At 37.6% G+C, this 72,089-nt stretch overlaps 2 protein-coding genes and 1 non-coding gene across 4 annotated transcripts; 2 read left to right on the top strand and 1 right to left on the bottom strand.

The window, feature by feature from the left end:
• Nucleotides 1-4,763: 4,763 nt before the first annotated feature.
• LOC134745314 (uncharacterized) lies at nucleotides 4,764-9,714 on the bottom strand. The gene is made up of 2 exons (XM_063679309.1): nucleotides 9,250-9,714; nucleotides 4,764-8,515 (listed from the first exon to the last, which is right to left on the bottom strand). The coding sequence occupies exon 2, from the start codon at nucleotides 8,252-8,254 to the stop codon at nucleotides 4,922-4,924; it is 3,333 nt and encodes a 1,110-aa protein (XP_063535379.1). The 5' UTR covers nucleotides 8,255-8,515; nucleotides 9,250-9,714; the 3' UTR covers nucleotides 4,764-4,921.
• Nucleotides 9,715-25,229: 15,515 nt separating this feature from the next.
• On the top strand, nucleotides 25,230-47,418 carry LOC134745379 (prolactin-releasing peptide receptor-like). Of its 2 annotated transcripts, XM_063679416.1 has the most exons (3): nucleotides 25,230-25,269; nucleotides 44,895-46,294; nucleotides 47,229-47,418. In XM_063679416.1, exon 2 carries the CDS (start codon nucleotides 44,987-44,989, stop codon nucleotides 46,277-46,279), a length of 1,293 nt encoding a protein of 430 aa, XP_063535486.1. In that variant the 5' UTR covers nucleotides 25,230-25,269; nucleotides 44,895-44,986; the 3' UTR covers nucleotides 46,280-46,294; nucleotides 47,229-47,418. The 2 variants fall into 2 exon arrangements, with proteins under 2 accessions (XP_063535486.1, XP_063535487.1); XM_063679417.1 differs by lacking the exon at nucleotides 25,230-25,269 and having other exon boundaries at nucleotides 44,775-46,294.
• Nucleotides 47,419-50,479: 3,061 nt separating this feature from the next.
• Trnaa-ggc (transfer RNA alanine (anticodon GGC)) lies at nucleotides 50,480-50,551 on the top strand. Its single transcript has one exon. It is a non-coding gene; the product is annotated as a tRNA-Ala (tRNA).
• Nucleotides 50,552-72,089: the final 21,538 nt, after the last annotated feature.

The following is a 72,089-nucleotide window of genomic DNA, read 5'->3' on the forward strand; positions in this document are numbered from 1 at the left end:
TGTTTGTTACCTCTTCACGCTTAAACTCGTAATATGAGACCCGGGGTACGTAGGGTAGTTTTTAACATCGTGTAACTGTTTGTTACCCTTAAACCGCTGAACCGATTTAGATGAAATTTGGTATGGAGATAGGTTGGGGCCTGGGGGACATATGGTAGTTTTATATCAATCATCATTATCATCATTCCACGCAGACAAAGCCACAGGCAGAAGCTAGTCTAGTTTGAATTCGTAACTTTGGTCATAAGTAGGTATATATTATGGACTTTAGGATTGTTTCATTTTTTAGAATTCCGTACCCAAAGGGTAAAAACAGGACCCTCTATTACTAAGACTCCTCTGTCCGTCTCTGTCTGTCCGTCTGGGTACGGAACCCTAAAAATGAAAGCGGACGGCCAAATAAATCCTACTAAGTATTTTATATAATACCACCAACGCAATCATTCAACTTGCAATTACAAAACACAGGTACGCTTCTAATCCACAAAAGCTACCTTACCCCATACACAATAAGGTTGCAATTGCATCGATGCATTGTTTTGCAATCACGCCGTAATCAGGACCATTTGCAATGTTCACTCGCAATTTGCGGCTATGCACGGGCTATTGCCGAAATGCTCTTTAAAGGTACCGTTCCGATTTAGACTGCACCAACCAGCCATATTGTAGACGACTGCATTACTGCCGCAAATGTCAAATTTAATGTAACATTTCTCCATAAAATTACATTTTTGAGTATTGATGTGCGACATTAATGCCGACGGCATTGCTGCCGCAAATGTTAAAACCGGCCAAGTGCGAGTCGGACTCGCGCACGAAGGGTTCCGTACCATTACGCAAAAAACGCAAAAAATTACGTTTATTGTATGGGAGCCCCACTTAAATATTTATTTTATTCTGTTTTTAGGGTTCCGTACCTTTGGGTACAAAGGGTAGAAACGGGACCCTATTGCTAAGACTCCGCTGTCCGTCTGTCGGTCTGTCGGTCTGTCCGTCTGTCCGTCTGTCCGTCTGTCCGTCTGTCCGTCTGTCCGTCTGTCCGTCTGTCCGTCTGTCCGTCTGTCCGTCTGTCCGTCTGTCTGTCTGTCACCAGGCTGTATCTCATGAACCGTGATAGCTAGACAGTTGAAATTTTCACAGTATTTCTGTTGCCGCTATAACAACAAATACTAAAAACAGAATAAAATAAATATTTACGTGGGGCTCTCATACAACAATCGTGATTTTTTGCCGTTTTTTGCGTATCGGTGCGGAACCTTTCGTGCGCGAGACCGACTCGCACTTGGCCGGTTTTTTTCGTATAAGTTTGAATAGGCGTCCATGTGAGATTCAGTGAGTTCGGGCCTAATTCCAAAAATGCTTTACGTATATAATGAACGTACCAAAACCTGCTCAAAATTGGTAATTATAGGCGCAAATAATTCAGTTTATCAGCACATTTACCAGCTATTTCACCCGTGCTAAACATTTGATTAGACTACTAAGCTGAATTTGAACGAGCGGGAGTAATTATCCACGTTTGTACTCGTTAACATGCCACTGGACTGTGAACTGATTGCCACTAATACCTTGTATGCAATGATGGAATTTACGGACAACGACGCAATATTACGAGTATGTAGATGTGGGTTCAAATCCTGACTTGGATAGACTTTTTTAAAGACCGGCCTCACGAGCACTACGAATGAGCCAATGGGGCCGATACATTGGAGTCAAAATCGCATTTAGTTACACCAGCGCGCTCAGTCGTATGGCAAAAAAAAGTGTAGAGTACAAAATAGTTATGTATTTAAAATTGTAATATGTCAACAAGGCCCATATTTTACAAATACCTTAATACAGACTTAATGCAGATATGCATTTTATAAACTTAAAACTAAACACTATTTAGGCGTCAAAACGGCGTGGCTCCGTTGAATCGCCTGGTCTTGTGTCGGATTCGGTAGTTTACCCCGGAACCTCAGAAACATGACAGCCTTCGGATACCAAGTTTCAAACAGTTTAAAAAAAGTTCAAAATATACCTAATATGTCATGTCGTTTAAAATTCGTTTACAGTCTATGACAGATTGTAAAGTTATCAAATCGTAACTTCACCCAAAACATTCTGTAAGGAAAATTTCCGGATTATGACGCTTAACTAAATTGCAATGAAGTTAATACTAATTTCAGTGCCAATCTGGAGAGGCATTCGAAGTTAAAAATCTGCTATTGAATAGAATAGAATAGTTTTTATTCGTAAACACACAGACAATATACATACATTATAAGAATATAGTGAAAATAAAGTGTCACGAAATGGCCCCATCTCAGCATGCTGCTGGCGACTTCCAGCGCTGATTTGTAACCTATTGATTTATTGTTGTGCTATTGATTTGTAATTGATATAATTTTTTTGGGTACTGTAAAACCACCCAACTATACCTTAGTTCAAAAGTTTCATACTATTTATGGTCCAAAATTAGTTTGAGTATTTTTATAACTTCGTTTTTTACCCAAAGGGTAAAAACGGGACCCTATTACTAACACTCCTCTGTCCGTCCATCTGGCGTCTGTCCGTCTGTCACCAGGCTGTATCTCTGCAGGAACCGTTGTTAGCTAGACAGTTCAAATTTTCACAGATGATGTATTTATTAAATACTAAAAAGTACGGAACCCTCGGTGGGCGAGTCCGACTCGTACTTGTCCGGTTCACATTCAAGTAAGTCAAGTCCACGGGTTAAATTGACATCAATTTGTTAGGGCGAATCGAATCAGCCTTCGGTGTAGTATCCATGGCCTGCAGGGAATTGCCAAATTGCCCAGCGCCATTAAGCTGTAATAACCACTAAATCCCACTTTACTACTGTTCTTCCAAATCAATTCACTAATTTTACTGCTGGAATTTGCTTGTTTCCTGCGTAAAGTTGTTGGTTATGTGGTGGTTAATGCTGATAAGGTAATTCGGTTTTTAAATTAGCTGTTAGGCATTATGGGCCATTTTTTTTATATTGTTGTCGTATTTTTTTTCGTTAGGTTTGAATAAAATTTGGCTTAATTACGAGTATAAATCTTTTCATGTTTGAGGATAGACTGCTTAAGAATAAAAAAAAAAACTTCAAGGTCCTATCAAAATAAGATCAAAACCGTAACAAGCTGTTAAATCTGAATTGGGCTTGATACATAAAATAAACAGAGTATTTATTATTTATTTATTCAGGTAAATACACATAATATACAACTTAATTACAAAAGTACCGACAGTGACCGTATAAGAACAGTGTGGTTACCATGAGTCACTATCAGACACAATTACTTACACGATACATCGCTAAATATTACAGTCTGTAAAATTATTGATTGAAAGTTTTGAAAAGCACAATTTTTACCTCTCTTGAGCATCGAGCAAACCTGCGGGCGAGCATGTTAGACCTTGAATGCCCTGCGCTCCCGCTCTAAGACTACATCCAGGTCATCATTATTTGTATTTTGTATGTTTTTGAACAATGGTGTTCCGTACCTTTGGGAGGCGTGCGCGGAGCCGAAGCTAACACGTAGAGACCCTTTGACACTTTAATATAAGGGGTACACCGAGCGGATGCTGCCCTTGCCCGTGTCATGGGACGCACGCAAAGGCAGCACCCACCAGGGTGTAAGGACTTTTGAGAGTTGATGGAATCTAAAATGAAGTAAGTTATTGGGTGAAAGCGATGGATTAAGTACTGAGCTATTATCATCATTATTATTATTGTTCCAGTTTAATAGCTGTAACCCTCGTCCCGCCACGCTTGTTATTACTTGCCGGGTAGCGTAAAGCGTAAAGGTTCAGTGGCGCAGTAAAGCTATAATAGACAGTAGAAAAGTTAAGTTGAGTCGAGTTTTGTTGAGTTTAGTTTATTACTATCTTAAGACATAAGGCCCGGTAGGTTAAGGTATTTTTGACGACCGGTCTGGCCTAGTGGGTAGTGACCCTGCCTGTGATGCCGATGGTCCTGGTTTCGAATCCGGGTAAGTGCATTTATTTGTGTGATGAACACAGATATTTGTTCCCGAGTCATGGATGTTTTCTATGTATTTAAGTATTTGTATAAGTATTATATAATCGTTGTCTGAGTACCCACAACACAAGCCTTCTTGAGCTTACCGTGGGACTTAGTCAATTTGTGTAAGAATGTCAGAATCAGAATCAGAATCAGAATCAGAATATCTTTATTTGTGAAAACATAGGTACAATAAAATTGTGGTGTTAAATTATGTACAGTACAGGTTTCTCTATGTTTTACCCACGGCTCCAGGTATGCAAATTTTTGATCGCATGCAGCATGCATCTTAACTATAGGGTCAGGGGCGTATTTACCCTAGGGCCAAGGGGGCCATGGCCCGGGGCGGCAGGCTGCGGGGGGCGGCGCAGGCCGCCGCTGCCTTTCAGTTGCTTTCAGTTTTGGGTGCCTCAGTAGCGCCCCAATTTTTTTTTGTGGTGTTACTGGTACAAGACATAATTTAATTTTAAGTAAGTAACTACTTATTCGTTGTCTACTTCCAGTAGACATTACAATTTTTACAGTGCGTTTGCGCCCCTTTGCCTTCTATCTTCTTTACCCACGTCGGATTGTCGTCGAGTTCTCATGATGTCGCCCTGTGTGTTGGAGACAATATTAAAATGAAAGGCCCTGGTCCCGACCGTGTCTCCACATAAATAAATTTATTTTATAATAATAAAAAACTGATACATATCTTCCATTTTCTTATTTTATTCAGATGTTTCTACCATAGACAAAAGTATATCAAAAAACCTAAAGAGTTTTGATAACTTGTGTTCGGTTATGAACATGTTGGGGGCCAAGCCAAAAAACAACAATTACAATGTTAAAAAACAACAAAAATTTAATGCTAACTAACTCCTGCATTATCATTAAATTTAACAAATAAACAAAGCAGTTTACCTAACTATAATCAATTGGTAAGGGACACACCTTGGTAACACTCGTTTTAACAATGAAACCCTTTGCGTTTTTTACATGCAAGGCTCGAACCTTACCATCTTTACCAGGTTGAACATCAACAATTCGACCTACTGGCCAACACAATGGAGAGGTATTATCTTCCCTCAACAAAACTAAATTGCCTATTTCTAAGTTAGGAGACTCATTTCTCCACTTTGGTCTACTCTGCAGCATAACCAAGTATTGCTTATGCCATTGCTTCCAAAAATGTTGTTGCAATTGAACACATTGTTTCCAAAAACTTAACCTACCTACATTTACATCTGTAATATCCGTTTCTGGATAAGATGTCAGTGGACTACCGGTGAGAAAATGTCCAGGAGTTAAATAGGTCATATCGCTAGGATCCCTAGACATTGGGGTCAACGGCCTAGAATTCAAAATGGCTTCAAACTGAACCAAAGTCGAGTACATTTGCTCATAGGTAAACACTGTATTAGCAATTACACGTTTCATGTGATATTTAACACTTTTAATACCTGCTTCCCACAGACCACCAAAAACTGGGGAATAAGAAGGAATGAAATAAAAGGCTATTCTTTCAGAACTAGAAAAGTCAACCACAGATGCTTGATGATTAGTAGAATTTTGAAGGTCATACAATTCCTTAAGAACATTTTCTGCGCCTTTATAATAGGCCGCATTATCACAATATATTTTAGTAGGTTTATTTCTACGAGCTATAAATCTTTTAAGACACCCTAAAAAAGTATCAGTTGTCATGTCAGATGCCAATTCAATGTGGATGGCCTTTGTAACAAAGCATACAAAAATCACAACATAAGCCTTTGTTATCACAGGTCTCCTAATTCTAGACTGCTTTACATAGAAAGGACCGGCGTAGTCAGTGCCCACAATTTGAAATGGCCTAGTCATATTTACACGATCGAATGGCAGAGAACCCATTAGTTGAGAAGCATTTTTTGCCTTAAGTCTGAAACATTTTATACATTTATACAAAACGGACTTGAGTTCTCTGTTTGCATTCAAAATCCAATATTTCTCATTTAGGGTACTCAATAACAAAGTTGCACCAGCATGTTTTAACCTTAAGTGCTCATTATGAACAATTATTTTTGTGACATGAGAACCTTTGGGCAATATAATCGGGTGTTTCTGGTCATAGGACAATCCTGCGTTTTGCAATCTACCACCAACACGTAGCAATCCTTCAGAATCAAGAAAAGGATGCAAACTGTTTATACTCGACTTTAATGAGAACTTGTTATTTAAGTCTTCAATATCATTACAAAAGAACTTTCTTTGCTCACATTTAATTATTATGCGCAACGCAGATTCCAACTCTTGGGGAGATAAATGTCCCTGACGTTTGTTAATATTTAAATGTTTACAGTTAAATACAAATCTAAGGAGATAACCTACAATCCTTGTCAATTTGTTTATATTTGAACATTTCTGTATCAAGGCATCAATCGAGCTAGAACTTACATCTACACAAGTATAACAGGTTTCAGTTGTAGGCCTTAACTCTGGTACATCAGATTTTAAAATATCAAGTTCTACAGGTTTATGATGGTAAGTAGGGTCTGACAAAAACTTTGGTCCATGCCACCAAATGTCACATTTTTCCAATAATTGGGGCTCTACACCACGAGACAATATATCTGCGGCATTATCATGAGTATTTACATAATGCCATTCAAAGCCGGAGGATAACTTATTAATCTTATCAACTCTGTTACCTACGTACATGTTAAGCTTTACCGGTAATGTTTTTAACCAAGCTAGCAAAATCATGGAGTCACTGTAAAGATGAGCGCTCACTGAGTATTTTAAGGACAGAGCAGTATACACCTTCCGAGCTAGAATAGCAAGTAGCAGGGCACCATTCAGTTCCAATTTTGGGATAGTCAAGGATTTAGCCTTGGGATTGATGCGCGATTTTGAGCACAAAAGATTCACCGAAACCTTGTTGTCAGCATCAATGACACGTAAGTACAAACAACAACCATGAGCAGCATTAGAAGCATCAGAAAATCCCACTAATTCTAACGATTGTGCTCCTTGAACATTGATATTTCTAGCTATCGATATGCAAGACATTTGAACTAAGCTATTGGCAAAGTCAACCCACTTTTGGTTAAGACCTTGAGGTAAAAACTCATCCCATTTCAACGATTCAAACCAAACCTGTTGCATCAGTATCTTTGCCTGCACTAACACAGGGCCACATAATCCTAAAGGATCAAAAAATTTACTTATGAAGCTAAGCATCTGACGCTTCGTGTACTTTTCTTGAACCTCTTTAACAGGACACTGCATGTTAAGAGTATCGGTAATGACGTCATATGTCAATCCAAGAGTTTTAACATATTCATTATTTTTATCAAAGCTCCTACTATCGAGTTGATGAAATTCAACCGGTATGTCGCTTAAAATTTCTTGGTTATTAGAGCACCATTTGTGAAGAGACAAACTAGCCAACTTCATTAAATCAACCAACTCCTTTTTCATCTGGATAAGCTCATTCAAATCATTAGAACCGCACTGAATATCATCAACATAACACGTGTGCTTTAACACAAACGAAGCCAAAGGATATTGACTCTCGTATCTCTGAGCTAATTCCAACAAACACCTACATGCCAAGAACGCAGAGTTCTTCAAACCATACGTCACTGTCTGCAACTGTACACATTTGACTGAGTCGTCCGGAGAATCGCGCCACAAAATATTTTGCAAGCAACGATACTTATCCTCAATTAGAATTTGGCGATACATAGCCTTTATGTCGCACAATAATACATACTTGAAAGTTCTGAACAAAATCAGAATTTCAAAGAGATCCTTTTGAACCACCGGACCATTTAATAAAATGTCATTTAAGCATATACCCTTTTTTGTGACAGCGCCAGCATCAAAAACAGCCCTAACAGGTGTCGTTTTACTGGAGCTAATTACAGGGTGGTGGGGCAGAAACATGACATTACCTGCACTTAAGTCATAAGTAGACATGTCAAAATATTTAGCATGACCTTGGTCTATGTAATCATGTATGAATTTTTTATATTTTTTACTCAATTCTAGATCCCGTGAAAACCGTTTTTCTAAATTAAAAAATCGTTGCAAGGCGCAACTAAAAGAATCACCTAAGTCTAACTTATCCAACTCAACCTTCACAGGCATGGCCACAGTGAACTTGTCATTTTCTAATTTAACCGACTCCAGAAAAATCTGTTCAGCCTGCTCAGCCTCTGTACCTGTTTCCTTAATGATATCAGGTACCTTTTCACAATCCCAAAACTTGGACATTATATCAACAATATCTTCCGAAGGTTGACAATCATTTGACAGTAAACAAACCTCACTTTGTTTAGCACATGGGAAGGGTGGTTGTAAATCATCCTCAGCTACATTAAAATGGAAAGGATTACCTTTAGTTGTAACACAATAGTTACTTATCGACTTCTTGCCGGCAGGGAAGGGCAGCCCCCCGCCTACAATATGACCGAACCTCGTCTTCACCAAATATGGACCCACAGGTGTCAGCTGCCGGCACACATACTCGAACACCTGGAAAAAGACGTCGGCTCCTAATAATAGTGAACTCTCATTTGATTCATTGAACTTCTCATCAGCCAACTGGGCATAGGATGGTATATTAAACTGAGAAATGTCAAATGTTTGCTGTGGAAGGGCACAAGTAATCTTCCTTGTCACACAGCATGACACATCAACCTTAAAATTACCCACAGTAGAGTAAACAACTAAATCAGCCTTTTGTGCAATATTATTGTCTCTTTCACATACACCAGTCACTACCTCATCAGTATCATATGTGCAAATACCTACTTCCTTAATCAGTTTCTCACTTACAAAATGTATCTGTGAGCAAGAGTCTAGAAGTGCTCTAGCATGAGTAAAAGTACCATCTTTTTTCTTCAACTTCACAATTACAGACGGAAGCAATACACTTGCATTCCGAGGTCTAGCCGACAAACTCACATTTCTGGATAAGTCGGTAGGCAAGCAACAATCATCAGATTTGGAATTATCCTTTACATTCAGAGAGGGTTCATCAGCTAAGGAAACATTCGTTACCTTACCTTTATTTGGCGAATGCAACAGAGTGTTGTGTAATTCATGACATGTTGCACATTTTAATCTCATTAAACACCTACCTCGATGACCATTGAGACACAATTTACACAAGTTGTTTTCATCAACAAACTCACATCTCTGCTCATAAGGGAGCAACTTAAACTTAACACATTCATATATTTTATGAGTATCTTGGCAATACTTACATGAAACTCCAGTAGCAGCTGCAGCACTCACAACCGAATTCTCCCTCTTCTTAGGCTCCTCCCTCATTGTGGCTTCCAATGCAATAGCCCTTTTTTCTAGGAAAGTAAGCAATTCACACAATTTAGGAACCTCCTGCAAACCACGCTCAAGATAAAATCCACGGTAAGTGTAGGAATCAATCTTCCTAGACAAAATATTGACCAATATAGTATCCCAGAACTCAACCTTTTCATTCAAGTTTTTCAATGCTGCAAGATGCATATTTACAGTTGACACTATTGAACGCAGCCCAGAAGCTGTACATTTTGTCAAAACTGGCATGTCAAGAATGCTATTTACATGAAAACTTACAATTTTAGGTATATTATTGTACCTATCATTAAGGAGTTTTAAAGCTACCTCATAGTTTTCACCAGTAAGCATTAAATGCTTTATCAAATCTAAAGCTCCTCCTGCCAAAAACGACCGCAAATAGTACAGTTTTTCGCAGAAACTCAGGTTTGCATCCATATCAATGACTGCCTTAAACATATTAATGAATGGATGATAGTCCATCACACTCTGGCCATCAAAAGTTTTAATATTAATGAAAGGAAGTTTTTTAAACTTACCTGATCCTAGCTCGGAAGATGTAGATGTAGCAGGCTGTGCCGCAGGTAGTGTTGCAGGCTGCACTCGCGTATTTATCATCGCGAGGCATAAATCGCACTTAGTTTCATATAATTCGTAAGATTCAGTATCCTCCGACTCAACGGCAAGGATAGCTCGATTATATGATTCGTAGTCGTTAAAGGCCTTAAGCAACCTGTCCTTTTTTTGACTGAGCACTTCAAGTGTTGCTGTTGAAAACTCTTCTGAGGTGCAGAATGTCTCGATTCGACTAATCGCCCCTTTAACATAGCCCCGACTGGCTTTTAATTCTTTCAGCTGAGCCATTTCACACCCAAAAAAGTTGACAACCTTGTATAAAATACTCGTGTTACAATCTTCCAGCTTATAAAACTTATACAAATATTAACTAGACGAGATTTAGGTACATAATTCACATGTTAAACATATAAAACGCCCGCCTAATTTTCGCCGCGAATGAAATTTGAACACAACACAATATCAACAAATGCCGCTGGCAGCTCTGACAGTTGAAGACGGCACCGGCAGCGGTTGTTGCCCGCTCACGTTCGGATACACGTACTCGTAGCACGTCGAGGCCCATTCACGCAGCAAGCAAATTCTGCACCGTCGTAGGTCGCCCTACCGCGACGGGGAACTAAACAAGCATACAGGAATCGCGTAAAATTCCGTGTGACACCGTATTCGAATGCACTCTTATTGTAGCACTGGCGCCAATTTCAAATTATATTTCTTTTCTGGACGATTGTAATTTTGGCGAAATGACGAAAATCTTGAAAATTTTTCAAGCTTCTGACTTCAGATATTTGCAAATTGCAATCTTCTCACAACTTTAGCTTCTTGCTTTCTTTACAACTCACTTCTTCAACTTCCGCAACTCACTTCTTCAACTTCCGCAACTCACTTCTTCAACTTCCGCAACTCACTGTATCTCCATAATCTTCTTTATATCTTATCTCGAAGGACCATTTTATGTTGGAGACAATATTAAAATGAAAGGCCCTGGTCCCGACCGTGTCTCCACATAAATAAATTTATTTTATAATAATAAAAAACTGATACATATCTTCCATTTTCTTATTTTATTCAGATGTTTCTACCATAGACAAAAGTATATCAAAAAACCTAAAGAGTTTTGATAACTTGTGTTCGGTTATGAACACTGTGACATCGCTGTTCACATCGCCTTAAGGCTCCAGATGCTTTTTAGCGCTGCATGCTTGACGGCATAAACGCCGTGAGCGACGTCTAGGCGCCGGCCATTGCGTCAGCAGCCGCTATATCGTGTACGACGTCCGTACCTCTGTGGCGCACGGCGTCCAAACGCTGTTGCCGACGTCAACCGGAAACCGTACACTATATACACGGTGTTACTTGAGCCACTGAAAACCTGAGACACCCCAACAGATTATTTTATTTTAAACTCATCTTGAGTGTTTATTCTTTAATCCGATAAATATTAAAAAAAAATTCGTTGTTTAGTTTTCTTAACAATTCTCTTCGACTGGTAATTCTACACAAGATACTTCGTCGTTTTAGTGACATCAAACAATTGCTAGTTACCATCGTAAACACTGTTAACTGACCATTTGCATACCTTACTGCAACGAGATAAGGTTTACCAATGGCCAGTTAAGGGTATTGCTCATTGACAAATAACGTGTCAAATGCTATATAGTTATCACAGAACTAGGATGACATTAGCATAAATTTTAGGTCTGTGATAGTTATTGATATTGTTGCATTACAAACTTGTAGACTGAGCATGTAAAAATAATAAAAAACAATAAAAAAATTACCTCCATTAAAATATAGCACAATCGAGTCTCCTATCGATTCTAAACAAACTGTTTTTAGGTTTTCGTTGAGTCGTTATCACAGTGAACTCACAATGGTCGTAAGCCCCATATAGGCGCTTTTGGCACTTAAGGGTTCCCCGCGTATGTCGACGCGGAATCGGCAAAATCCGATAGAAAAAAGCTTTATGTCTGCACAATAAGAGCGAAAAAATCGTCATTCGGCTCGGCTCGCATCTGCCGGCGCCTGCTTTTTCGCTCCTATTGCGCGGACATAAAGCTTTTTCCTATCGGCTTTTGCTTAATGCGCATCGATATATCTGGGGAGACCTAAGTCCTTTATGCCAATTTACGCATTTTGAAAATTTTCCTAAAACTGGATCGACAAAAAAATCTATTTTATCATAGAATCTGGTCACAAAATTTCACGAGAATCGGTAAAGATTTGCGCCCTGTAGAGGAAAACACCAGCCGGGCTATGATGCTCGACTGTATAAATGATATAGCTGTATAAATGATGATAAAACTGACATTTTATCCAGTTTTGACGTCTTATCCACTTTTGACAACGATTGCCGGTAAATGATATACTGCATAACATGGTCGTTGGATAATATGTCATTTGTCTAAATTTCCCCCTTAAAATTTGATGATAAGTGGATAAGTTAAATGATATATATGACACTTGTCCAGATTTATACATTTTTATACACGTTTGTCCACTTTGACAGCAATAGCCGGTAAATGGCTACGATTGTTGGATAATTAGACATATAGTCGATTTTTGACGGCTAGCCTTTGATTAATTTATCGTAGTGCTCACTGGGCACGATAAGTGGAAACACATGGACTTGAATACTAGAAGGGGATTTGAAATGAAATGAAATGAAAAGTATTTATTTGTCAGAATATGGTACATTGATGTGATCTTAAGTTAGAATTAATGCAAGTTCCATCATATTCTACCGTGAAGTTTGGTTTAAGGTCTTTTTGTGAGGATAGTACATCTTTCGTTTGTTCTGCTAAAATTAGCGAAAAAAACTTGTGGAATATAAATTTTGAAATATACCAGTTTTTGGAGTTAAATATCAGTAAGTATATGTTTTTTTTTTTCAATATAATATATACAATTTGGATTCCATTTATTTGCATATAATATTATCAATACATTCTTTGTAGGGATGGCAAGATACCATTTCTTCTTGGCAGCTGCTGCTATTGAAGAAAAAGAGGAAAGAAAACTGCAACGACGGGCTATAAGGGATGCATGCAACCCATTCGATATGCCTAACAAGGAGTTTCGTCACATATATAGAGTGCGCAAAAAATTGGCACTCTATTTGTGTGGCGAATTCGACGCCGAGCTCAAACCTCAATATGGCGATGGATTCTCGGCACATCTTAAAGTAAAGATATAATGTTGCACTGTTCCTCAAATCATTCTTGTCACCTTTACCACCACCTTGATCTTAATACTTGTTTAATAATGACATACCAACTTACAACTCTTTATTTAGGTTCTAAAATCACTGCACCTATTAACTGACGGTAGTTACCAAAGGGGAACTGGACAAGACCATGGCTTGTCCATTGCTCAATCTACCGCCAGCAAGTACCTGGATCAATTTGTGACTGCGGTGAATAGAAGGTATGTCCATTGTGGTACTGAACACCACTGACGCAGGTGATAAGAACTATAATGATGTTCCTTTTATACGGCGTAATCACATACATAGTCAGTAACATTATATTTGTACATTTTTCCTAATACATACTTACGTAGAATTTCGAGGACTATGAAAAAAAATAAGGCTTGAATGTGTATTTTTGAAAATTAAAGTGTTTCTAAATATTTCAATGCATATTCATATTCATATGTACCTAACTTTTGTTATTAAATGCAACTTCTTTAGGACTCTTCGAAGCTTGTACTTCCATATTTATGGAAGTATTATTCAATATTAGCTACGTGTAGCTAAGGTACCAAATCATAAAAGTGGTGGGTTGTTTACAGACTTAAGGACAAATGGATATCTCTTCCCAGGAGACGAGCGGTCCCGGCAATCCATCGCCAGAGGTTTACCCGGGTACCTGTCGAGTCGACCCTAGTATATAGTATCCATAATTTTTAGATGTAGGTTTTAAGTTTGTAAATTTCTGTATACTTTTTAATATAAATAAATACACATCATCATTCGCTTGCCCTTGTCCCATTCACTTGGGGTCGGCGCAGCATGCATATAAATAAATACACATATAGCTAATTAATTTTTTGGTATTTTTTTGTATTAATAGAAATAAATGTGGAACTTAAAGATGAAGTTCATAAGGTAAGTATGCATAAAGCTAATGAAAGTAATTAATATGTACTTTATATCAATTATAAATTATAAATAAAGAATGGGCTTGAAAAATTTGGTAGGTATATGCAACCTTCTCAATGTTACTTCATACAACCAAGTATTGTGTATACGCGAGTCAATGGCTAAAGAAACCGGTATAAGTAAGCTCTCCGATTACGCATAGGTTGTTACGAATCTCACGGTCACGTTATACTGGGGTTTCCGGGATGTCTACATGCTTGCGAGTAGCCTATCGTTGGGAATTAGGATTTTTCTTTTTTAGGGTTCCGTAGTCAACTAGGAACCCTTATAGTTTCGCCATGTCCGTTCGTCTGTCTGTCTGTCCGAGGCTTTGCTCCGTGATCGTTAGTGCTAGAAAAGTGGAAATTTGGCATGGACATATACCTATATAAAATATAAATCAACCGAAAAAAAAATATATTAGGTTTTTAAACAGTTTCTGACATTTCCTACGATAAATCGAGGATTGAAAACATTTTAACAAAAATACTGATGATCTTAGATTTTTCTCATGGGCTGTATTGTCATCGAATAATAAAAGTTATCGTACTATAATAGAAGTGGCCTACCGCGTGCGCGCGTGAGGGATAGAACATACGCAATGCGACAATATGATTGGTCGAGTAGCCCACCATAAACCATTCAAATTTACGATGGGTTAAAAAAAAACCGGCCAAGTGCGAGTCGGACTCGCGTTCTAAGGGTTCCGTACATTACACAATTTAACAATTTAAACAATGTATTTTTTATGTGAAACGTGAGTGAAATGTCTTTAAAAAACCCGTAGGGGTAGGATCAAAAACTAAGTAATTAAGCCCGATTCACGCTTGACTGCACATTTCTAGTAGGTTTTCCTGTAATCTATAGGTAAAGATCTATTTTATCTATTTTCGAATTTTATACAGCACAACCCGAGGGTGATCCCACGATGTTTGACTACCACACCCATGAAAAGTTATAAGAGCGAAAGAGATAGAAATAGTAGATTTTTGCTTTTAGTGACAGTAAATCTCTACGAATGGGAAACGTGAATATTTCAAAAGTGGGTGTGTGTCTATGGACTGTGGTTACTCTTTTATGCATGGTGTCTGTGTGTCTATAGTTACATTTGATATTTTTTCGGAAGTAATCGCACAAAAAGAAAAAAATGTGTGCCTAACATTTGAACCCCCTTCTTCCTCACGTTATCCCGGCATTTTGCCACGGCTCCTGGGAGCCTGGGGTCCGCTTGACAAACTAATCCTAAGAATTGACGTAGGCACTAGTTTTTACGAAAGCGACTGCCATCTGACCTTCCAACCCAGAGGAGGAACTAGGCATTGTTAGAATCAGTCCGGTTTCCTCACGATGTTTTCCTTCACCGAAAAGCGACTCGTAAATATCAAATTATATTTCGTACATAAGTCTATCATTTGAACCGTGGGTTCAAACCAAAAAAAATATCGTGAATGTAGAGCTGTAGAAAGACATTCAATGAAAAGTCGTTTTTGACTTATCGCTAAAACTTCCCTTCTTACCTACTCCCTTTTGCCTGTTATGTTGTTACTTACTAATAGGCTCCATTCAAGGCAGCCTATTGTGACGGACGGGTAACTACGGAGCCCTACAATGAGCATGGCCCGACATGCTCTATGCCTTTTTTTTAGATATTCAGCACTTGAACCTCTTATGGTCACGGAATTAATTTAGATATTGTCTATGTCACCTATTTTGTGTATTTTTTTACTAGCCTATACATATATAAGAGTGTTCCACTGCTCGGCAAAGGCCTTTCCTCTCACCGCTATTTAGTCCTATCCAAATTGTCCAATGCACACTCCCACTTCTTTTCTAAATAAGTGTCCTGCCATCTCTATTTTGGTCTTCCTCTGCTCCGAGGTAGTAATTCGGCCAACGTGCCCTGCCCAGCCCCATTTAGCCCACTTATAGCTTTGCGACCTTCATGCCCACATCCACAATACCGGTTTTGGATCGCAGTGCGGTGTTTATATGTAATATGCTCGGTTGGTCGGTTCTACGAACATCCAGCATGCTGCGTTCCATTGCTCCCTGACAAACCTTGAGTTTGAACTTTTCAGTTTCAGTTTAAGACAAATGTTTATGAATAGGTAGGATAGACATTCCGACCAGTTTATACCAAATTGACCTGAATATCTATTCAGGTGCTGAATTTCTTAAAGAACAAGCGCACGTGTTGTTGCCTGGTGACAGACAGACGGACAGTAGATTCTTAGTAATAGAGTCCCGTTTTTACACTTTGGGTACGGAAACCTAAAAAGTAACCACGGAATCATATACATTGGACACACGTAGGGAACTTTTGAAATGTTTACGTTTCCCATTCGTAAAGAGTGTCCTAACAGCAAAATCCATCTATCTATATTTCTTTCGCTCATTACTTTTCATATGTATGTGGTGGTCGAAAATCGTGGGTTCACCCTCGGGTTGTGCTTTAGGTATGAATTTCGGTTAGGGTCCGATTCATACAGACAAGTGGTTAATAAGGATATTCGCTGACTTTGAATATGTTTGACGAGGATGTATTTTCAAAATGGCATAAAATCGTCAAATGAAGGAGTTTAATAATAAATAATACTTAGTTTTAAAGAGCATATTAACTATGTACTTAAATAAAACAAAATTGGGCGATATCGTGAGTATTTTTTGAGAAAAGTTATCCTAAAAAAGAAAAAAACGTTAAATGCTAAAAAATTTGCATCTTTGGTGACAGATTGCACAAAAACTATAAGTGATAGCACTGTGGTGTGTATAAAAGATTAATAGCAAATTTATTAAGGATTACTTCGTTCCTACACACTTTTTCTGTATCTTGAACGGTTTCCTTAAAAATTGAGAAAAACCGGGTTACGGGCCCGGGCCCGGTGGGGGGGGGGGGGGTGACGCAGAGGGGGGAGGGATGGGGAGGGTTGATGAAAAATAACTTCGGTCCATAACGTACATATCCCAATTTAAAAAAGTCTTCCATTAATTATGCCGTAATTTTAGCTAATTTCCCTTACCTAATGATTGACGCGACAGTATCTCGCCGCGAGATAGACTACCCGTCTTTCTGTATGAATTAAAGGGGGTCGAGTATTTTATGTCGTGACGAGAAACTCTCGCGCCAAACATGTGCTAGCCCGGCTGTAATTAGTTTATGTAGCTTCAGATACCATAGTAAAAAAAATACAGCGAATATAAGTTTTTTTACAGAAAACTTGTTTTTGCTCTATTTCGTTTACGTTTACGAGAGCTATATAAACTAATTACAGACCTAGACATACCTCATGTTATCGAATATGCAAGGTTTCATTAAAATCCAACACTTAGTTTTAAAATGAGAACGAAACTCCGCTTGTATGGGAAGGTTAAATTCGGCCGAGCTTGCCCGGGACTCTTAAATGAAGATTACTGTTTACATGGCGGAACAAAAAGTATCATTCATAAGATTAACATATAGGATAGCTTTTACCCCTAAAAGCATCTGCTAATAGGATCAGAGTCACATAGAAAAGCTAGTTACTAAATAAAATACCTAATTCATGCATGTTTGAGAAAGATAGACGCATTTAAAATGGCATGGCGGTAAGAAATCCTGCTTCTTCTGATACAGATCGCACTGACCCTTAATGAAACAAGTTGGTCCAGGCTACAGCTATGTGTTTGTGAAGCTGGAGCTGGTGGTGTGATATTAAAGCGAACAGAGGCCTCGCCGGCGGGTTGCGGAGGCATATGGTGGGGAACATCTTTGTGTTTACGAGTAATATGCGACTTAAGACCTCGGGACGTGAACACTCGCGACGAGTCAAGACAGTAAGGGGCACGACGACTCAGACAGAGAACTCATTGCATCTAACACCATAAAATAGTAACATAGTAAATGAGAAAAATAACAAACACAAACTACAGTATATAATTATGTATAACTAAACAATTCAAAATTAACGTCTGGCACCGGCAGCGGGGACTTGGTCGGAGCCGGAGCGCTAGGCCTCAGACAGGGCGTCGAAACGAAAGGGGCCTTACGGCAAGCGAAAGCCGGCACTCCAATGGGTAGGCCTAGTTTTTTACAGGCGCCTTCGGGGACATCGGTAAACAATGAATTCGATAGGGTCGTAATCGTAACACAATTTCAAACCGTAGCACAAAATTCTTACATTGCATATTTCCATTTTAAAAGAACATTTTTACATGTATATTATATGATTAAAGTAGAATTTTACTACTGCTGTAATGCGACATGCTAAAGACGGTTAAATTTGAGGCGACGGTATAAAAGTTTTACTTTAATAAACGCCTTAAATAAACTCAATTAGAGTTTATTTTTCAAAAGCTTACACCATGGATAATTTTTAACTATCAATATCACATGTACATAGATAAGTGATAGGATGTCATTTAGCCAAATATTCATTAAAATACACTTTAAGTAAACTTGTTTAGAATTGATTTTTCAAAAGCTCAAACCATGGATAATTTATAACTGTCTATGTCATTTGTACATGGATAAGTGGTAGAATGTGATTTAACAATCTATTCTTTAAAATACACCTTAAGTCATCGAGCTTAAAATTGATTTTTCAAAACCTCATCGCTATCATTTGTCACTTATACGTTATCCTCGCGACTTTATACCGAATTAAATCACTTATCAGATATGCCGTCTTTTCACTTATACAATGATAAATGAAATGGTAACAAAGCATCATAGCCCGGCTGGACATACCAAAGCAAAATGTCCGAGTTAAAACGGAGACCTTCGCTGACGCTTCGTCATAATAAGAATAGCGGACTAACAGGTCAGGTTGCGAGCCCTTAAAAGCTTAAAAGTCGCGCCTTCCAGAAGAAGCATTCCAGCATTTCCAACAAGTCGCGCCTCCGCTTTAATTTGAGCGAACGCCAAAGGTCAAACTCTCCCCTCCTTCAGCTCAGTCTTCGGCCTTGCGTAGCTCGGCCTTTGGTGTCACGTGTCACTTTAACTTGGTCATTGTTCCAATTCCAACATTGATTTTTTTCCACATCGACCTTTGGCTTTGCAGGGAAAAGCGCCACAATTAGACAATCCAGGACTTTAGCAATATGCAGAGCTCGTCTACTTGGACATAGGTTTTTGTCCCAGCTTAGCTCCACTGAAGCTAGCCCTTTAAGTCTCTTGGACCTGCAGAAAACTTTAATCATATTCGTAGCCTTCAGCCTCACAGGGCAGCACGCCGCAATCGGACGCTCCACAGGCCTCCACCCTTATGCAGAGCTCGGCCGTCGGCCTCGCTCACAATTGGCTATAGGTTCGATTCTAAGCTCTGCAGAAAGGCACTAAGAGAAAATTATGCTTTAGTGTTTACTTCATGGGTGCTTCATGGGTCATGGGGGGCGGCAGGGACCCAATGGCCCGGGGCGCCAAATTTTTAAATACGCCTCTGTATAGGGTAGCAATTTATATACAACATAAATTACACCAAGTTAAATTAAGTTATGATAGGATATGATAGTCACGAACATTATTAAAATTTTGAATTATTATTATAAAAATGTCACTATCAATTTCTGTAATGTCCCTGTGTCCAATGTCCCTATAATATTTATTTATTTATAGGGTGTCAGGAATTATGCAAACTTGAAAAGGGTTCAAATAAAGTTCATAATCAGGCGGGAAATACATTCCCTCTAAAGTCTTAATTACTAATTCCACGCATACGAAGTCGCGGATAAAAGCTAGTACAATATAAAGCATCCTTTTACTCTTTATGGCTTAACTATTTGGAGTTATCCAGAAATTATGTGTAGGGTCAAGGCGGGAACAGAGGCTCAGCTCAAACATTGTCTCACTCAAACTTATTTAAACACGAGAGGGCTATTTGCTTCCCTGCTAATACAGCAGAAACATTCAGTAATCGAACAAATGTAAATGTACGAGCAATGGTTATTCTAACACGCGAGGGTACGAGTATAGAATGATATCTGGGCGACTGAACCACTGTTCGAGCTGAGCCACAATTCCCGCCTTGACCCTATAGAGCATTGCGTGTAAAACAGACATGAACATTATTCTTTACACCCAACCTAATACTAATCTACTTTCAACTGTGACCTAAACTATCTGTAAACGATTTCCCGCTGTTGTGTGTATTAACTGTGTAACCAAAACTTTACCACTTGCTAAGTCCAAATAGATAAGCTAGCCATCATCATCTTTACCCTAAATACACACAGCAACTGTTTCGTTTCATCAAGAGTCAAGTCGCCAATCTCTTTCTGATTAGAGCTGTGTGAAGGAGACAAGGGAGAGCTTCTAACTAGCGTGGTAGCTTCCGATGACCGGCCTCCCCTCAAAAAGTGCCCGCGATGTACTAACGTGGGTCCCAGTGCGCACAATTTTTTTGCAGAAATCGCGAAGCGTCTGGTTGACGTAACTGGTGACCGAAGAGCTGGTGGCTTCCCCGCACAACGTATCAGCATTGCGATACAACGACGAAATGCCGCCAGCATCCTTGGTACAATACCTCAAGGGCCTATTTTAGATTTAAGCTAGATATTAATTTAGTATAGTATTTGTACAGTTACTGTAATGCCTCTGTATATAGGTATCGATTATGTAAATAAATGGGCTGGGAAAAAAAAATATAAGTAATATATCCAAATGATGTCAATCGCGTGTGCATTTCGCTCGTACGTCCGTATTTTTGCGAGCAAGACTGAGCGTATTTTTGCGAGCAAGAGCGAGTGGTGACTGACATCATGTAGATATCGTTTTGATGTCATAAAATAGTTTGGATTGACCTCACAGCCCACTAACTAACTAATATGGCTCAACGACCCAAAGAGGGTCTTGGCCTCCGAAACGAGAGCACTCCACTTTTCCCGATCCTGCGCCGTTTCCTGACAATTATCGGCCAAGCTGTCGCAGATCCGCTTCTACACTGTCTCCCCAGCGGTATCTGGGCCGACCTACCGAGCGGCCACCAGTCGGTCTTCCCAAGTACGCGCTTTTGGCAGCCCGATCCTATCCCATTCTTAATAGGTGACCGAACCAGCGAAGTCTGTGGGATTTCGTTTCGCCGATAATATTGGGTCCACCCACCAACTCCTCGATTTCGGCATTCTTCAGTATCCTCCACGTGCCGTTGTCTCTCTTGATAAGTCCCAGGATCTTACGAAAGATCTTTCTTTCCGCTACCAGGAGTTAACTTTCCTCTTTTCACCCACAGCCTACAGCCCCTTAAAATGTCCCCGACACTCCAGCGCCATATATTGAAATTTATTGCTGTATTAGAGGCAATACTCGCACGGCGCGAGGCTTTTATTTCGTTCATTCAATTTGCCGTGTGAGTAACGTCGATAAAATGGAATATTATTGGTTCGCCAGATGCGTTAAGATATGAAATATTTAACCGACTTAAAAATAAATGTAAGTAGAAATTAGGTTCTATAGAAATTTAGTATTATGACACAATCCGATAACGTGCAAGCTCCTCGTGTCACACGGCTAGTTCCAACTGGAAACTAAGTTGAGTTCGGCGTAAATTGAAGCAAACTCGTTCGCCCCAACTTGATTTCTGTAGTACATGCATTGATCACCTGCTCCTAGATCCTGTGTTTTCAATATGTATTTCTTACTTGCCTGTTTTTAAAATGTACGTACTCCACGAGTTAAATACGCAAGTCATACTGAACGACTTATTTATTTATCTGTAACCCTAAGGTTGTCTGAAAGAGATAGCTTCCAGCGATAAGACCACCTGTTGCTACTTTTATTTAAATCGTAAATATATTTTCTAATTAGTTGTCTTTTGTGGTGCAATTAAATATAATGATTTACTTACTCAACTTTTTCGTTTTCCTGTCATCTATAGATAAAGCGACGACCTGGTGAAGGTCGCGGGAATTCGGTGGATGCGAGCGGCACAGGATCGGTCGGAGTGGCGAGCCGCCTTGGGGGAGGCCTATGTCCAGCAGTGGACGTCTATCAGCTGACATGATGATGATGATGATGATAGGTAAAGAACTATTTTGTTTATTTCTTTCAAAATTTTAGAACCAGTAGTTTCGGAGATAAACTTCTAAACTATTTATCCTAAAATTATAAAAAATATGTATTTGAATTTCTCACAATTAAATTAAAATTAAATGAGTTCTTTGTGTTGAAAAACTTTATTTTTAAATTTTCTCATTTAAAAGTGGCCTCCATGTACCTATAAAATTCATTTGCTTGCGTTAGGTACATGCGGGTACATGTCCGTCTTTGGGTCACAAACTTACATAATGTGTACCAAATTTCAACTTAATTGGTCCAGGAGTTTCAGGGAAAATAGGCTGTGACAGGCGGACAGACAGACAGATGCACGAGTGATCCTATAAGGGTTCTGTTTTTTCCTAGATGCTCGTATATGATCTATCTGTTTGTAGGCAATCTCTGTTTTTGTAGTGCAGGCGAACATGCAGGATTAGTTGGTTAACTACCCGAGTTTAATTAATGATAACATTAAAACAACTCGGTGGAAATTTCAATAAACACAGGGAATATAAATATACACTGTTAGAGAAGAGATACCTCAATGAATAATGTTTTTAGAGTTTGGGTGTATTTGTAGATACGTTTATAAAATGTATAAATAATAATGGCTATTGGCTGCTGTCTCAGAGTGGATGCTACAACGGAAATGGCGGAGTGGTCGACGTAAAAGAGAAGGCGGTACCTACCTACAAGCTGGACGCATTTTTCAACATAGGCAGGCGTGGCTCACTTTGCGATTTCGTCGTGTCGCTACAAATACATCCGGCCCACACCAATTTCGGTGTCTAGCAGTAGTACTAGTAGTAGTTGCCGCGCGCCGCTACGGAACGGACGCAAAAGCAACGCAAGGACCATAAAAAAGGAACGCTAATAAACAAAACGCCTAACCTCATTAGCATTTTACTCCGTGTTTAAAGTGAGACTTTAAACTGATAAAATTGCCGACATTACTGTCAAAAGCAAATTGTTATTTGGCAAGAGGAAATTGGACTTCACACATAAAGATTTGGTTTAATTAAATAAATTGCATATAGATTTAGTCATGTGGTTCAAAAAAAGTGCCAACTAAAATATATGCAAAATTAAACAGGTTGAAAATTAATGTGTGTAAATAAAAGATACAATGTTATCAGCACAGCTATACAAATTACAAAATTCTTTATTTCATAAAAATTTACATTTTTGTGATACAGGGTGGAGCCGCCCGGTAAGCAAACAATGCTTGTGTTGGGAGGCACCGCTCTTCCCTAGGTTTATAAGTATTACATTATTATATTTTATTTTATTTTATATATATATAAGTGAGGAAAACTATTATAAATACAGATATAGGTAATTATACAGAATTGCTAGTTAATAGATATTTAACTTAATTCTAAGACATGCATTAACAGATTAACACAGGTACACTGTTTCTGTTTATTTTTACTTGTTTGATTTAAGGTGTGAATATCGACTGAGACGGGTGTGTGTGTGTGTGTGTGTGTGTGTGTGAATGAATGTATTCTAGTACTCCGATCTTAGCAGCTTCTCCGTTTCCTCATAGCTATATGGCTTGTAAATACCTACTATAACATCACTAAAACAACCTACTAAATAAACATCTGCATAAATAGTTGTAGCAGGAATGCATTTACTTAGCACGCGAAGGCAGTTGAAAAACGGAAAGAACTAAATTAGTGGAGTTCCTTACTAACAGAGAAATTCGTAATGAATAATGTAGCGTTTGTATGGAAAAATGGCGCTTATTTATAGGCGCGGAAGTAATAAATTGCACTGTTTATCTACGTTATACTAGCTGCATAGTTAGCGAAGCCCACTCCCTATGTAAACAAGTGTTAATAATAGCCTTGAACAAGAAATAACTTGAAAACATGTCCATATTTTATGATCTTCAGCAGTTTCACTTTACTAAATGTTGCTATTCTTGATATACCCAAAACTAAAATACCCAACTCACTATTGGTGTGCCTGTAATGTTTGAAGAAGAAGAGGAAGGCCTGAGTGGACGCTCACGGCCCGGCCCGGCAACGACAATGCGCGGCGGCGGCAGCGGCGAGCGGCGGCCATAGGTTGCGAGACACAGCGATCGGACCTTTCGTTCCCACCTATGACCGCCGCTCGCCGCTGCCGCCGCCGCGCGATGTCGTGACCGGGCCGTCAAAGCGGAGCGTTCAGCGAGGCGTGCAGCGTGGCGTCGGGCTCACAAGTGATTTGAGCAGCGTGCACTAAGGCCGCTCCTATACGTTTGCGTTTGTTTAACATGCACGCCGCACGCCTCGCCCCGCTGCACGCTTAACTCTAGCTTCCACTCAGGCCTTACACTAACGTGATGACAATAGAACCAATGATAAAGTAAGCATAAGCATTTTTTTTTTATATTATGACCAAAGCACCACCCAATATATGGACCAAATTGCACCCGTCAAACCGATGACGGATGATGATGATGAAGACCGATGTTCAAGCGCTAAGAAACAATCCCTGACCTTACCTCAATCACGCCTTGACTCTACAAGATAAATCAATTTGATCGTATTGCTTGAAGAGTGTCAATCATCATCGCGCCAGGGGACCAGTGATTTCCGCAACCAACAAGGAGAGCTATTCTCGTTAAGAACTTAATTTTACGGCATTATTCACATGGGTACTTAGTCAGCTGTCGGACCGATATTTTTTTTATTTGTGTAAGGTATTTTTAAGTATATTTCTACTGCGCTTTAATTGGGACTAAAAATGACAATGACAAATTGAATATTTGTGTAGGTATAATATTTTTGTTTGGGAACGGGGCTCTAATACTATTTACTGAGATGATCGTGTGTAGGATGCCTACGACGATGAATTATGATGTGTACTTATTTTAAAAAACAGACGAGACAACACAACATCAACATAAGGCGGGCCGTATGCTTGTTTGCCACCGATGTAGTATAAAAAGAAAAAAAAAACAATTTTTTAAGATAAGATAAGATAAGATAATCATTTATTGCATAATTATAGGTTATTAGGTTCTTCGTAATATCTGGAAAAGGCTTCCCTTTACGAACCTAAATAACGCGAACTCTCGCCAATTTTTCGAAGCCTTTTATCTTTATCCTGCCCACTTTGTAATTACGCTTTAAGAATAGCCCCCTCAGTTAGAGACACAGGATTCATTGCACGTGCATAGTGCATTGAAGCGTCTCAAGATGTGCACAGGGAAGTTACTGGCACTGGGTAAGTACACCCATAAGCTAGTTAGAAGTATAACAATTAAAAGTTTCGCGTTTTGAACACATATTAAATCACATTTACAATCGGGTTTAACGCGAATTTATTTTGTTACCTTTATTTACCGACGTTTCGACACAGACGTCAGTTAGCCACGACCACGACCAGTGAAACCTATGCCGAAAGTGTCGAAACGTCGGTAAATAAAAAATAAAGGTAACAAATTCGCGTAGACCCGATTGTAAATGTGATTTATTATGTAGTTAGAAGTAATTATAATCTCGCGACACAAAACATCATACGTCATAAATGGACCTATTTTTGCCTTGTTGTCGATTTTGTGTTCGTTAGATTTGGGTAAAATTCGTTAGATTGGGTAAGGGGCCCCATCCTCAACCAGCTTTTGCTCGGTCGTCAGAGACGCAATGAACAGGCACCGATGGAGACAGATCACAATAACCAGGGGCCCCGTTTCTCAAAAGCTACAAGCTACACTTTTTGACAGCTTTAGTTAGAAAGGGACTTCCACTTGTATTACAAGCTACAAGCTTTTGAGAAACTGGCCCCAGGTGTGGAGCATCCACGTCCACCCATGACCACGATCCTCAGTCATGAGGGAGCGACCACAGAGAGGGTAAAATCCAGCTGGTTTGAAGAGTTCCTCATTCTGGGCGGAATAAATACAAAATCTCAATTTGGGACAATTTGACACATCATCAACGATTTTGACATTTGCGGCAGCAATGCAGGAGGGAACAGTGGCTCGGTAGATAAAGGCCGGGTACAGTGGCTCACTCATCCTAATTTCAACACGAGAGAGGCGATATTTGGTGCATTTTCTATGAAAAGGGACCTTATTGTCGATGGCGCTTACGCCGCACAGCGTCGCGCGGCATTGTATTTATTTCGGAGCATCGTTTATAATGGCGTAAGCGCCATCGACAATAAGGTCCCTGTTAAGGACTGTTCGAGCTGAGCCACTGTTTCTGCCTTGAGGTGAAATCAGTAGGCGACTTCGGAATCAGAACGGTACCTTTATACGAACTAAAGACAACTACTGACCTTCCTTCAAGCGAAGTTTTATAGCAACATGAATACTAAGCCAGTTAATATAAAACTCGTGTTCAAGTTGTCACTAAACAAGTTTAAACTATCCTCTATCAAACAGTATCGATACACGCCAGGGAGTATAGAAATAAGTGGACCTGATTTTTATATTTAAAGTGTTGTCCAATTATTGACATGAATAATCCATGGTACGACCATCACCAGGTCACGCAAAGGGCAATGGAGAGAGCTATGCTCGGGGTTTCTCTGCGTGATAGAATCAGAAATGATGATATCCGCAGTAGAACTAGGGTCACCGACATATCTCGCAGAATTGCAAACCTTAAGTGGCAGTGGGCGGGGCACATTGCTCGCATCAGTTCGATGGCCAGTGGGGCCGGAAGGTTCTGGAGTGGCGTCCGCGTACCGGAAGACGAACTGCCGGTAGGCCTCCAACGAGGTGGAGCGACGACCTGGTGAAGGTCGCGGGAATTCGGTGGATGCGAGCGGCACAGGATCGGTCGGAGTGGCGAGCCTTGGGGGAGGCCTATGTCCAGCAGTGGACGTCTATCGGCTGACATGATGATGATGATGATGATGACGACCATTGACCTACTATTACTACCGTATCGAACCGGCACAGAGAGCCAGTATTTGGCGCCACGATGTTGTTTTGACATCAAAGCGTAGAAGCGGAGCGTGAATCTCGCGAGGTAAACGCGTAAGCGCCATAAATTTTACGGCGCTTACGGCGTTATGGTCGCGTGGTACAGACGGTGATTGCGACAATTTCATTGTTTGGTATGTCGTCTCTACAGTAATAATAACCTAATTGGGACGATTAGCTTTTAAAGTAGAAGTCTGATCTGCGGCGGAAATAGCGACTTATTTGTAGAAGAATCGTAGATATGTGAATATTTAAATTCCGATCAAATAAGAAAAAAAAATAAAAAAAATATTGTGCTCGTGTGGTTAAGAGTAAATGAAAAATTTAATGGAAATTAAACTATCGTGAGACATATTTCAAAATATTTAGATCACTACGGTTTCACTCACTATTATTTTTAGTCGCTTTTGGCGACTTGTTCCAAAACCGTAGTGATATTTTGAAATGAAAAATTTCTTTCAGAATCTTTTGATAGCACATACATCTCCTTTATGTTTGCGGTTAAGTACAAAATCAAAAAAACATACAGTATATTTTCACCTCCACTGCTTCACGTCTCGTGGATAATGTTGAAACTTTATCTATGCAGATAGTTTCCTGAAGAAAAATGGTAACAGAGTTAAAGTTACAACTTTTATACACGCTCTCCCCAACTTTACCCCTTGGGATTTTATTATCTTCACTATGGATTTTGTTTAAACAAGTTTATAGGAAACGTTGCTTGCGTTCGTTGCTTTATTAGTTGCCAAGTAATAAGTTTTTGACAAAAAATATTTTTGGTGCAAGTTTTTATCACTGACTGTACTTTTCTTTCCAAAGGCAACTAATAAAAGAAAGAAGAAAGAAAGAAAATACATTTATTTGACGCCACAACATAGTACATAAAAAAGAAAAGCATGCAGACAAAAAAACATTTGGACGCCAAAGAGGATCCCCACTCAGCATAGTGCCGCGGCAAACCGTGGCGCTGGTTTTCTGTGGGGACCTGGCTTAATCTAAAAATAATGGCGACACGTACGCCAACGACACACAAATAAAATTTACATTGACATAAAAGTACAAATATTATTAAACAGAAAATTAATACTCATCGAGACAATTTTAAAAACCCCAAACACAATTAGATTGCGTTGTTTTATCACAGAGTTCCTATGGCCACCTCCTGACGTCTCCATCATCAGATCAGGTCGATGGTACCATAATATTGCATTGTCACCCGACTTACATATGTAGGAAATTTTTCAGCTTCATTGGAAGTCGGGAAGTGGTCAAGTTTAACTTGCAAGATTTATTATTCTAGTAGTATTTAATTTAACCTCAGTTTTAATTACACTAATTGTATTAGTGTTTTTTTTATATTATATTTTATTTTATTTTATTAATAGGTAGGCACGTTGATTTGTTAAATTGTAGATGCATAGTTTAAACTTATATTTAATTTAAGGCTGTATATATTGTAATTTTTATATTGTAAGGATTTCAAACACAATGCTTGTATTGTTTCTGAATAAACTAAATCTAATCTAATCTAATTCACTTATTTGATATTACATGTTTAACAAAATCACTAATTACACCCCAAACAGAATAAATAAAATAAAAATAAAAATAAAAAAGCCCATTTATTTATTTATTTATTTATTTAATCTTTATTGCACAAAAGAAAATACAATCGTACAAAAGGCGGACTTAATGCTATGAGGCATTCTCTACCAGTCAACCTTCGGGCAAAGCAGATAATTTGTAGGCGGTGCAACATAGTGATTACATATATACAAGTATAGTTAAATAATGGATAGGCATAGACATACATACATATATCTGTATATATAATATTCATATAAATACATACAATATACATACATACAAATACATAAGATATCAGATGAAACTTTCAAAACAGAAACACTAAGAATTCATCGTTCTGCCAGCAAAGTACTCACGTAAGGATTTTTTAAATGCAAATCTATTCGGACACTGTCTAATTTTAACAGGGAGACTATTCCAAAGGCGAGCTGCCTGAATAGAGAAAGAATAGGACATGAAACCTGTTCGGTGAGATGGTATGGACAAAGAAAGGTTGCCAGTAGAGCGAAGTTGACGGACACGAGAAACACCATAGTAGTTGAAGAAAGATTTGAGATATTCGGGAGATTGGGGATCATTAATAACAGAAAAGAGGGTGCAAAGCATGCGAATATTTCGACGAACACGTATAGGAAACCAGCCGAGTTTAGAGCGGAAAGAGGAGACATGGTCGTATTTACGAAGACAGAAAATGAAACGAATGCAGTTATTTAGTAAACGATCTAACTTGTTCAAGAGCTCTTCATTTAAGTCTGGATAACACACATCACCGTAGTCAATTATGGGTAGGATTAATGTCTGTGCTAATAATATTTTTGTTTTAACGGGTAAAAAGTGTTTAAGTCTGTTAAGGGCATGTAGAGATCCAGTGACTTTTCGGCAAATTTCAGCTACCTGTATCTTCCAACTCAGGGTGCTGTCTAAATAGACGCCTAGGTCTTTTACACTCTGGCTGTAAGGAATCGGAGTGCCATTAAAATATACGGATGATATTATTCCATAACCAAAGATTAAAACTAAACTAAGTTAACATTTATTAAAAGTATTTAGGTATTTTTTTTTTTAATCTATTTGTTAGAGTTTAATTTTGTATTCTTAAACTACTATTTGTATCTATATCTATAACTATGTATATATATATAATTTGGTTAGGACCCCTCACGGGTAAAGGCCTCCTCCAGCTCTTGCCATCTTTTCCTGTCTTCCGCAGTATTGGGCCAATCATTATCCATGTCACGGAGTTCATCTGACCATCAGGCGTTTGGTCTGCCGTGTCTTCTTTTGCCAAACATAATAGTGTTTCAACTCCATAAACGACGAGGAGGTTGTCAATTCGTCGGGTTTTTTTTAATATTAATTATATGTTCCCCGATTTTTCAATGAATTCTTATTTTGTTTGTTAATTTTAGTTTACCTACTACCTACGGTCTGTGGAAGCCTCACATAAACTAGTTGATACCTTTGAGAGATTTGCAGCAGCATTTTTAATCCCTTAGCAGCAAAAGGATCATTATTCATAGTAAAGCATTCGTCGCTGCAAATTCTCTTTGACACGTTTTCAGCATTAGTGCTTTATTGCACATAAATAAGTTTCAGTTTTGGTCATTATAACTCGGTCCGTCTATATGAGCCCTAAGTGGGCTTAAAGCAATATGGATTCGGGTTTTCACAATATTTTCATTCATTTATGCCGCAAATTTTCATATAAAAGTAAAGAAACTTACATGAGTCTTGTATTTGTATCTTTTTTCTCGTTTACAAGCACATGTGTCAGTTAAAATACTTATTAGCTTCCTGGTACTTAATTGATTTGGACAAATATTTTTGTATTATTTTGTATTACATTAAGTTCCTTTTGCCGAGGTTCCGTACAAACTTTAAATTTTCTCATGTAACTATAATCACGAACTTTTGACCAGAATCATAAGTAATTAAGCGTAATATGTATAGCCTCATCTATCGGCAATGTATGTTGATTTTTCTGGGATAATTCTTTATCATGTATTTGAAAGAAGGTGGTTTTAGCGTAATCTCATAGATATTTCAAGTATAATAAACACCCGCAAAGGGGCTTAAATTGCAAATTAAATTACAAAATGATTTTTCATAATTAAATAAAAAGAATTTAAGATGGAGGTGTAGTGACTACATTTTTCCTGTAATATTTATAATAATGTTTCTATTGTGTAAAAATTTCATAATTTTTGGTTGGTAAGCTTCGGAGATAAGGGGGGGGGGGGGTATTTTTTTTACATTTTCCTTCATAAGTAATTTTTCCTCCGCTATGAAAAAAAAATGTTTTGTAATATTAAGTTTGAGCTCTTTCACATGATATCCCACTCGACCTAGTAACTAGACTTTGAAATTTTGCCCCCTCTTTATATTGGGCATTTTCCATAATTATAAAAAATATATATATATTCAATAGTGGAAACTATTTTGGCTCGTGTTTTAATTATAATCATATAATTTATACTTCATATATTTGTAAGCTGTTTTTTTATTCAACTGCTTGTAGACCTAGAAACATGAAAGTCATGAAGCAACGTCTTGTAGGAGAAGGACAAAGTCCGAAACCTGTATTTTTTTTAATTACCTAGATGACAAAAAATTACATTATTTTATATCAGAATCAAAACTAATACTGTGGGGTCTGCGGGTGCTAAATACTTGCCTAATGTAAAAAATATCTAGCCGATATTTTTTATCCGCCGACAAAGACAAAAGCTGCCCCAAGAGTATAAAATCTCCACACGTTCTATCATAAATACGCTCATCAAAAGCCAGACTTGCTTCAATGAAATATGAAAATACATATTCAATGTCACACGTCCGTTGTTAAAAACCGTATACACGTCCATTTTATTGGACATTCGGACGTGGAATAAAGGAAATTGTGCCAATTGGATTCCTAGTTGTTAAAAAAAATTAAACCATGGACGCACAGACGCATCTGTGCCTATTAATTACCGCCACACAATATGTTATGTCTCACAATATAATAAATCTGTCAAGCTGTGAAAATCATGTGTTTTTGAACTTTTGAACTATAGAAATTGGAAAGGACGTATTCTGGCTGCGTTGTGAAAATAAGTCACAAATAAGTCACATTTATATAAAGGAACTAGTAAGTTTTGAAAGAATCCATCGGGTAATTCCTAATCAAATGGGTTAATAGTTGGAGGGTCGAATTTAGATTAAGTAAAACCAAACATTACCAAAGATGTGTTGTATTCTCGGTAATCAAGTATAGAGAGAGCGAGTACCGTAAAATGGGTGAGTAGGGTTCGCGGGGAGAGTTGGGTTATGAATGGGGAGAGAAGGTATGAAAGGTGGGTGAGATGGGTTTTTAAGGCTATTGCTACAAAAATAATGTATTCCAATTTAAAATGGAGGTATAGTAATACTCATAATAAAAAAAAAACGATCCAACAATCTTCCAAAATCAACTTTGTATGAAACCCATCTCACCCCAATTACGAGGGACTACGGGGTGAGGTGAGGTTTCCTGTTTATCGTCAAAGTTATGAAACAGAACTACCCAAACTAAAATAAAAACTAAAATACAAACGTCCGGAACACTTATACACCATTCAGATGCATATGTAAAAATAAAATGTTATCGAGGTTTGAATGTCAGTTTTCTTCCTACTCACCCCATTTTACGGTACAACCAAACATAACTTATTAAGGCTATTATTGCTTACATGCTATTTGTACAATTACTTGCACAGACCAAGTTTTTCTAAAGCTCAAGATACTTTTAAAAGTACGTACTTTACAAATTTATTTACATACAAGATATATACAGTGGTACTACGTAAACGAAATTAATAACTAGCTTAAATCTAAAATAGGCCCTTGAGGCATTGTACCAAGGATGCTGGCGGCATTTCCCCGCTGTATCGCAATGCTGATACGTTGTGCGAGAAAGCCGCCAGCTCTTCGGTCACCAGTTACGTCAACCAGACAAATATATATACAACTTTTAAATATATTACGTGCACACACTGTATTCATCCAAATGAAAGCCGCCGCTATTTAGCCTTTACCTATTTTCTATTCTATTCTGTACTAATAAGTATAAGGCCCTAAGATAGTTTATACCTACACCGGCCTAATAACAATAATAATGTACGTTCCCCACTATAAATATTACTGAATCATTTAGCACACGGTCAGCAAGTTAGGCACTCACCTTCTCTTGCATCAGAAAACTCTGTAAAGCCATAAGTCCCTTCCAAACATTCGCAGTAATATTAGTCAGTAAATAAATAGTAGGTAACACGTGCTCAGAAAACGTGCTTATTTAGGATAGAGTATATACGGATTCTTTGTCCTGAACAAATAAAAGACCTATAATAACATTTTTGTGGTTCACATGAAAGTCAAAGTTCACGACATTCGATATAAATCTTTCGCGATATTGAATTAGGAAATATCTGAGTAAGTTATACCTATAGAATTTAATTCAATTAAATTTAATACTTTATTAATAAAATACAATTTTACAAGTCAGGTACATGCTAAATACTTAGTTTTAAGTCTTATTAATTATTATAATTATAGACTTGCAAACCTATTTTGTTAGTAACGGTAGAATAAAAACCGGCCAAGTGCGAGTCGGGCTCGCGTTCCAAGGGTTCCGTACATTACACAATTTAAACAATGTATTTTTTATGATGTGAAACGTGAGTGAAATGTCTTTAAAAAACCCGTAGGGGTCGGATCAAAAACTTAGTAATTAAGTCCGACTCACGCTTGACTGCACATTTCTAATAGGTTTTCCTGTAATATATAGGTAAAGATCTATCTTGTGTATTTTTTTTTTTTAATTTTAGACGCAGTAGTTTCGGAGAGTCTATTTTCTTGAATAACTTCTAAATTGGTTATCCTATAATTATAAAAAAAATGCATCTAAGATTCTCACAATGACCTCTTTCATTTGATATGTAACACGATATAGTCTGAAAAACTTTATTTTTTAATTTTCTCATTTACCCCCCAAAAGTGGCCTTCATGTTTAAAATTCATTTGTTTACGTTACGTCCGTCTTTGGGTCACAAATTTACATATGTATACCAAATTTCAACTGAATTAATCCAGTAGTTTCGGAGAAAATAGGCTGTGACAGACGGACAGACAGACAGACGCACGAGTGATCCTATAAGGGTTCCGTTTTTTCCTTTTGAGGTACGGAACCCTAAAAACCAGCCAAGAATGCACATAACAATAATTGTCAACGTATTTCCTTTCTACCTAATTATAAAAGTATCAAAATCTTATGTTTTTAATTAAAAATGTAAACCTTCCTCAACCCTCTGTAACAAAGTTAATTTTGACTGTTAATCTTCTCAATTATATAATTTTACTGTGCAAATTTTTTCCTTAAGCTTACGGAAAAAATGTAAACAAAAGTTCCGTTAGTCCCTTTACCCCAGTTTCAAAAACGGCTGATCAGTCTGTCGACGTAATCGCGTCATTTAAAAGTTAACGAGCAAATCTGCGCAGCGCGGTTCATTTACATGGCTTACGTGTAGTGATGTTCACCATGTTCCCCTTTTTTTAAATAAATAGGGAATATTATTACGCGAAACTCTGCGTAGGTGGCGCCACTGCCATAATCTGAGGGCCTATCGCGAAACAAGAAAATCGAAATTTCGTTATCTAACTTCTCTGTCTGCATATTCGAGGGATAAAGAGGCAGATACCGAAATTTCGGATTCGCGTTTCCCGGTAGGTCCTCTGTAAACAAATCGCCTTGATGCATCAATGTCATATTTTATTATCTCTGAAAACTTGTCAAAAACCTGTTAAAGGTATGTATAAGTTACTCTATGGTTTACTAAAAAGGCCAGTGCTGCACTCTGATGGCAGAACATTGCAGTAATATCCGTATTGATCCCGAATCAAAATCAATGCGAGTGAATAAGTGTAAAAAGGACAAAGTGACTACTCCTAGATGTAGATGCATAGGTATTTACTTTGCCGTAGTTGGGTAAAATGTACGGAATGTAGCTTGCTTGTGTAACGAAAGTTCCCACCAACTAAAGTTCCCCAATATAAGTCATAATTTCATAGAAGTTTGACGTTTAAAATAGCACTTGCACTGTCTGTGACTTGTCTTGGTACAGACTTGTCTTGGTTTAACTCTATCTGCCCCTTTCTCGCTCAAATACGCAAGAGTAATAGAGGGGTTAGTTAACAAAATTTCGACTCTCGTTTCGCGGTAGACCCTCAGATTGTGGTAGTGGCGCCCCCTACGCAGAGTTTTGCACATAGAGGTACAATAATATAGAGAGGATGGCCCCTTCCCCATTTGACTGAACGAGATGCTATTATGGAACGTTCAGTAGGAGTAGCAGAGAAAGCGCTATTATTGTTTGTCTTTGTCATCACTTTTCGTTTCTGTCTACTTCTAAAAAGTGACGTAGACGTTTTTTATTGCCCATCGTTTTTATGGTGGGTAACAATGAACCCGACCAAATTACGTAGGTTTTTTTTTTTTTTCTTTTATGAAATAGGAGGCAAACGAGCAGACGGGTCACCTGATGGTAAGCGATTACCGCCGCCCATGGACACCCGCATTCCCTATTGGTCGTAGTGTGGCTTCATTTTTATTGTTCCGTACCCAAAACGGTTAAAAACTATCCGTCTGTCCGTCTGTCTGTCACCAGGCTGTATCTCATGATCCGTGATAGCTAGACAGTTGAAATTTTCACAGATGATTTATTTTTGTTGCCGCTATAACAACAAATACTAAAAAGTACGGAACCCTCGGTGTGCGAGTACGACTCTCACTTGGACGGTTTTTTAATAGGTCGTCGTTATGGAACTAGGTCCCTAAGCTTAGGAAACTTAGAAGTTCCCGAGCACGTGTTACATCACTAATCAAGTAAACACGTGCCTCCATTGTGCTGTTCTCTGTTTGGTCATTCATGCAGCTTTGCCGGATGTGAGTATGCAAGTAGAAATTTCCCGAGATTGAAATGACAAGTCAGAATAATCCATAAAAAATTTAATTTAATTTTTAATGTCAATTTTAGAATCTTTCGGGTATCAATATTAGAACGAGCAGGTAAACAACAACTTTGCTCACTTGTAAAACAAATAACAATTTTTACTTTAACTAACTTAGCGGTTTCACTCACGTATTTTTAGTCACTCGCGCGACAGCATGTTTCGGAGAGAACATGTCGCGCGAGTGACTAAAAATACGTGAGTGAAACCGCTAAGTTAGTTAAGTTAATATGTCTCACGATAGTTTAAATTCGATTAACTATTTTTAAGTGAAAAATTCTTATTGTTGAAAAGGATTGTTAGTTTGTTTTACATTAAAAAGAGATTTAAGGAGCTTCAACCGTCATTTAGTTTTATGATTCAAGCTCGTTTATGGACGATGAGAGATCTTTTATTCTTAACGTTCATTTGAAGGCGGTTTATCTTTTAACCGCAATAAAAAGAAAATAATCTTATGCCTCATTTACATTCAGCCGAAGTGAGCAGGGAAGTGGGCAGGACGAGTGTGTAAACACGATTCTTCTTATGCCACTGCCATTGCCACTCGCGCTGCCCCGCGCTCCCTAAAATGGCGGTTTTTTGTGCGGAAGTCAAAGGACCGGCAGCGCGAGCGGCAGTGCGTGTTCACTGCTCCGTCGCTCAGTACTCGTCGAGCGCCTGGAGGAGAAAGACGTCTGCCATTGCCGAAACCCAACAGAGAAGTGAATGGTAGGGCAGTATGAAAACACACACTCGAACTCGACTCGATCCTGCTGCAGCAGTATTTAGGGAATTATGGCCGGCAGCGGCGGTGGAACACACACTCGAGCTCGATCCTGCTGCAGCAGTATTTAGGGAATTATTGCCGGCAGCGGCGGTGGAACACACACTCGAGCTCGATCCTGCTGCAGCAGTATTTAGGGAATTATTGCCGGCAGCGGCGGTGGAACACACACTCGAGCTCGATCCTGCTGCAGCAATATTAAGGGAATTATTGCCGGCAGCGGCAGGGGCTGAAGCTAAAGCGAACATGCTGGTCTTTTACTTGTCTACACTACAACTTAACTTTGCGTTGGTAGTATAAAGTAAGAATTTCTCACTAACCGCCTCATTCAAAACGTTCTCATTTTAAAACCACATGCTTAAATTATATGAAACTTGGCATGAACTTAACGTATCATAAAATGTATGTCTGATACGAGTTTTTGTAGCTAAAATTGCAAGGTAAAAGAAAATAGAGCGAGTTTTTTATGTTAATTTGCTGTATTTAATCATGTTTCATTGTGCACAATAAAGAATATTATTATTATTATTATTATTATTAGAGCGAGTGGAACTTTTGTATGTAAATGTATTAGACCATAGATATAATTATGTTACTAGAACGTTCATCTTAAATTTTTCTATACCTATTTCTAAATGTCGTTTCAAAATGAGAGCGTACTTTATTTTTTAATAATTTTTTTTAAATTAAAATGTAGCTACTTACTTAATTTGTTAAAAATAAACAGTATTAGTTTATGTTGTTGCTTACTTGATTTGGGTTTTGAATGCACGGTGCACTTGTTTGCCACCCTTGTCAGTGTGAGTAATCAATAGCGAGCTATTAGTTGGCTATATCGCGGGAAATAGTTGCCTTTCGCGTCCGGCGCCGGGAACAATACGTTTCCTGATGCGCCTGACGGGGGCCGGGAATTATACGATAGCGAATATCGATATTTTCGAAACGTATAATGTATCTGTCGTAGAGGGCTTGACATTTCGATGCCTCGTACTTCACATATACTTGCGGCTCTGCAGGCTGTAGATCTCGCGGTCAGCTCGAAAAATGTAAATATTGAAAGTACTTACTTCGATGAGTCATTACCACGCCGAACTCACAATAGTCTTGTGTGCTATAGACCCTACTGGCGCTTAAGTATCTTATGAAAATTTGCCAGAAAACGAAACGACAGAAAAATCCATCTACAGAAAATCATCTATGGTCACAAAATTTCCCGAGAATCGGTTGAGAAATGCGACCAGTAGCGGTATCCTGCTCCCGTTTTTGTCACTTGTCATATCATGCGTCACTTTCGCCCTTACATACTTGTTAGAGCGTGACAGGTATGGTGACAAATGATAGACAGCCCCGCTACAGAGGTGAACAACGAAATAAATTTTGTCCAAGCTGAAACGGAGCCTTCGCTAACGCTCGGTCAATGATACGTACATCATATTCATGCTAAGTTTCATGTCAGGTTAGCTGGAAGAGATCCCTTATAGAGATAAGTTCGCCTTTGTACAGTAATGGTACTGTAATTTATTTTTGTAAACCTGTGTTGTACGTAATGATTACTACTACTAAAATCCAATCCCACTTCAATTACCTAATCGCAAAGTAAAATGGAGTAATTATAAACTGTCATAAGTCATAAAGCTCATTAAATAAGCTTCAAAACCATTTATCGCTTTGAAACCAAAGGGCATCTCAAATTAGATAGATAACATGACAAGGACAGCCGGATCACTATCTCACTTTCAAAATCGCGTATCTATCAGTTATGCGAAAATCAATCTTGTTTCCTTTACTTTAAAGTAGTAATAACGAAAGGCATGAAAGCATAACTTTACGACAGCTGTCAAACAATATTAAGAAATTTTAACCTAAGTTTAAAAGAAGGTTCTCAATTTCCCTGTTTTTAAGTACCGTTCCAATTTTCCTTTAATATAAAAAATATATAGCCTCATCCTGCCCACCATACTTAGTGTAAGCCATTGAAATTTAAACCAAATTATTTACGTTTTAAGTTAAAAAAAAAATCAGTGTAACCCTAGGTAACCTATCCAGACTTTTTATTCATAACTTGCTAAAAATGGAATATGTCCTTAAAAAATCACATTGGGCAGAACGAGGATAGTATCGCTGCGATAGTTTTATAATAAAATTTAGTCTTACTCGTGCAGTTGTTATCAGAAAGCGACCTCAGTGAAATAGAACTGCTGATGCAACCCTTTAGTAATTACATATTTATTAACCAAAACATAAAAGGCACAAAACAAAAAATAAAATAATCATTAAAATATCGCTTATTAGTAATTTATACGCCGTCATCTTTCGCACGTACACCAGTTCACGCCAGTGCGGAAAGCGGACCGTCAGAAAAATAATTTGTTTTGGTTATGGTAATTTTTTAAATTGCATGTGTAGATTTTTTTAGTGGTGTTCGGAAGTGCTTAACAAATTATACTTGTGCAGAAATATGTTTTACTGCAAATACACAGAAAATAATAAAAAGGTAAAACCTGCCCGCCAAGCCCAGAAATATTCGATATTGGCTTTAATCGCCAGGGCGGAAATTTCGTCCGTATAATTGCCTCGCCTAAAACGCCAGAGCGCAGTCGCAGAACGCTTCGCGCATGCCCCTGGAACATTCATTCGAAACTACAGCAAAAACAAATACATTTTTAACATGATTTCTGCAACAAAATCTTTATATAAACAAGTATTTTATTTTCCAAAAGTGATGTTTAAAGTGTTCAAATAACTAAAATCAACGGCGCGCCAATCGTAAGTAAAACAGACTTTGTTGATCATTAAATATAACCTTCAAATGTTCTGATAATATTATTTTGATAGCTGTCTGAAAGCTTCTTTGAGTTCGATATTATGTTTGAATTGTTCTCTTTGTTCGTATGTATGTATTATTTGCTTTGGTTATCGTTATATTCTTGAAAAGTCTCTTTTTATACACACGTGCTCTACGAGTACTCTATACTATGTTGATTGCCATATGCTAATAGTAACAACGTAGTAGATCGTACTGAGAATCCGCCTACACAATAACAGAGAAAAATAAGATTATAAACCTACTTATTCGCTTAGACGAAAACGTACGTACGTTAAGAAAAAAATAATTTATTTTTGAAAGGGTGACCTCATTATGAGGAGACAAAATGAAACCGTGTGTGAGATGAGTATATTCTAGGCCCTCAGAAAGGGTTATAGACCGAAATTAGACTTGATATAATTAGAACTTATTGTTCGTTTGGTTATATTAGGTTCACAAAATACAATGTGGTATCAATAATATTAGTTTTTAGTCAGTCTGTTTATGATGACAATGCGCTCAAGTGATTAAAAGTACGATTAAAATGTATTTGTGTAATGTATGCTTGTTTGTTATGATTTTTTATATATATCGTAACAGTATTTAGTGATAGCAAAGATACATTGACTGTATAAGATAACTATGTAAAGCCAAACAAAGACAAAGGTTGCTAGTTTTTAGACTTTACATCTCTTCTGCGAAAGATAATTTAACTTGTTCATTTCATTTCATTTATTTCGTTGTAAAGTCATAGTATATAGTAAATCAAGCTGTTATTCAATAAAATACAAGTCAGACCATGACACCCTGTAAGCAACATTAACTTTCATTACCTTTTCGTTTTCATTCAATAGTTTTCCTTGAAGAAAAATAAGGAATTCGGTACAGCTATAACATTTTGAACTTGGGGAACAAATCAAATAATTTCATTAAATATTTTGATTTGTGTTTTTAAATAGTATGTGGTTCCCATTGGCTGTAAGTATAGACATGTAAAATATTTAAATTTTATAAAAAAAAATTATTGATTAATTGACAGGTAATCTTAATTTAGAACTGTGGTATAATCTGAGAACAATTCCGTTATCGTCCACCTCTCTTTTCTATTACCATAGAGTAACTTATACTAGAGCGTTATTATCATAGTAAATTTTGTAACCCCAGTAAATTCACTGCCATCTGTCGACACACTTTAAAACTATAAATAAATATTTATAAAAATATGATAAAATGTATTTAAATATGGATAAATGATTTTTTTATTTGCATTAATTATTTTTATATGATTTTGACCCATGTTCTTTCACTGGTATGCGTTAAAATTATAAATAACAAACGAAACAGTCAACGCCCTCTATACGAGTGTAGGCCAAAACTAGTGGCGCCATCTGATCGAGAATCAAATTTTCGTGATTTTCGAGGCACGTTTTTTCCTTAGACTGTATCCATCTATTACGGAGTTATATCTATCTTTGCTATTACGCACAATATTGGAAGTAATTCCATATTTAATAATAAATATTAGCCACACACACAGGCAAAATGAATTACCAGAGTTATCCCCTGTGTTGAACGTCCATTTTACCTCATTGAACATATGATGGGATAATACGCGGACTTTCATTATTGCGTAAAGTTAGGTTTCAGTATGAAAGACCGGTCATTAGTTAGTGCATTATTTGGTGACACGCCTAATTCGGTGATACAAGTTTTGAAGCATGACACCGAGGAAAGCTAGTGAATTAGGGCCTTTTGAATGGGCCTCACGGCAAAGCCGCCGAAGCCGTGAAGCCGTGAGGTCCCATTTAAAAGGCCCTAATTCACTAGCTTTCCTGGGTGTCATGCTTCAAAACTTGTATCACCGAATTAGGCGTGTCACCAAATAATGCGAGTTTATTATATACTATATGTAATTTAGTATTATTTATCATATTTATTTTAGTTTACCGTTATACAGACGTTATCATCGCTATCATCTTTCTAGCGTTGTCTCGGACTTTTGACACGGCTCATGAGAACATGGTGTCTGATTAGCGACTAATCTTATGAATTGGCCTAGACACTAGTTTTTACGAAAGCGACTGCCATCTCACCTTCCCTGAGAGCCATTGGGATTAGTCCCGTTTCCGCACGATGTTTTCCTTCACCGAAAAGCAACTGGTAATTGTCAAATCGTACATAAGTTCCTAATAACTCATATTGTCAGACAGAAAGAGCAAAAGTTTCTAATATTATGTTGTAAATTTTACCAAGGTTTATTCTGTAGAACGTAGAACGTTATGCAGAGGAAGTGCAATAAAAAGAATTTATGATCCAAAGCGTTTATGAAATAGGGTTGCAGCACTTGCACCTGCCATTTATTTATATGAATTTAATGTCTTTTTTAACTGGCAGAAGCTTACAATATAAGACATATTTAATATAGTTTCTAAAAAAATTTATCCACTTCATACGGTCTAGACTAGGTCAGATATATATGGAACCAACTCCGAAATACGATCTTCAAAAGGCCTTGAGTAAACAGGCTTATATTTTTTTTGTCAAACAGTTTATTCCAAAAGGGAATTTAGACACCAACAATTTAATAGGGAATATTACGCGAAACTCTGCGTAGGGGGCGCCACTACCAGAATCTGAGGATCTATCGCAAAACAAGAAAATCGAAATTTCCTTATCTAATATCTCTGCCACTCGATATTCGAGCGAAAGAGACAGACAACGAAATTTCGGATTCGCGTTTCCCGGCAGGTCCTCTGTAAACAGACCGCCTTGATGCATGAATGTCATATTTTATTATCTCTGAAAACTTGTCAAAAACCTGTTAAATTAATTAAAAAATAAAAAATAAAAATCATTTAATTCAGAGAACATAGGTTCCATAATATGGTTAGTAACTCTTTACTTAAGAACTATGTTAGAATATTATTAAAAGGAAAGGAAAACTAAACTAAAATTAAATTAAAATTACAAAACAAAAAACAAAAACATATAAGATGCGACCACCCCCTCCGCCGCTTCATGCATCCCGTGAACTCCTTCTCATAACATGCAGATCCATGAAGCGGCCGAGGACGGGCGAGTCCAGCCTGTCCGCTATCATCTGCAGGATGCTGTTGCCGCTCCCTCGCACACGTCGTATAACGGACGCCGACTTTTTGCGTATTATAGCATAAAAATCGTCGACGGCCGCATCTGCAAACATGCCCGATGCGCTGCAATAGCGAGGGAGCCGCATCAGGGCCCTGAATGCGTTATTGTATTGCACTCTTAGTGCATTGTACGCCCGCTGCGTAAAACTAAACTGAAATGTACAGTATGTATAAGTTAAGAATTTTTAATGAATCGTCAAGTTTTGTAAGCAATGGCTTTTCACATTACGATATTGGCGATACGGTCGCTAACCGCGACGTCTTGGTACGTTCGAATCAATGTAAAAAAAATTCATAACAGAAACAGAGAAAATTAATATTTACGTTTAAATTTCTGACCTTTTGGAAATCGACTATAGGTACAATATTTCGCCCACCCACTTAACGATCCTATTTTCCTTTTCACGTAAACACGCCTCTCATAACATCTATTCGCTGTTACTAATTTGAGGCGACCGGGGACCTTAAAGCAATCTCCGTGACCGCAAAATGGTAAACTTATTATAACTTCAGCATTTCCGTATAATGAAAAATCCGGGAAACTCGCATCTCGGGGACCGATTCTGTATGTTACAATTTGATATTGGTTTCATTTTGTTTTGATAGGACCTTGAATGTGAGCACCAATCAGCGTTAGCGGCTCACGCCAAAGGGCGTCCACTAGCACTAGCTAGCGCGGTTGCCCGAAATGGGTGAGCGAGTTAACGAAAAATTGTATTAGCAACGCTAACTGGCGCGGACGCGTGCGACGGATTACCTACACTACAATAGGCTAGATGACAAATTTTCATTAATGATATTAATCGATCAGGTTTATTCTTAGATCAAATGTCTATATGGGACCCATTGCATTAAAGCAATACAAAAGTCAAAAATGATAGTCAAAGTCCGACAGTCGTAATTGCGAAACGCTCCTGAGAAATCGATAAGTGAACGTGACGTCAAGGTCACTGAGAGCCCATTTTGAATGTATGGACAAAATAAGAAAATTGCGTTTTTGTCAGTAAAAACGCGGGTGCGGGGGGGTGTCGCGGGTGCGGTGTCGGTCGGCGTTTATGTATATAGTTGCCGTACAATCTATTTTTTGGATAAAATGAAAGGAATCGGTACCCTTACTTTTTTCCGTTTTGGAAGTAAAAAAATTACTTAAATTTTGAAATTTTCAACTGTATTTTTTTATTATTCCCATATATTATTTTAATATTTACATTATTGTGATAAATTGCTAAAATTCAACATGTGTCATTATCCCTATGGTGCACCCGCGCCAGCTCTGCTATCGGACGTCCTGGTTGGTGCTGATGAAAAGCAATCAGGAGTTGTCTTATAAGGCATTTCGCTCGCACTAATTGGTTCGCGTGAGATGCTTATAGCTCTGCTCAAGGTCGTATCAAAATGGGATGACAAACTTCTCAAATTATTGAAACAGAATCAGCCTCTCTTTCAACAATTTAATTATTGACTTGGCAAGTGACACGTTTTATAGGGCGCCACTTCTATTTACAAATCTACAATATAAATTTTTGGCATGTTCAAAGTAATTTTCATAAATTACTTACATTTCTAATTTAATTGTTTATTCTGGAAGTCAGGCTTTAGGGAAGCTATCGGATTAGACTTTTTTTATAAATATTTAGAAGATTAATGTCATGAAATATAGTGCGAGAAAAATGCACACATTATTTTTTACAGTACATATATGGTGCTAATTTACCGCCCTAGCACTAGCTAGCTAGTGCTAGTTACCGTGCTACGGTGTGCATATGTTGTACAATACACGTGCGAAAAGTGTGTCGCATAATTTATTGTCATCGTTGCAAATTTCCTACTTTTCGCACTTGTATCGTAATGTTCTATTTCATATCTCAATGCTCTGAATATGGCTTCTAGGGAGTTTTACTTTCAAAGTATTTTGTTTTTCATTTATATTTTTCTATTAGCAATGAAACTTCTGATATTTAATTTCCGATTAATTAACTCGGGTGAACGCACGCATTTCACCCCCTAGGAACTATTTTAAATGAACTGACGCTTAGAAAATTATTGTGAAATAAATAAAAAAACGGTGGTTTGTCCGTTAAATATTTTTATTTAGACTTCAGGCATTCAGAAAATTATGGATCATGATTTGAGCTATCTGCGTACTTGTACCTAGGAAATTGCTTCTAGATATTTAATTACCGTGAGACTTTTGCCGTTCTGCCTCATTAATAAAACACGTATTTAGTCAGTAGCTACTTAATATTATGGTATAATAAAGTACTTTTAAAAATAAAAACCTGTAATAACTATAGGGTTGTTTTGAACCATTTTTGCGATTATAACATAATGTAGCTACACTGACATTTTGAAAGTGGCATAAAAATTTGAATCGCTTTCAAATTCCACTTCCGATTCCGCTTTTAATTTTTTTCGATTTCGATTTTTATTATTATTATTTTTTCGAAATCGAAAAATTACAATTAATAAACAGAGAGCTTTAATGTTCACTGTTCCTTTAAAATTATCTTGATTGTAAACAATTTCATTTTATTAGGACAATTTAACATTCCGTAACAATAGGAAATGAGCGTAATCTATGCTTTGTTGCAGGCTCGAATTACCGGTGTTAAACCTCGGCGTCGTAGCTCGTAAAACTGACAATTCCAGGCCGACACTGAATAACAGTCGGCCTCCGACTCGAAATGAACTGGACGAACAATTATACACTCGAAGAAAATTTGGTCAAAGCTCGAAACACGTCTCACTTCATAGAAAACATCATCGACAACAAATGGGTCCAAAGCGGCTTTTGCATATTCTACACCGTCATCTTCGTCCTCGGCCTCGTAGGCAACCTTCTCGTCTGCTTCGTCGTCATTCGAAACAAAGCCATGCAGACCGTCACCAATCTCTTCATCACCAACCTAGCCTTGTCTGACATTCTTCTCTGCATATTTGCCGTCCCGTTCACTCCGCTCTACTCCTTCCGAGGCACGTGGGGCTGGGGCAGTATCTTATGTCACATAATGCCTTTTGCACAAGGTTGCAGCGTATACATATCTACATTGACACTTATGTCTATAGCTATCGATAGATTCTTCGTGATTATTTATCCGTTTAGGCCAAGAATGAAGATATGGACGTGCGTCACCGTTATCTTTATGATCTGGACGTTTGCAGTCACAGTGACAATGCCTTACGCTTTATTTATGACTTATTATGAAGTTCCTGGTGTCGGGAAGTATTGTGAGGAGATGTGGCCCTCTGAAGAGCTCAGACAAGTGTTTGGCTCTATAACTTCTATCATGCAATTTGTACTTCCATTTGTCGTCATCGCCTTCTGCTATACATGCGTCAGTTTCAAACTGAACGATAGGGCCAAAGCTAAAGCAGCTGCAAAGAATTCCCGTAAAGAAGAGATAGATAAGAACAGGAAACGTCGAACGAACCAAATGTTGATCGCGATGGTGACTATCTTCGGCCTGTCGTGGCTTCCTCTCAACGTAATAAACTTATGCAATGACTATTATAAATACGCTATTCATTTGAAGTATTACTTGGTGACATTCTTCATTTGCCACGGCATAGCAATGTCGTCGACATGTTACAATCCTTTCATATACGCTTGGATGAACGAGAATTTCCGTAAGGAGTTTAAGCAGTTGATTCCTTGCATGGAAACGTCAGCTCACTTGAGGGCTAATATTCAGTTGGATCCGATGGGTCCTTCAGAGAAGACGTTTAATGGGAATACGACTACTGATAGTTACTTGGGGTCTAGTTCTCAAAGGGGGACGTCGTTTAGGAATAAGAGGAAGCCAAGTGCGGCGGCGGATGTGGAGAGGAGTGGGGTGGAGCTGAACGAGGACCTGCTGACGGTGGACGTGAAGCACTGCCACATCTCGACGAGCTACAACCTGCGCCGGGAGTCTGTGAAGCTGCGACTTATCAATGAGGAGTCGTTTGATGGCACTCCGCCCCAGAGTCAATTCTAACGCTTGATTTCTTGGGTAAATATTTATAATTTTAAGGCGACTCTTAAATAAATCCATCCATACTAATATAATGCGAAAGTCTGTCTGTCTGTCTGTGTGTTACCTCTTCACGCTTAAACTGCTGAACCGATTTAGTTGAAATTTGGCATAGAGATAGTTTGAGTCCCGGGGAAGGACATAGGATAGTTTTTATGTCGGAAATCATCCCTAAAGAAAGTGAAAAGGGGGATGGAATTGAGATATTTAATGAATTGCCTGATAATTGATGTCAAGCAATTAAGCTTATGTTCAAATTGAATTATTGCTATTAAACTTTATCCAGGCGCTAAGCTTACCCTAGCTGCTGTTACGGATTCCACGCAGACGAAGTCGCGGGCAAAAGCTAGTATAATATAAAACCTTTTTGAACATGCCCCAACTACTTTTGAATAATGATTTACATAGTAAATTCACTAATGATAACAGGTACCTTAATCATATCAACTAAGCTCACAATAATGTATGTTGTGTGGTGTCGCAACTTTTAAAAATAAAATTTCGACATATTTTGGGCTCTTCTTGAACAGTAAAAAATATATTCAAGATCCTGCCCAGGTAGCATTTATACGTCATTATGAAGTCAGCGACGTGATTATGACGTCATTTATGACGTCGCTGACGTCACTGCAAAGTACTTGGGTGTAAAACCCAACAAACTTTAATGTACCTAATAGTAGTAGTGCGACACCTAAAGATCGCCAATAGCCACAACACACCAGCCAAAACATCTGGTGATATTTTCGCCAAAGTCAGTAACAGTAACAGGCATCACCAACGACCCGAACCCAATTTCCCCAGTGTGTATTTTTGTGAACTAATAACAAGTTTTGCCTCCATTCGCCAACAGCCAGTTTCGAAAGATTCCCCAATTGAATTTTTATCAGGTTATTCAATTAATTTTGTTTTGCAGGTGCGGCGGTGGCGGCGCGCCCATTTTTAAGCATAGCAATGACGTAGTAGAGTTTACAATATTTTTGGAGTAAGATTTTCTGGAGACTTTTGGACTACACAAATTTACGGATAACTACATGACGCTTAATGTATGTTAAGGTATAAACGTGATATTTTTTCATTTCTACCAGTGTAATATTGTCAGAATACTTGAATAGGTATATTAAATCTGTTCGATTTTACGAAGTATGATATAGCAAATACAGATTTAAATATATATAGTCTGGCCAATCATTCATGTCAGTAGGAGAGCAGTAAAAATATATTCTCATCCCTTTCTTTTAGGTGGTATTTAGGTTACTTCTTAAGATTCTTCTTTCTTCTTTAGTGACCTTTGATTGGCCAAACTATTTAATTCAAGTAACTACCAGAATTAAATTTAATGTATTTCGGTAACTCATAGTTATTAACGTCCCAATTATCGTTCAAAAACATATAAAAACGCTTACAAAAGTGGAATAAAAAGAAGTCGTAAGAATAGAGTAGAAAGTAGGGTTTTCCTGTTTTGTTGTTATTTATGTACTCGTATTGTAATAATTGGGTAGATTCGGTGTATTCTGTTTATTTTTGACGTTCTCGTGGAAAGGGACTTACGTAAATTGGTTTATACCCACTTAAATAAATGAAACACAAATTAGCAAGGAATAAAGTCAGAATGAAATCACCATAACAATCCGCAATTGGATGTTGCTTTAAATATTTACTATTGTTTATATTTAAGAGTTCTCTTTATGTAAAACAATGTATGTAGGTCATACAGAAGATCTTTTAACACGGGGCCAAATAAAATATGGCCGATTCACACGTTTTGTCTAATGTCGAAGGTTTTTTAATAGACAGCCAAATTTCCAGTACGACGAGTTTCACCTCGCAAACAAAGGTGTAAAATAAAACATTATAGGCAGGCAGGATAAATTAAAAACATTGTCAAAGTCCTTTTTCCGAGAGAAGTCGATAGTGTTTTGCGACATAACTATAGTCTGATTCGTCAACTACACCCTCGAATTTCAAACTGCTGTGCTATGCCAATTTGTAATATGCAGGGTCCGGATTTAATCGAATTTAAATTATCGTGAGACATATTAACTTAACTAACTTAGCGGTTTCACTCACGTATTTTTAGTCACTCGGAGACCTAGGCTTTACGAAACATGTCGCGCGAGTGACTAAAAATACGTGAGTGAAACCGCTAAGTTAGTTAAGTGTCCGGATTTGTTGTGTAGTTTCAAACTGTCGTAGTGAGTTATCTAAAGCCACGAAAAGTCCGGACTCTGATAACATGCCAAAGGGTATTGACCATGACCTGACCATGGCAATATATAGAGTAGACATTCCCACTGCCAGGTGTTTTTAAAATTTTATCTATGTCGTGTAGTTTAGTCGCTAAATGAGATTTAAGGAATCCAGGAGAACGTTACATATTATAATTAAATAATACAGCTACCGAAAGGTTGGAAGATAGCTTTTTAGCGATGAGATCGCCTATTATTTGTCTATTTTTTTGTAATTATGTAATAATTTTCAGTCAGCGTCAAATGTAAGGAATAAGTTACCATGACAAAAGAGTATTTTTTTCGGCATATACATAGTCAAAGTCGTAAAGTTTCAAGTTGCCGACAAGAAAGTTCAAGAAGTCGTATAAAGAAAGCTCAGTAATGAATGTTTAAGTACATATCATTATTTACAATTTTTTCAACGAGTTTTATTTTTATTTTACCTACCTTAATATTACTTTTCCGAGTCGGTTCCAGAATACATTTGACGCTGAATTAAAAACTACTTATTTTTCTATATTAGTGAGAGATTTTATAATATAAAACTAATTATTCTTATGAATTTATAGACCAGATGCACTTTTAGACATTTCAGAAACCGTGATCAGATTAGTACCTTTAGTAAAACCTAGTTAATAAACGAATTCCTTAATAAATTACTAAATTATGTCTAAGACCTAGCTTATAATTATAACAAATCAACTAGAATGTATACAGAGTAGCCAAATAATGTAATGCAATGAAGGAAACAGGGAAATAAAAGGTCAAATAAAACTAGGAATCGTATTTTTTAGACCTAACTGTAGTCAAAGGCAAGGCAGTCCATCTGATTCCTAAAGATGCATCCACACCGAAGTTAAAGTTTGTAGAGCAACACGGCAACTTCTGTAGCTACAGATAGTTACCTAATGTAGCAGTTACCTACTTGAAAACGGAAACAAAAAGTAGTAAGGAAACTAAGTAAGAAGGGTCCCGTTTTTACCCTTTGGGTACGGAACCCTAAAAATCACGTAATCATTTCTACACAATATTTAAGTTTTGATTAGTTGTCTATAAACAATTGTCGCTTACTAAGCCCCCCTGGGGGCCTAGCCAAGATGACAACCGTTAATATACAACGCTAATCAAAACTCAAACAATGCATGGAAATAGTCACGTGACTTTTAGTTGCATATGTCATCTCGGTGCATTTTTACTTGTCGTTTGGCATTGCCCGCATTGGTCGTTGTACGATTGTCATATTGGCTAGCCCCCCGATTGCATTTCGTCAACACCAATCAGGGTATTACGGTTAAGCTGATTGAGGCTCACGATTGATGCCCTCTGGAAAGAAAAAGAAAGCTTTTGTATTAATACTAGACGGATTACGTACGATTACGTATTATTACGTACGTTTACTAGTATTATAGTTCTTTTGAAAGGTGATTAGGTACGTAGATAATGTGTAGACTATACTTCCATACATCTAATTATATTTCAAGAGAACGACATGAACATTCTATAAATTGTATATAAAGATGTCAATCACAATGGAAAAATCAACGATGATCAACTCTGGTCAACGTGGGACTCGAACCCACATCCTTGGATTGCCGGACCAATGCGTTACCAATTGCGCCAGCTGACCATCCGTCAATCAACGCGAATTTAATCATTGCAACTGTGACGACGTCACTAGCGACATCTGCATATTAAGGTTCACAACCTTGACCACCTCTGAGGACATGCGTTAGCGCATGACTTACCTCCCGACCACACAACATGGTTGTATTAAGCCGGCGCGAGAGATGGCGTTGTTATCAACTTAAATGTTAATATATTTTTCCTTTTTTCTTGTGGGACGTACCACATTATTACAATCTATAAATTGTATATACAGATGTCGCTAGTGACGTCGTCACAGTTGCAATGATTAAATTCGCGTTGATTGACGGATGGTCAGCTGGCGCAATTGGTAACGCATTGGACCGGCAATCCAAGGATGTGGGTTCGAGTCCCACGTTGACCAGAGTTTGATCATCGTTGATTTTTCCATTGTGATTGACATCTGTATATACAATTTATAGATTGTAATAATGTGGTACGTCCCACAATAAAAAAGGAAAAATATATTAACATTTGACATGAAAATTTTATGATAGCTTGAACATTACTGCCTTAACATCGTTAGAATAAACACATGTGCAACTGGCTTGGCTCCAATTCTGCATAGCTAATTTAATTGTCGTAAAGTTTAATTTACTATCGTGTACGGGGAGTCCATATCTGAAGCAAGTTAACAAAAACTAGCGTCATAGCTATAACTAGCAGTAGTCACAACAAGTTGAATAAAAACATCGCGAAACGCAAAATCGCGAAACAAGATGGAGCGACGACCTGGTGAAGGTCGCGGGAATTCGGTGGTTGCGAGCGGCACAGGATCGGTCGGAGTGGCGAGCCTTGGGGGAGGCTTATGTCCAGCAGTGGACGTCTATCGGCTGACATGATGATGATGATGATCGTGAAACATCTCTTTCTAGTTAATAACAATTAAAAAGTGAGGGGTAGAACATACTTATATTCTTACTCAACTTGACAACAAAGATCGCATAATGTGTTTGCAGGCTGTGTGTTTCCAGAAGCAATACTATATTAAGATAAGTAGGTTTACATGGACGTAAGTTTCCTTTTAGTTGTGAAATATAATGTTCGGGCTTAAAATAAGGTACCTAAATTAGATGTTTACTACAAATTCGCATACACTTGCTTTTTTAAGATTTATCTGAACGATAAAGTTGCAAAATGATCCATTAATATTTCCTGCTGATACTCATATTGCGGGAAAGTAGCACCATATGTACTGTGAAAGAATATCATGATGCAATTTTTGTGCTTGCCTAAGGTTTCTTAAGTGCAATCCAAGTTAGGTTTTTGAAACAGCTTGTATACACTTCCCATAAAACATTTTTTTTATTGTTAACAGTTTTTTAATAACCTTGTTAGAAATATAACATTTAAAACTTTCGCGGTTTGAACACATATTAAATCACATTTAGAAACGGGTCTATCGCGAATTTATTTTGTTACCTTTATTTACCGACGTTTCGACACAGGTTTCACTGGTCGTGGTCGCGGCTAACTGACGTCCCAGCAAAAGAAATAAAATTGAAATGAATGAATTGTTAGAAATGTTAGAATCGAGAAAGTGACAGTTTTGACACTAACATATGCGCTAGCGTGTGCGTAACTTACTTTCTAAGCTAAGGTAGTCATGGTAAGGCTATATGGCTAGATAAATGGCTACCACGTCGCTATTCCGTACGGTCGAGCTGCCATTTTTGTCACATGGTAGCCGCCTCATCTTTCTTACTCTCTACTTATTCGAGTCAAATAGGACCCTTGCTCTCAATTTTAAAATGTATTCGCTCCATTGTATACCATAGAATAACGTATAAATAATGGTATTCCAAACATTTTAAGAAATGGATTATTAGAAGTAAGAAACATCTCAATCTTTTTTATAACTGCTAATCAAACTTTACAAATACTCGTATCAAAACACCAAGTTTTTGTATTATACTTATTACCTTTTTTTAACTAAAAAGCCGCATTCACGTGTTGTGTTGTGTTGTGACGCATAAGAACAGCAATCGGTTTCATACATTTAATATGGTTGCGTTCACATTTGTCTGACGTGTCGTGATGCACGCTGCATTGCGTTCTGGTGCGTCACGACACAACACAACACAACACGGCAGACAATCCGGATTAATATCTGTATCTAATTACTAAACATTTCCTTGGTACAGTCGCCATCAGATATATCGGAGCGGCCAAGGTGTTCAGAATATCTGAACACGCACTCTAACGCCTTGACAATAGAGGCGTGTTCAGATATTTGTGAGCACCTAGGCCGCTCTGATATATCTGATGGCGACTGTACCTAACTAATACCTAGTTAAGAAACTGGTATAAATAAAGTAATGTAATAAAATATTATGTATCGTTATATCATTCCAATAGATTTGTCTTCCGTGTGTGTCTAGTATATCCAACACACAAAAATATTTGACCAAACCGGGATTACTACTAAAATTCGATAAAATGCAAAAATGGTATGAGATAAACTAAACCGATTTGGCAGCTATAAACTTCCAACTTCCAAATCCTAACTACCTTATTAATATTTTAAAAGTTGTATCGCACGATTGAGACTTGAACCCGCAACCTAATGAGGCCCCACTATCAATCCGTCGGACGATATCGGCATGCCAGTTGTTCGGAACTGTCAAATTTTTGTTCTAACTGACAGGCCGATATCGTCCGTCAGACTGGTAGTCAGTGGGCCCCTTTATGAATTGCTTTTGACAGCACGTATTCACTGTAAACATTTTGTTATAGAAACAGAAACAGAAATCCACGTGTTTCTGAAACACAGAAACAGTTGCGGTAAACACTGTTTATCGCCAAGTTCATTATATCTCAGACCGTCCACACTATGGATGGTATAGAAAGGATCGCAATCTCTTATGGCAGAATTGTTGTAAAAGTGACCGCGTTAAGCTTTAAATAATAGTTCCTAATCTCTCCGGTGGCGCTAGTTAGGCTTTGGCTCCTTTATACAGTCTCCATGGTCCACAACTCCACACTATGTGAGCTGAAACATTGTTTCTGTTAACATCTGTATAGTGTTTCAGACACAGTGTATCCCAAACATTGTTTATATTAAATATAATATATATAAGTAGGTTGAACATAACATTTGTAGCAACAATGTAATCAAGTAACTGGAATTGAAATAATGCACAATAGCACAAATATTTCCAAAACTTCCTTTAGAGACATTTAAGACACCTACCTCTTATACATATATGTAACTGTTTAATAATACCTATTAAGGGTGGTATTTTATATTTTAAGGCTAGATTTAATTAAAACAAACTACTCTTATGTCTTTTTGTATAGCGCCACATGCACCATCCCACTAACCCGGGGTTAACTGGTTAAATCGTTAACCCAGTGTAAAATTGTACTGGTAACATGGTAACTACAGGTTTAACCGGTTAACCCCGAATTAGTGGAATGGTACAAGTGGCCCTAAGGCTAAACTGATGACACATTTTTTCTCTCTTAATTCTATGTAGAAAAACTAGAAAAAACGATGTTAACCTTCCTTTACTACTATTTTAATTGGACTAAAGAATTAGTTGTTCATCAGTTTTTTATTTATTACTTTTAAGGTTTAATATTTTAGTGTATATATTAGAAATGGTAGCGTATTCTATGTTTAGCATAATTAAATGTTCCTAATTCGTCCCCGGATTTACTAATTAAGATATAGTTGGTCAAGCAAATCTTGTCAGTAGAAAAAGGCAGCAAATTTAAAAAAGGGACATCGTCCCAAAGAAAATTTGAATTTCGCGCCTTTTTCTACTGACAAGATTTGCTTGACCCACTATAATCGAATATGTCTCTAGTCCTTATTTACACATTTTCAAGACGATAAGTTATTTCATGCCTTAGACTATGTCTATTAAATTTTATATTATATTCATATTTTTAATTTTATTTATATTAAGAATAAAAATATTGCAATAAAAATTGTACAAATAGTATGTCGTAAACCAAGCTTAATATTTTGAAAAGAATTATATTTATATTGTATCCCAAATAAGATAATTTTACAAATATTGACATGTCTGTTAGTTTAATATTTTCCCATCCTTTGTATAATATAAAAGAGTAAAATGTTTACAAAACTGATGTTTCAATTATTTCTAAACCTGAAATCAGAAATCGAGATTGAAGTTATCGTGAATTTTTTTATTATTTGTTATTATAAACTTATAATATATTAATTTGACACAATGAGTATTATCAAATATCCACAATAAAAATTACATTACATACAAATTACATTTAAAATACAATAACTAATCTTAAATTAAAATAAAACTAAAACCTTATAAAATAAATTACAACTAAATTAAAACTAATTAAAAAAACCCCAAATCTGATCCCTGCGGAAGGGTGCCCATAATGCTGGCTACATTCCCCCACTGAATGGCAATTCCGATCCTTTGGCCAAGGAATGAGCCAGCCCTAGGATCTCTGGTGGTGTCTAGGAGCATCTTCTTCAAATCTTTAAATAAACTCAGTGCCTCCTGACCCCAAGGTCCCAGAGTCTCCACCGCAAACGCCGCAAATAAGTGATTGCTCGATAGTCCAGCATATTTGCGGCGCTTTAGAGTTTCAGCTGCTGCCGCCGCTCCGCCAGGCCTCAATGAAGTAGCGGCTAAATGGGACGGCGCCAGAGTATCCACACAAGTTGCATCCCAGATAAGCGGCCGTCTCATCCGCCAGGGAATAAGGGTCATTCCGTCGGGCCTCTAGCGCTCTTCCGGCAGGAAAGGCCGTGGTAACCGCGACTATCAACCTCCACCCCGCAAGGACAGTGATGAGGGACAACTAACTCAGCCCCTATGCGGAGGCCGACCGCCAATCTTAGGGAGTTATTGTCCAATAGGGTAGCGCAGTTACTGGAGGTATACGCATGAAGCCAGTACCCTAACTCCGTTTTGGAAGAAATTGTTGATAGAATCTTTAAATTGTATTTCGAGAAAGCAAAAATACGCTCGCTCGCTATAATAGGGAGTATTACGCAAAACTCTGCCCAGAGGGCGTCACTAGCTCAATCACAGGGCCTACCGCGAAACACGAAAATCGAAAATTCGGTTTCTGCCAATCTATCACTTCTGCTTACGGTCGATATAGAGAGGCAGATAACGAAATTTCTATTTTTGCGTTTCGCGGTAGGCGACCTGTAAACAAACCGCCTTGATGCATCAAAGCAAAGATAGATATAACTCCGTAATAGATAGATACTACGTATTGAGTTAAAGTATTTTTTGTACTCTCCAATAAAAGCTTATGAAAGAAGTTACATTAAGCGAAACGGTAGAAAACAATCGACAACAATAGGGATGTCGATCGCACGTTATTATTTCAACGGACTGGGTTTTGTGGCGCCGGGCGTAATGCAGACGAACGTTATTTTAAAATATTATTTTAAATATTACGCGAAACTCTGCGTAGGGGCGCCTCTACCACAATCTGAGGGTCTATCGCAAAACAAGAAAATTGAAATTTCGTGTTTCCTCGCAAAATGGAATAAGCAGCAGTCAACAGCCCAGTTACGCCTCGCTTCTAAAGAATTAAACCCTAAAACACCGAGCAGAAATTTCGATGGGTACAAAGATGGATAGTAACCAATCAAGTTGCTACCCGGATTGATGTGTTCCATTGTTATGAGAATGACTTCATTAAAGTCACTTTGTTTGTGTTATGTTATACTTCTTAGAAATCACTACATAGTATAAAACAAAGTCGCTTTCCGCTGTCTGTCTATCCCTATGTATGCTTAGATCTTTAAAACTACGCAACGGATTTTGATGCGTTTTTTTTTCAATAGAGAGAGTGATTCAAGAGGAAGGTTTATATGTATAAATAGCGAACCGCCCCGGCTTCGCACGGGTGCAATGCTGATACTAAATATAACCCCGTGCGAAGCCGGGGCGGGCGGGGATCGCTAGTAGTTTTATAAATATACTTGTGTCCACATTGTGATGCCTGATAATACGACTTAGGTCGTATCAAAATATACTTGTTTATGACTATTTAAAAACAGGAACAAGAAGGTTTTCAAGCGGTCTGACTGCCGGTCTGCACCTTCCGCAAAGTCACCGTCATCAATCATATAACGCTCGTGGTTTACTATTACTACCGCTCGTCTGTCATCCGCGTTGTCGGCCATAACCTTAGAGGATATAACCAAACGGAGACGCCATGTCTGTAATTATCTGTACAAAACAGTCTGCCGATTTTTGCGGGGAAGGGGCACGTCAAATGTATACGTAACGTAAAAATAGCCATGTCAGACAAACAAGACCAAGTGCGGGTAGTTCGAAAAACTCGCGCGCCTAGATGTTGATGTCAACTTTAGCCAGTGTTCTCCGAGACCGTAGGACTAATCGTAGGAGGTAAATTTAAAACTTATTTTACGCGTTTAGGTCCCGTCGTTGTGAATAATAATGAGTAAAAATTGTGAAAGTTTAAATCAGTGTTATGTCAGATAGACGTCAGTACATTGTGTATGATTGGCCGCCTGTTTTCGAAAGAGGGGAACGCCTGTTAATGGCTACTCCGTTTGTTATATCCTCTAAGAATACCTGGCTACGTCAAATAGGTTTTTTTATATAGGAGGCAAACGAGCAGAAGAATAGACTGATCGTTAGTGATTACTGATTACCGTAGCCCATGGACACGCGCGACACCAGACCGGCTAGCATGAGTTGCGTTCTCGCGCGCGAGTCCGTACTGGAAGTCGCGCAGATGCGCAGTCGCGCGAGAAGAAGCACCAGACATGGAATAGGTATATTGTATATTTAAGAGAAATTTTTAAGTATTTTTGATATAATATTGTCTTCGGTTACCGCGATAGTTACTCATGAAATAAAACTATGAAAACGGATTATATCGCGTATATTGAATTTATAATACATTCCGACGTTTCGAACCCTTTACAGCGTTCGTGGTCAACGGGTGACTGAGGAAAAATTACAAAGTGCAAAAATACCCACATCCTAAAAATAATGAACAATCATAGACTATAAACTTTAAGGCTGGTTGTACATGCAAAATCGGTTCATAAGGCTAGTGTGTATATACAATTATTTTCAAGTAAAGATATATATATATATACGCGATAAAAACTACGCCGGCTCCAACCCTACACCACGGACCCAAAAAGATGATATTCCCTCCTAAATTGTAGGCATTTTTGATATATCACTGATACCTGTAAAGATTTTACCACTAACAATCCCTCTGTAACAAATGTAACATCCCCATACTGCGTATCAATGCAAATGCAAACAAATAATTTCTGATTTCTGAACGGCTTGCATGAGTTGCCACAACTCATGCAAGCATTAAGGAGTTTAAGAGCCAACAGGAGCTGAGCGAATTCTCAATTTTGAGATTTCAAACTGATTATCTCCGTCGCGCTGACGGGGGCGGCGCCGCCATATCCCCGTGTGTGTGGTGCACGCACACAGACGCGCACGTCATTTGCGCTCACGGACCTTATACCTGCAAGTCGCGTCGCGGTCGCGGCCCGCTATATAGGCATATCATAGGCTATAGCTAGTTCTTACAAACTTTTTCTGTTAGCTTAGCTCGCTACCACCACTGAGCGTTTACTTATTTCCTGTTATTGTGATTTAACTTCTTGATTTTAGGTAGCTGAATTCAATATCCTTCTACAACCTGCAATCCAAATAACATTTTGACTTTTACAGGAGAGTAAAAAAACAATCATTTCTTTTCTCGTTTCCGTGCGGAAAGTATCAACTTTCGACACGCTGTGCTATTAGTACCTACATTGTGCAACGAGAGATTTTGTAAAGGAGGAGTTTACAATATTCTTACCCCCGGAGTTACACACAATGGTTTTCGTTACACTTGTGATGAAAAACTAAATTTTCAGGGAAATAATTATAAAATACGGTGACATTTCAAATATTCGTCCGCCATATTGTCATTTCTTGACAGGTTAGGCATCTAAGGCACAGACCTTCGGCATTCAGCCACGATTGAAAATTTTGTGTAAAAATATTTTAAACGGCTATTAAATTAATCCAATTAAATATTATAAACAAAAATACTAAATTATAATTGTCAGTATTTTAGAAGTAAAACTCCCTTACACACCCTTATACTTTAAACAAAGTATTTTACTTATAACTTACTTGGTTCGTACTTCGTATGAATTAGTGACATATCTAATTAAAAAAAGAAAGCTATAACTCCCGCGGGAACAATATAGGCCTTTTGTTTTCCCTTCATTACACCTGCATGAAATAAGATCTTTTCGAGCAAGTGTGATGAAAAACAAATTTGTCGCTCTCCGGCTTCGTTGATTAGAAAAAAAGAAAGCCTCAGGTTAGATAAAATTATCATAACAAGGAAACATGTGACATGAGATATTTCTTACGTTGATGTAATTATACAGTTTTATTAATGGTCCGTTTTTTATTTATGAGTCAGATTTTGATTAAAATAGGTATGTTTGAAGAGCTCCTAATCCTGGTCGGAATGAATAAGAAACCCCAATTTGGGACAATAGTCTAGTCTACAAAACGTTCAAGGTGGTTAAAAATATAGTGTAAGCTGTTCGCATTAAAAAACCGCAAATCGATGTACAGGTTAGCCATTTGGTACACGTATACTAGAGGTCAAAACAAAATTATCGACCCGCAGTTCCTAAAAAAAAATCCCTTGGGAGGGGAGTGCTGAAACTTTTTTTTGTATAAAAAATCTTTTTTTTTTGTATAAAAAAACTTTTTTTTTTAAACCTATCGTATTCTTCTCTTATCTATCATACGAAAGGGCTTTTTGAAGCGATTCTGAAAATATATCACATCATTACATTTTAGCCATTTTTCTTAAATTGAAACAAAAAGAATTTTCAAAACATACCAAGTTTGGGCTCCTCCAGATACGATATGGCTGATTTTTTTTGTACAATATACCAAAAATGATACGTGATTTCCTCATATCTAACCCAAAAAAAGGAATTTTAAAAATAATTTTATTTAGTTTTTTTTTAAATACAAAGTGACACAGTTAGGTTTAAAGATCTTTATTTTCTCATAAGAATACATAATATTCACTTACACGAGAATTAATTGTTTTTTCACGCAAAATACATTTTATCGGTGAGCGCACACTTAACCTATAACAAATAACTTAATACTGTAGGTATTAACATATATGACTTAAACTAAAAGTATACAAATTAAACTAAATTAAACAAAAAACACTTTTTTTGTTTTTTTTTTGTCGGGTATATCAATAACTTATAAACAGAACAATTAGCAATGGAATGCGAGCGTAGTTGCTACGGCCCGGACCGGCCGTTCTACTTCAATACCTATTTTACGAGACTTATGGAACTGTACTGCAGATACGGTACATATTAATCATACAAGGATACGTAATATCCATATATCCAACGGGAAATACCTCTTTAACCCTTTAACTTGACCCCAAACTTGGTATGTTTTGAAAATTCTATTTGTTTTAATTTACAAAAAAAATGGCTAGAATGTAATGATTTGGTATACTTTTAGAATCGCCTCAAAAAGCCCTTTCGTATGATACCACACACGATAGGTTTTTGAAAAAAAAAATGTTTTTTTCCATACAAAAAAAAATGTTGTAGCACACCCTTCCTAAGGGATTTTTTTAGGAACTGCGGGTCAAAAATTTTGTTTTGACCTCAGTATGCGTGTGCCAAACGGCTAACTTGTACATCCATTTGCGGTTTTTCTTTGAAATTGGGCTTGTACGGCTGCCACTAATAGAGATACTAACTCCTAAACATACGTATGATACCTCATTAGATTCGGAATGATGTCTAGAAAAATGTATTCGAAGCATTCCCACATAAAAAAAGTTTAAAAGCTATTAACAAAAAACGCAAACGTACCATTACGCAAAAAACAGCAAAAAATCACGTTTGTTGTTTGGGGAGCCCCACTTAAATATTTATTTTATTCTGTTTTTAGTATTTCTTGTTATAGCGGCAACAGAAATACATCATCTGTAAAAATTGCAACTGTCTAGCTATCACGGTTCATGAGATACAGCCTGGTGACAGACTGACAGATAGATTGACAGACAGACAGACAGATATTATTTTAAAGGTATTAAATATTCTTTTAAAAATTAGAAAAAAATATGGTGCATTTAAAACATATCATGGAATATACTACGGTTATAAGTTGATAGTATGTAAAGTTATTTTTTCAACAAGTTAGGCAATTATTAAGGAACCACATTTTTCTCGAACTTTCGTCTTTGTTGTAAATAAAAAAAAAAGAAAATAATTGGCGTAAAAAGTATTTCGCCTCGTGGAGCCCTTTTCATATACATACTTAATAAGATCACGTCATAAACGATTTAATAAAAGTAATACTTTATTTAAAATAAATTTTAGAATAATAGTGAAAATTGTAAAATATAAAACAATATTTTAACCAAAGTATTACTAATTCTTTTTACAATCAAATGTATGAATACGTACTTAGAACTGATACTTTTCTAAATAACGAATAAATTGACTAAATTGTGTAATTAATTTTTAGTGCAAATCACCACAATTTGCTTCTAAAGAGCAAATCAGTGACCAAAAATTATATATGATTTTTATGTTTCGTTCATATATTCAGATTTGTGTATGAAAATGTGAAACTATTATTTCTAAAATAAATTATTCGTCCCTAATTTACACAATAATTATACCAAATTTGATCTCATAGCAACAGATATGTAGAAATAGAGGCAAACTGGACCGCAGAAGCCGACTTTTCCCCTCCCTTTTTCGCGGGTTACCAGGACTTAATCTCGTAGCTAGTGCGTCAGCTCAGCTTTGTATGAACCAAGGAATAATAAATAGTGTTAAACGATATCCCCTGAGGCCAAAGTGCATACTCACTTTACTTACTTCGCCTACTAAGAGGCAAATCGCGACTTTGAAAAGGTTTATCGATCTTATCACATCACTAGATTATCGACATTTAATGTCGACTATTGCCCATCACTTTTCTGTCTGTGTACGTATTTAGAAACTTGACCCCGCCCCTAAAATTAGTGCGATAAGAACAACTGCAGCTTAGGCGAAAAATCCTGCGTAAAAATCTCAAAAATCGTATCAATCGTAACCAAATTTGGAAATCTAAATGATTATGAAATTGTCTGTGTCGGACTGTTTTGATTTTTTGGCTAATTGATACCAGTTTTGAATACCACGCCTCTCATTGCGGCATAGTCAGTGAGGCCATTTTTGGCCATGTGTGAAGGGCTCTAGCGCCTTAAAAAACAAAAATATCAAAAAAAGCAAAACACACCGACACAGATATTGACAATATTAATCTGTGTTGAAAAAATCATTGCTCTAGCTTCAAAAACCACGGAGGAAACAGTCGAGTACGTTTGTATGGAGAAATGACCACTCCTGTTGGCTCTTAAGGACACAACGCTTTATAAGAATTTCCAACTAAGAATGTTTTTAAGATAATCGTTTATAATCGTCTATAAGCTATCGTCAATAAAGACACCATTTTCAATAAAAATATCTCCAGCCGTGTGAAGATGAAAATAAGTTTTTTTACTATAGTACATTTTTCTATTACTCGTAACGAACTAAGGCACTGAACCATTATGCCTGATCCGGAATGTCAATTCTTCAAATCGGAATGTGATTTTCCCGTTTCCCGCCAATCAGAATACACAAAACATCACCCACAACCTCATTCCGACGTTTCCTGAATAGAAAGTTCAATAGGACGCCTAAGAGCGTTTTCACATGGTACGATCCGATATCCGATCCGATATGTTTGAATTCTGATATCTTTGCATATGTATACAACCGATATGATAATAAATTATTTGTATTTTGTATTTGTATATCGGATGTAGGATCCTACATCTACAATGTCTGGCCGCGGCGTGTATACGTGCGACGCCGGCGGGCCCCGCGCCTGTGGGGCTACCGCGAAAACCGAAATTCGCAGCTGCAGGAGAGTGCCATAAGTCATCAAGTTCCCCTTTTTCCGTTTTCTATCGTTTTTTTAGTAATAATGATTTATTAAAATGAATAAATAAATACAGAACAACACATATGTCATAATTCATAGTTTTTATTGCTTGAAAGTGAGTACAAAAGGTGTTAGTATATACAAAAAGTCCATCACAATCTGCCGAGATCCAACACGCATCTTAATTCTGAAACTACAAACTAAATTAATTTTGCTATAACTATATAATAGCAAATTAATAAATAATAAAACAGTTATTAAATTATAAGAACATGCTACTACAAACCTTTACAGGCCAAATTAATGTAATTTTCTAAGGAATAACTAGTGTTTGTGGGTTTTCTCTTATTTCTATTGGAATGTTGTTTATAAAACTACTAGCGATCCCCGCCCGCCCCGGTTTCGCACGGGGTTATATTTAGTATCAGCATTGTACCCGTGCGAAGCCGGGGCGGTTCGCTACTTATACATAAAAACCTTCCTCTTGAATCACTCTCTCTGTTTAAAAACCTCAGCAAAAACCGTTGCGTAGTTTTAAAGATCTAAGCATACATAGGGACAGACAGACAGCGGAAAGCGACTTTGTTTTATACTATGTAGTGATTTCTAAGAAGTATAACATAACACAAACAAAGTGACTTTAATGAAGTCATTCTCATAACAATGGAACACATCAATCCGGGTAGCAACTTGATTGGTTACTATTAGTGATGTACCGACTAATGATTTAGCCGACTAGCCGACTAATCGGCGCTCGGATGGCCGATTAGTCGGCCGACTAGTCGGCTAGTCGGCCAAATCCATAAATAGTTATTTCTCTTCAAAGTTTGCATTCGGATGGTCACTGCAGCAGCTTTGTCTAAGTTCGGATGCTTTGAAAAACATTTGTTTTGCTCCTTGCGTCGCTTTAGCTTTTCGCGCGCAATTTTTGTACATTTGATTTAATAAAGGAAATGCATAATGTATGTAACATGATACTACGGCAACAAATATCCAAATAAAAAATAATTCGTCCAAATACAGACTTCATACATGAAGCCAATTGCCTTTTGAGCATTTTGAGCAGAATATACTTTCTAAAGTGACCCGCGTTTTGTGAGGTTGATCAAAATTGTCATATAATTTTTTGAGTGTGACATCGTTTATTTATTTATTAATAATTTTCTTTTAATGTTTTACTTACTTACTTTAGGTATAAAATATAATTTTATAATTTGAGTAATATGGATATTAAACATTTGAGAAATATTTGCTGTTTATTTCGTTTATGTGCTATTTTTCAGTACCTAATAATAGACCGACCAGAGATGGGCATTAATCGATTAATCTTTTAGTTAACTAATCAATCGATTAAAAATATCAATTGTCATTTTTTAATCGCGATTAATTTAGTTGCGATTAAATTAGTTGTGAGAATGTTCGACTAACAACTAAATTAGTTTTAGTTTCAATCGACTAAATTTCACGATTAAATCTATATTCAAACTACGTAGTCGCCCGTTTTTGCATTTTTTATCTTGCAATATGTAACTACAAGTACGTATGTATGTAACATACGGAGGTACTCGTATGTTGTAACTATGTTAGTTTGGGTAGAATTTTGCGACTTATTTGAAGCAGATGTCTTCATCCGATTGACCTAAAATTATGTATACACGTTTAATTTGAAATGCTTGAATGACAATGCAAATAATGCCATAATATTATTATAACGATATATTGGTAATAACGACAAATAGCGAAAAACTGCATTGTTTACAAATCGCAAACAATAAAGTAGGTTGGTGCATTATTAATACTTTGAATTATACGATACTGAGTAAATCTTAGACATAGAAACTATTAATATTTTGCTGTCTCTGACAATAGTAAAACTCTTTTTAGTGTCACGCGGTGACAAAACAATGGGATAATCCTACTTACCTGGAACTGGAAGTTGTTTGTTGCATTTTGGTGCAAGTGCCGACGCATCTTCTAAAAATAACACGTTCTATTGAATGACACATCTGCATGTTGTTTATTATCTACGCGGTCTATTTTGTTTTCAACGTGTGGTCATTAAACTTACTTACTTTAGTAGCAAAATAATAGTGAGAACAGATCTCACTCCTTAGAAACGGTCAAAATATCGTAAGTAATACATGACTAATATTGTCTTTGGTTACCGCGATAGTTACTCATGAAATAAAACTATGAAAACGGATTATATCGCGTATATTGAATTTATAATACATCCCGACGTTTCGAACCCTTTACAGCGTTCGTGGTCAACGGGTGACTGAGGAAAAATTACAAAGTGCAAAAATACCCACATACTAAAATAATGAACAATCATAGACTATAAACTTTAAGGCTGGTTTTGCATGTACAACCAGCCTTAAAGTTTATAGTCTATGATTGTTCATTATTTTAGTATGTGGGTACCACGAACGCTGTAAAGGGTTCGAAACGTCGGGATGTATTATAAATTCAATATACGCGATATAATCCGTTTTCATAGTTTTATTTCATAATACATGACTATTTTATTTTTAAACATCCGTTAAGATGTCCTAATCAGTCTGTCAACATAGTCATACCGAGGTATTCTATTCAATTTGCTTCTAACATTAGTCGCGAGAAAATAGTCTAACTAATTAGTCGATTACAAAATTTAGTTGTCCGAAATCAATCGGCAACTAATTTAGTTGCAACTAAATTAGTTGCACTCTATGCAACTAAGATTGATCAATCGTCGTTTTCAATCGTCAGTCGCAATTAATTCTTGTAATCTTAATCGTTAATCGTTAGTCGATTACATTTTGCCCATCTCTGAGACCGACTAATCGGTCATTTTGGCCGACTAGTCGCCGACTAATCGCCGACTACAAATGTGGCCGAATAGTCGGCTATCCCGACTAGTCGGTACATCCCTAGTTACTATCCATCTTTGCCATGCAGTCATGTCATACATTTTACTTTCATCCCACATATGTATATCCGATATCGGATCGGGCAATGTGAAAATGCTCTAATTGTGAACCGCGTTCTGAAGTCGTATAGCTTTAGTCCCAATTTCGTAACCACATGCCAATAAAGAGCGTGAAGCAGTTAATTAGGAGGAAACAATAGATATGGCGCGCTGCGCAAAACTTGTCACAAAAGATACAACACAATACAATACAATAATACAATACAATAATACAATACAATACAATACAGATTGAGATAGGTACTCTTTATTGGACACCTCAATAAAAGAAAACAGAAACACAAGTAGAGGGGAAAAAAGGCGGTAAAAAAAACAAGTGCGAGTCGGACTCGCGCACGAAGGGTTCCGTGCCATTACGCAAAAACGGCCAAAAAATCACGTTTTTCCCTCACTAGCTCGGAAAGCCGTCTTTAATCCTTTAAAACAAGCGGGGAAAAACGCATTTTATCCACTAGTGGGGAAAGTAATTTGACCTTGAATGGAGCGTGTTTAAGTAGCTTGACAGATAACAAAACGTAAAACGCTCATAATAATGGTTCGTTCGATACTAATTATCATTAAATAAATGGTTTGAGAATCTAATAAAAAATACCAAATTTAGCTTTATTTAATAATTTTAAGTCATATACCTTAAAATTCCATAAGAAACGTTAGATTTTTATAGTGATGTTAAATATAATTCTGAACGCACAAGTTGAGTCGATGCAATTTCAAAACGCATCGTTGACATCTCATACGTCAGAACGAAATGTCAACATTGTCAACAAAATTTTTACTTAAAAACACTTCTCACCGACTCACGTAAAAATCAGAATTGCCAGTGTTTTCTGTTATAATATCGTACAAAAATAAGTGATTCCACTGATGAAGATGATCTAACGCCTGTGGATGTTGCACTTTCCTTGCTATAGTGAGGGAAAAGTTTTGTGTTACACACGGGTGCAAATGTATTTTACTTCTCGTGTGTTTCAACCGCGAGTGTTTTCAATTCCACACTCGCGGGTAAAATACAACTTTGCACCCTTGTAAAACAAATAACTATTGTTGTATGGGAGCCCCACTTAAATATTTATCTTGTTCTGTTTTTAGTATTTGTTGTTATAGCGGCAACAGAAATACATCATCTGTGTAAATTTCAATTGTCTAGCTAGCTATCACGGTTCATGAGATACAGCCTGGTGACAGACAGACGGACAGGCAGACGGACAGAGGAGTCTTAGTAATAGGGTCCCGTTTTTACCCTTTGGGTACGTAACCCTAAACATAAGGGCAAGAAAAGATAAGAAGAAGAGGCCGGAGAGAGGGAGGGAGGGAGAGGGGAGGGGAAAAGGGGTAAAGATATTCCTATATCTACCTTTTATATATATAATACCTATACAAGTGGAAAAAAATAATGGGAGGGAAAGAGCCTTAAAACCTTAAATTAACTCATTTTACTTAAAGGAAACATTCTTTTATTTTTTAAAGAAACAAAACTGCATTCTAAGATTTTTTTAATTCGCTTGCCTCGCCCGGGTATCGAACCGACTAAAAATTCCATGTGATAAATAAACTATTATTTATCTATTTAAACTTCATTACACATAAAGAGTACAAATGGCGGACTTAACGCCTTGAGGCATTCTCTACCAGTCAACCATTGAACTAACCAAAGACAGTATAAAAATCTAAATATAAAAATCTAGGTATATAAGCTATATTAAAATCTGAACCTTTATTACTGTCTCAGTTACAAAGAATGTGTCATTTCTTTTTATTTATTGTTAGAAATCCCTCAAGAGTAATTGAATCTCTCAAGGGAGACGAACGTATTTGTCACCAAGCCTCATTGAAAACTTTTTCAAGACTGCTCAGACATTATCTGTAACAAAAAAACGATTATTGTGACAATGCATTAGGCGCTACAAAAGCCAGGAAATAAGAAATTCTCGCCCAAGATTCAAGATTCAAGCTTTTATTCATAATGTGTTATTCATAATTACATGTAAAATTTCGCGGCGGACCTACGGCGTTCGCGTTCGCAACGAGATCGCCCACGTAGGACACTTCTATAGGTATCAAAGGATTGATTCACCCCGCGCCGCATCGCTTCGCTTTGCGTTCGCGTGTTGTTTGCTGCGTAAAGACGACAGTGGACGATCGCTACTCCATACTGACGTAGTCCCCATTTTCCTCCCTAAAGTTTTCTATGCAAATTTTTAAAATCTCTAAGCTCTTATAAAAATGGGGACTAATATACGTTTGGTTACACGTGACGTTGTTACCTTTCCTCTTAAGTACGCGCAACATCATATTTTGCAACCTGTTATTACGAATTTAAAGCATCTCGCTTTGTGTGGTAGGGCACAGGACAGCGGATGTCATTCCAGATCTAGAGCAGAGCCCAACTGGGGAAGTACCTTCACCTTACAGAAAACCGCAGCCAAATTACACTAGACCCTACTCATAGTGTTGTGTTCCTGCCGGTGAGTAAGGTTGCCAGAGCTCGAGGGAGAGGAGTGTTAGGGTCGGCAACGCGCATGTAACTCCTCTGGAGTTGCAGGCGTACATAGGCTACGGAGACTGCTTAACATCAGGCGGGCCGTATGCTTGTTTGCCACCGACGTAGTATAAAAAAAATTTTTTGAGGTGTAATAATCTTCTTCTCTTCTTCTTCCTAGCCTTATGTCCCATTTACTTGGGGTCGGCTCTCCTTAAACGGCGTCGCCAGGAGCGTCTGTCCTGGGTCGTCTCTGGTGGTATTTTTTTTTCTTTTTTACCTATCCATGTTATCTTGGGCCTTCCACGACCCCTAGGCTTTTCACTCATCTCTAACACCTTTCTCGTTATGTGGTCTGGTGGGCGCCTCATGACGTGGCCATACCATCGTAGTCGATTTTCGGTGGTTTTCGGATTTGAGGTGTAATAATCTAATCTGTGCATATCACTCGCATGTCAACTCCAAATTACAATACGAATTCCAAAATACCAGAGCAGCAACCCTACACTTCATTACTTTTCTCGACAGTGCTAAATTGAACCCTGTCACAGCGTGATACGGTTGTAAATCTCTTTGAACAATTGCGGGGTTTTTTCCTGAGAAATTGTTTCACATGATACATTTGGAGGTTGAGGTTGGAGGAGTGACATGAAGAATAGGGTTGCGAGAAGCGTTGTTTCATCTTTTTTACGCTAAGTTGAGGAGTTTTTCAGTCTAAGTATATTGTAAGAAAGGAGATATGGTGGTTATGTGGACCGTTTTATTATTATACATATTATACACTTTTTTTTTCAAATTTGTGTTATTTCTGTTAAAATAAGTACTCCAAAAGTTCCTTCTGTTCTGTTACCGTTATACAACGTAGGAAAATGTTTACAGAATGAAAATATAAATCTTGGGGCACTTTTTTGCCCTTATAATATTAAAAAAATACCCAATTTTGAAAAAAATATTGTAGTAAGTATTGTGTGTTAGTCAAAATATGTGGCTTGGCCGTTTCTCTACCGTCACATAAGGTGAAAAATTTATTCACTATTCATTATTAGGGTTCGGTACCCAAAGGGTAAAAACGGGACCCTATTACTAAGACTCCGCTGTCCGTCTGTCCGTCCGTCTGTCCGTCTGTCCGTTTGTCTGTCTGTCACCAGGCTGTATCTCGTGATCTGTGATAGCTAGACAGCTGAAATTTTCACAGATGATGTATTTCGGTTGCCGCTATAACAACAAATACTAAAAACAGAATAAAATAGAGATTTAAGTGAGGCTCCCATACAACAAACGTGATTTTTGACCGACGTTAAGCAACGTCGGGCGGGGTCAATACTTGGATGGGTGACCGTTTTTATAGTTAATGGTACGGAACCCTTCGTGTGTGAGTCCGACTCGCACTTGGCCGGTTTTTTTTTTATTGTACATAGTTCTTGTAGTTACGAAATGGCTAAGCCACATATTTTGACTAAGGTGTAGAGTTAGAAGCTTAGCTCTACAAGAGATCCGATAACTTTTTGACAGTGCGAGCCTTATGGTTTCGTCTTGGCAACATTTTACATGAAAACGTTTTTGGTGGGACTTCACTTCTTTTTGTAAGTGGCTTATGACAATCTTCCATCCCCTAATTTAAAGGGTTAGGGGTGACTTACTATTCAAAATCCTGAAATATGTATCTGGGGGGCATATTTTATACAATCTGCTTTTTACTGATTCTCCATACAAACTTCAACCCCCTTTTCCCCCCTAACGCCCTTTTCCACCTTTTGACCCTTACGGGGTTTAAAACTATTCTTTATCCTTCCCCATAACAAGGAAAAGGTAAGTAGTGCCCTTGCGCTTCGCTTTGCTCGTCTTCTACTAAGGTAATACCTAATATCAACCTTTTTTTTTATACCACGTCGGTGGCAATCAAGCATACGGCCCTCCTGATGGTAAGCAGTTACCGTAGCCTATGGACGCCTGCAACACCGGAGATATTACACGCGCGTTGCCGACCCTTTAAAAATCTGTACACTCCTTTTTTGAAGAACCCCGTACTGTAGCCCCTCGGGAAAACCTCGGCAGGGAGCTCATTCCACAGCCGAAGCGTACGCGGGAGGAAATTCCTCTTAAACCATTGTGAATAAACAAAACTTCCGTGAGACACAGACATATTAAACATATAAAAAACGGGTCACTCACGTATTTTAAGTCGAAAACGCTCGACATGTTTCACTCCGTACCGAGTAGCGTCATCAGGAGCTTGCGTCGACGGTGACAGATGACTCGGCGCGGGCGCCGGTGGCGGCAGGGGGGGCGAGAAACTACCCTCGTTTACGGCATTATTGTCAAATGACGGGTTGCACAAAACACTCACTACGTCATTCGCTAATGGTTCGTCCACACTGTCCACCGACGTAGTACCCAAAACAGTTTTCCAGCTCGGAGGCACTAACCAACCACAATCACGGTTAAAATTCGGATTACGACTAATTTCGATAGCCTCCCGTACTTTTCGCTGAATCACAAACTTTTCTTTCGCCAGCACGGTTACCTTATCGAAACGTATATAGTGAGTCGAATCCGAATCCAATACGTGTTCCGTCACCGCAGAACCCCGGCTATCCCTGTTCTTCATACTACGTATGTGCTCGGATAATCTGGTGGAAACACAACAACGCAACGCACGCAAGGTCCTGATGACGCTACTCGGTACGGAGTGAAACATGTCGAGCATTTTCGACTGAAAATACGTGAGTGACCCGTTTTTAATATGTTTAATATATTGTGAATAAACCTTGGTTTTGCGTTCGTTCGCTTCATTGCATGCCTTCAATAGAGTGCTGATTGCTTTACATAAATGGAATACGAAAATTCTTTTGAGGTTTATTGAGAAGAAAATGTGAGAAAGATTGGATTAAGTACAGTAAAGTACCTTTGCAATATACCTATAAGTTCTGTAAGTGCTTCTTTAGACACTTCTGCGGGACTTATATTTTCAATAATAGTCAATAAATATTAGTACATTGTGCAACGAGTTGAAATATGGAAAAAAGGGTGTTAATTCGTGACAGCCGCAGACTGGAGTTAATTAAAGACTCGAGTTTGCAATATCCTTCCCCGGAGTTGCACACAATGTTTTACAGTACATATAGTGCTACTTTTTCGCACTAGTGCGGGAATGAGCACTTTTCGTGCATATGTCGAAAGTTTAAAGTGCCATATGTACTGTAAAACGTTGTACGATACACGTGCGAAAAGGTAATTCGCAACTCGTGTCGATTTAAAACACTCCCTGCGGTCGTGTTTTAATTTATCGCCACTCGTTTCGAATTTCCTCTTTTCCGCACTTGTATCGTAAATAACTATTTCATCACACTTGCGAAGAAAAAACTTAATTTGAAGCGAAATAATTCTTAAATACGGTGACATTTCACATTCGTCCGCCATTATTGTCATTGTTTGACAGGTAGGCATCGAAGGCACAGACCTATCCGGCGTTCAGTCACAATTAATAAATGTGTAAAAATATTTTAAACTGCTATTAAATTAATCAAATTAAATATTTTTAAATAAAAATAAAAATACTGAATTATAAACGTTAGTATTTTAAAAGTAAAATTTATTTTTACAGAGTTAATTCGTATGAATTAGTAACATAATAAAAAAGCTATAATTCACTATTGAGTCATTAGTTTTTTTTTTACAATTAACTCCCGCGGGAGCAATAATGGGCCTTTGTCCTTCTGCCTGCATGAAATAAGTATTTTTGAGCAAGTGTGATGAAAATATTAATAGTCGACTTCATTATTTCGGTTGCATTCTAGAAAAGTATTGTATACCTGCAAGTCCTGCAACAGTGACATAATAAGTTTTTTCTAATCTCGTACCTTAACCCACTTACAAAACTTCGTGGCTAAATCACGCTTGAAAAGCTCTATTATGTTACGATCGCATAAAGTACTTATTTTAATAAGTAGGTACTTAATACTTAATTTGTTTTCTCGGAATACTTTTTTATATACTTAACCTTTATAACCTTTTTAACCTTTAACCTTTTTTAATTGTACGCATTTTATTCTCGAATATCTTGCTTATAAAAATATTTGTTTTAGTTTCAGTTTATTTATGCACTCATCCTACAATCCACACGCTTTTTATAGGAATGAATAGACGTCTGACAAAATAACACTAATTGTAATTACATAATTCCATTTATTACACAATACGAGAATATCTGTTGTCTGTTTCCGTATGCCACCCCCACCCCCCACCATCATTAGTACCCCGAACTCGGGCCTTGCTTGAGTTATCGTTATCCCAATCCGTTACACAGTGGGCTGAACATAGGACACGTGGACACAAGTGGGAATAAAAATATACTCAAGAATTTTGTTTTATTTTTATTTGCCATATATAAATAATGCAGGTGAAACGAATTTCAATAATTAATTGCACAACAAAGCTCGCAAAAATGTCATGGCAC

This window comes from Cydia strobilella, chromosome 11 (genome assembly GCF_947568885.1).
Source record: "Cydia strobilella chromosome 11, ilCydStro3.1, whole genome shotgun sequence".
Classification (NCBI taxonomy): domain Eukaryota; kingdom Metazoa; phylum Arthropoda; class Insecta; order Lepidoptera; family Tortricidae; genus Cydia; species Cydia strobilella.

Coding starts and splice junctions, on each gene's coding strand:
- LOC134745379 (XM_063679416.1), top strand. CDS start 44,987: ATGAACTGGACGAACAATTATACACTCGAAGAAAATTTGGTCAAAGCT.
- LOC134745314 (XM_063679309.1), bottom strand. CDS start 8,254: ATGTCCAAGTTTTGGGATTGTGAAAAGGTACCTGATATCATTAAGGAA.